Raw genomic sequence first — 72,089 nt, forward strand, 5'->3', positions numbered from 1 at the left:
TCCGAATCATGTCATTGCTGGCTATGGAGGCCTCACTGAGCCATCGGATTTCAACAAAAATATCTTCATTTGTGGACCCCACAGGACAGGACCCCACATGTTGATCATGAGGGCCCACTTCTGTGATTATACATCAATGCAAGCGAAGGAAACAAAACCATCAAACTCAGAAAAGATTTTTGAGGTTTTGAGGTTTTTCCAGTAAAAATACTTTCTTAAAACATGATCAACTCAAGAAAACAAAAATTGTACAGCCATTACTTCAGTCTTCAGTGTCACATGATCCCTCAGAAATCAATGTTGAAAAGTTGTGCTGCTTAATATTTTAGTGTAAAGCATGATAATTTTTCTCTCGATTCTAGTTCAAAAGAACAGCATTTATTCAAAATACAAAACTTTTGTATATTAATACATTTAAGATAGATGTATATGAACTATATGAAAACTATCAGGTTGATTTTACTTGTTTTAATCAACAAGACTAAACAAGACTAAAATACTGATTAAGAAAGTGATTTTTGCTGTATATTTGCCTGGAAACTACATTTATTATCAGGGTGGCCATTTATTAAACAGCAAGTGAACCTTGTCACCTCAAAAAGCCCTTTTGATAAACGGAAAACAAGCATGAAAACTATTTAAATAGTGCAATGACACAAATGTGTGTCAGTGTCAGTGCTGTTGAAAGAGCGCTTGTTCTCCACTCAGCACAATGCCACCATTGACCCTTTTCTCCTGGTCAGAAGTCAGAGGGCAGTAAACATCCAAACAACTTCTCCTAGTTAAAAATCACAGTGCTTTGTAATGTGCGTTGTGCACTATGTCTCTATGGAGCTCTTGTTGGTCCTGGTGTTTCCTCTCCTTCGCCCTAGCTGTCAACACAAGGCAAACCTCATCAGCTCCAGATTTCTCTGGTAAGTGTTTTTCTCTGATTTTGCGGCTGTGAGAGGAAATTCAGCATGCTGTCTTGAAGCATATGTCCAAAAGGAAAGAGAACATTCCGTATTTTGTCTTTTACACAGTCCTTGTCAACAATCTGTAGAGCATCAGCTTAAGAGAGACGGGTGTTAAGGTCACAGAACGGTCCCATCCTCTTCCATTGTTTGAGCACAATCCATATAAGAAGGCAAGGCAGTTATCTACATTAACCCATTGTGAACCAAAGACAAACATTTTGTGTAGAAGCTAGGTTGAAGAAGTTAATATATTATACTGTTGGCAATATACACTAGAAAATACACTAGAATCCACAAATACATGGCCAACAGCAGTGTTTATATGTCATAGTTCTGTAAAAAGTCATGCGTTTCATATTTTGATTACTACAGGCATTTACGTGACACATATTGGCTTCTTGATTTGTTTCTGTATCTCCCCCCAACAAAACATAATGGCTTCAAGCGTGATAACAAGCCAAGAATAGCTCATTGTGTTTATTTGTGAGTGTGTCTGTGCCTGGCACTGCAAAACAGAGGGCTCTACAGATGCAGAATGGTCTAAGCCAAGAGAGACAGAGAGAGGTACAGGCTAGACAATACCCTTGATCCAGTTCCTTCTCATTGAATACTCATGGACATGGTCCAATGAAGGAACGTAGCACATGTTAAAAACATACCTGAGCCGTGTGGAAAAGTGGAGGATAAGAAAGAGAAAAATGCATCTAGAGAGGGAAATGTTCTGCAGTGTCGCTCATTCATGTTCTCCACATGACAAGATTTACATCTCAAATCTGCAGTACAGTGGAGTCATTTCCATGTGTCATTTCTTCTGACATTGCAGTCCTTGACCTATGCCTCTCTCCTTCAATGCAATTTTCTGATAAAGTTAGTTATTTGAAAGATAAAAAAAATTCTTAAGACAATGTTTAAAGGAAACTATGTGCAGTAAATCAATAGCAGCTTAAAGGGTTAGTTCACTCAAACATGAAAATAATGTCATTTATTACTCACCCTAATGCCGTTCCACACCCATAAGACCTTCATTTTCGGAACACAAATTAAGATATTTTTGTTGAAATCCGAGGGCTCCGTGAGGCCTGCATAGCCAGCAATGACATTTCCTCTCTCAAGATCCATTAATGTACTAAAAATCAGTTCATGTGAGTACAGTGGTTCAATATTAATATTATAAAGCGACGAGAATATTTTTGGTGCGCCAAAAAAACAAAATAACGACTTATATAGTGATGGACGATTTCAAAACACTGCTTCAGGAAGCTTCGGAGCGTTACAAATCAGCGTGTCGAATCACGATTCGGATCGTGTGTCAAACCGCCAAACTGCTGAAGTCACGTGACTTTGGCGCTCCGAACCGCTGATTCGACATGCTGATTCATAACGCTCCGAAGCTTCGTGAAGCAGTGTTTTGAAATCGGCCATCACTATATAAGTCGTTATTTTGTTTTTTTGGTGCACCAAAAATATTCTCGTCGCTTTATAATATTAATATTAAACCACTGTACTCACATGAACTGATTTAAATGTGTTTTTAAGTACATTAATGGATCTTGAGAGAAGAAATGTCATTGCTGGCTATGCAGGCCTCATGGAGCCATCGGATTTCAACAAAAATATCTTAATTTGCCTTCCGAAGATGAACGAAGGTCTTACGGGTGTGGAACGGTAATAAATGACAGAATTTTCATTTTTGGGTGAACTAACCCTTTAACTTGAACTTAAAAAACAAATTGACTTAACTATTAATAAAGTTGATTTATGATTGTCTAGATCTTTTTTAGAATCACCAAAAGAGTTTTATTTTTATTTTATACCAAACATGTTCTTAAAACACTGAAATCTATTAATAATACAAAGATATTTAGCCTATCAATAAATTACTTTATTTTATTCAAAATCCAAATCATTAAAATGTATTATTCATAAACTTTTATCAATAACAGCATAGGCCCACCCAAGGGCAAAATTATTAACATTTTTATTATTTTATTTTATTGTATTTTCCTGGGTTTCAGATCTCTGTTATTGTATTACTGTATTTGTAAGATAAAACAGCACTTTTGGTAGAAACCTGAGAAGCGCTTTCTACATCATTATGTCAACCACACCTTGCAATTGCAAGATTAGATAAGTGAGGGAGTTGGTTTGTCCATTGTCATATCGCTGGATTTACACTACAATAGGCTTGTAGAATAAGTTGTGGTCTACAATGGTATTGTGTAGTGGGTTTTCTAAATACATTTACAATGCCTTGTTTGTATACTGAGCAGTGCCTTTACTTGGCAGCGGTGATGCTCTACTGATGGTTTTAGCCCACTTTAAAAGCTGTCATATTGTATATCAGTCTATTTTTCCCCATTAGATTACCTCCACAGGATCCTGAAGAACCACACAGCCCATGCCTGTGATGGAGAGACATTGTCCATCAGATGCCCTTCTAGAACATCCGTGTCTGTCCTCTCAGCATTTTATGGACGCCGTATCCCGAGTCCATATCTATGCCCACACACAAACCCAAACATAACAGAGGAAAACACAGACTGTATATCAACCACAGCCATTCAGGTATCATTAATGAGCTCATTCTTTAATTCTAGAGACAAAAATCTCCATTATGAAACACATAAATGATTAATGAATTTCAGTCAGAATGTGTTTTCATGGTCAGAAAGTGATGTCTGAGTGCCAGGATCGACAGGAGTGTCAGATTTCTGTGGTGAGTCCTGTGTTTGGTCAAGATCCCTGCCCTGAAACCAGCAAATACATCATTGTCTCTTACAAATGCAAGCCTGGTGAGACACCTACTGTATATTGTGCTTCACTTTAGCGATATTGTAACCGAGCAGCACATAAGTAAGTTTTTCTTCTCCACAGAGCATCACCGCTCGAAAACGGTATGTGAGAATGAGCGGCTGAAGCTGGCCTGTAAGAATGACACGGTTCTGGCCATTTATTCAGCCACGTTTGGCCACCTGGAGCACGACAGTCTTGAGTGCCCTCAAGAGGCTAAAACAAAAACTGACATAGGTCTGAGAATAAAATAACACACTTCTCCCATCTAGTGGGAAGGTTTTGCTACAACAGCAGAGGCAATAAAATATGTGTTCAAATTCATTTGATGGGATTATGCTAAAAAGTCTGTTTCCTGTTAGAGTGCTTGTCTCCATCAGCCTTGAGGAGAGTGTCGAGGAAGTGTCATGGCAGGACGAACTGCTCTGTGCTAGCTGATGCTCAGGGGTTTGGAGACCCCTGTTTCCCTGGTACCAGAAAGCACTTGCGAGTTTCCTTCACCTGCGGTGAGTTTCAACAGGTTTAAAAACTACGATCATCTTATTCATTACTGTTGAAGCAGTCATAAAATGACTTATTTTGTTGTTGTGCATTTAGTACCACGGTATCTACTGGAAGATGTTGGACGTGGAAACACAGATCCTTTCTTGCTTTCTGACTATACGCATGGTAAGAAAAAGGAGTTTATGGTGTAAATTATCTTAATTGCTAAGCTAAATTTCATTTTAATAAGCCGGCTTGTATTAAAAAGATGATTTTAACATAATAACTGCGACTCATTTGCATGTGTAAGTATTGCATTTGAAAATGTGACAGGAAAGATACAATTGTGGTTAAAACCTGGTACCTGCTGGCAGAATCTGCAAAATGTTAATAATTTTTACAAAATAAGAGTGATCATAAAAATTGCAAAGGTTTTTTTTTTTTTTTTTAAATTATGATTTATTCTTAATACTGTGTGTCATTACCTGGATGATCCATGACTGTATTTTTGTTTTGTGACGGCTGTTCATGAGTCCCTTTTTCATCCTTTCTAGTGACTGTAGATCCATCTTTTCGATGACTCATAAATAACTATTGCAAAAGGAGAAAACTGAAAACACTAATGCCAAAGAAGGAAACAAGATGCAAAACAATAGTGGGTATAACATCCAAATTTATCATCTAATGTTATGCATGTTTTTAATGTAAACTTCTCCCTTTAAATACTCTATTTAAATAATCTCCCTACAAATACTCAGTACAAGAATAATTTATGCAAGTTTATATTATTAATTTGAATGAATTAAAAGAGCAGTTTCATGTCTATCCTTGTATTGTTCGACTGGTATGTGATTTGTGATTTAGCAAGTATGTGATATAGCAAGTAATTAATAAGTAATGCAATACTTTTCAGAAAGAGTAATTGGTACAGTAATCTAATTACACTGTTAAAGATGTAATTAGTAGCTAGTAATTAATTACTTTTTTATAGTAACTTACCCAACACTGAAATTCAGCTATTATCTTGTCTTATGGGCTATATCTAAACATCTGTTATGTGAAAGAGCATATTCAGGGCAAAATCAATTTTATTACCCTTATTTTGTTAAAATTATTAACATTTTGCAGATTTTTTCAAGGTGTATGTCAAATTTTGACCACAACTGTACATGACTCAGCCATATAATATAACTGCCAGTCATTGGTTGTTGACGGTCCTGCTGACTGCAGGATCCAATCCCCTCTTTCCCCCTTCACAGGAGGGTGGTACACTGGCCCTGGTGTGTCCAGACCACAAAACATTTTCACCAACTCTCTGGAAATCTTTTCCCAGATCCAGGGTATGTTAGATGTGTGGCCTGATCCTAGAATGTTCAAATGGTTTGATGCCATTTTTACTTACTATTATTCACTTTTCTTTTTTGTGTTTTTTTAAATTCATTTTTTAAATGCAAACATAAATGTTGTTTTATACATACTATACAGTACATGTAACAGTAACATGAATATAATACAAAAAAAAAAAAAAAAAAAAACTAAATCGATGCAAAAACAAGTCATCTTTCTCTGTGGTTTTGCTAACATCAGCAGTCAGCAATGGCCTTCTCATTTACTAAGTGTGGTAGTATTTTACTAATTAATTTAATCTCTTCTCTTTATGGTTGAACGTATTGTTTATTAAATTTTTAATATTTTCTTCATCTTGGCCTCTTTTCCATTTCCCCAAGGTCTTCCGGAGACGGTGGCTTTATGCTTTGTCTCTGGTATATGTGCTGGTCTGTTCTTCTTGCTCTGTTTGTTCGGTCTCAAATCCACCCTGATTAGAGACCTGAAAGACTTGGCATCTGAGCTAGGAGATGAGCTAAAATCCTCCCACAGGTCACAGGGAGGACTAATAGATGATTTTGATGATGATGAGGCCTCCTTGCGTTCTTCTTTTCGCCACCTCATGCGCCCTTATCGCACACCAGACACGATCAACCAAGAGATGATAATGACAGTGGTGATGGAGGAGAGAAGGGATGAGGACAAACCTGAGATGCCCAATGGAGACATTTGGCCCCACATTAACTCCAGCCCTTATGCCATGCACAAAATCAAAACCTCCTCTGCCTGATCTCGATGTTCTCTGCATATCTGATTGTTGACTGTTTTTTTTAATAAAACAAACACTAATTATACTATTTAACATGAATGATATACAAGATTAGATTGTCTGTAAATGTGTAACAAGAATGACAGCCTTGGCATCCTTATCAAGCTCACCTGCTTGTGTTTTATGAATAGACTGTATTTATGTATTCATTTTCATATTTATGTATAATTCAAACTGTGGTTTATTAAATGAGTGGGAATGGAAGTCAGTCATCTGATTTCTTTGGATGTTGTGCACATTAAAAATAAAACATATTAGCGTACTTATAAAACACAGCCAACCGGGGGATTTGGTTTGAATTGATGTTATCTAAAACCTGGTTGTGTTGAAATAATACACTTGCAACACATTGTTTATCCTTCTAAAGAAAACATTATGCAACCGAAAGGATAGGCATCAGCCCTATATCCGTTTGACAGGCTATTTGAGATTTACGGTTAATGAAGCAACAGCCCTCCGATTAAAATGACGTAGGCTCTGCAATGACAAATATTTATACAATGCAGTGAACTATACTGTATTTACAGTGAATATGCGAAAATTTTGCGTATCTTTGACGTCCTTGAGCAGCGCATAACACACCCAGTGGTGTTGCTGCGTCCTGGAGAGCGCGGCGATGATGACCTCGAAACTCATTCATGACCGGTGATGTCTTACTACATATTTTGATCATCACTTGAGATGTTATTGGTTTATTAACGCGATAATCAACCGTAACCGTAACCACACTCTGTTTTAGCCCGAATTGTATACACGCGTAACGTTATTCGATTGGTGTTGTTTTCTCCGGAGCTTGTGCCGGAGTTCAATGACTCCTCACCGGCTCACAAGCTGAATCGCACTCTTATTTCTCGTCTACGTCTCTTCATTTTGAAGGAGCGAGTGAACATTGATTTAACAGTGTTTGTGTAAACCCGTTTTTACAAGGTAAATTCTTCCCCTAGCGAGCGGTCTGTGTCGCGATTACCCCGGAAGGCCAGCGCTGCACGAGCGGTGAGGGGTGGAGCCTGACATGAGAAAACACTCGCGCTGAGTTTAGCCTGTTAGCTAGCCGCTTGACGGCTTTAATACAACACACTTAACTACATTCACGATGGAGCGTTCATTCGGGATTCCAGATAGCCAATGTTTGGCCGTATCCTTTATTTGGGAGCTCAGTTGTTCATTCTCACTTTGTTAAGAGCAATAGTAGTCTCTTTAGAAGTAATTTAGCCATGTATTGTTAGCCTAGCTTTAATGGTAAAAATAACATTTATTTTCGTTTAGTCAGTGTAATAAAGAGGCTTAACAGAATACAAATGCAAAGTCAATTTTGTTGCTTTTTTTTCTCTCTGCTGTCAGACAGAAGTGTCTCGTAGTAAGCGTGTTGTTTATCCAAACATACTGTGTCGCTGCTCTTACATTCTTTTGAATAACTTGAACAGCATTCTGTGAATGTCATGTCATTTGATATGATGTCTGTAAGGTATGACATGTCGCAGCCAAAGGCTATAAAGAGATTTTTACGCGTTTTGAAGTATGTTCGGGATTTCCCCTATTGTTTTATTACTTAATTAATGAAGTTGTATAAAGTCCAACAAGTTCTTTGATTTTGTGAGGGAGGGAGAGAGAGCCATGAGGCGTCACGCTTTTCCACCCTTTTTCTCTGCCTCTTGCTATTCAATTGAACCCTTGACAGTGATTTTTTTCAGACTGTTAGAGGACACGAGCTCAGAAGCGGACAGAAAGAACCAAGACTCCTGTCCCTGTTAGAGTGTTCTGGACAGTTCAAGTGAGTAGACTTAGACCTCAGTTTTCCATTCCACTTTATTAAAAGGGCTTTGCTGTTATACTAAACTTGGCTTTTATGTGTAAAACTGGATTAGTTGCAAAAGAAAACGTTAAAGCCTCAGAAAGTTGAACAGCTGTTCAATCTCTGTTGGACTGAACTGCTTGTTCTGTCAGGTGGTTCATTGCTGCTGCCAGTCTGTGTTATTACTGATGATTGTGTGGTCGTTTTTAGCCTTTTTGACATTAGCAACCAAACCCACCAACGCAGGAAGTCTAATTGTTAGTTATCTATCAGCATCTCTATCTTGAGAATGCAGCTGGCTGTTAACAGGCTGTTATTTGTTTTTTAACAAGACATGGCAAAATTCATGATTATGGACCATTTTTACTTGCCGTGACGAAGCATTCCCACAGTTATTATGTTATGTAAGTTTTTTTGTTTTCATTTTCAAAAAAATGTAATGTAATGCACTATATTTTGTGATATTACCTTGGCATTAAATAACAAAAATAAATAAAAAAAACAGAAAAGTGAAAATGATCCATTATATTTGGACTGCGGGTTACTATAGATGTGAGAAGATTCTGTGAAAGATTGTTCAGTCAGATGGTGTTTAGTCAATGTGGCTTTCGTTGTGTGTGTTAGAGCAGCGGTGGTGGATGCCAACATGCTGCCCATTATGCTGCATTCCACCTCGGTGTCCTAGAGCCTAATAAGCCTCACATGAGCACACAGACTGCATTAAAAGTGTACACACTCAGCTTTACTCAAAACTCCGGAACTGACTGGGTAAAAAAGGTCACAAATGCTATTTGTTGAATCCCTTTGTAATGAAAAGAATCTCCTTACAATAACATGCAACACTATTGATAGTTTGATAGATAATTGATAGATAATTTTGGCTTTTATTCACATATAAACATTGATCAACGCACATGCATAGAGCACATCAAATATGGTCAATGGCAGCTCAATCGTACTTTTGTAACACGCAAGAACATTCCTCATTGGTTCTCGCTTGTCAAGCAAGCACATTTGAGCTCCCATTTACCATATTTAATGAGCTCTATGTCTGTGCATTGATCAATGTTTATGTGAATAAATCTATTAATCTTAGAAAGTGATTGTGTCTCTTCAGAAGAATTAAATGCTCTATTAATATGGCTTTATTTTACGATCTCTATATGAACATTTTGAAGAGTTTTGGTGGAATGGACTTTCAGTGGAGGGACCGAAATCAAAAATATCTTAATTTATGTTTTAAAGATGAAATCTTACAGTTTTAGAATGCCAAGATCGTGAGTAGATGATGACAGATACAGTACCCTCCACAAATATTGGCACCCTTAGTAAATATGAGCAAAGGTGGCTGTGAAAATAAATCTGCATTGTTTATCCTTTTGATCTTTCGATAAAAAAAATTCACAAAATTCTAACCTTTCATTAAAGTAAAACAATTGAAAATGGGGGGAAAAGCACGTTGGCCACAGTTATTGGCACCCAATTGTTGCAACGTCCTTTTCCCAAGATAACAGCTCTGAGTCTTCTTCTATAATGCCTGATGAGTTTGGAGAACACCTGACAAGATATAAGAGACCATTCCTCTCCAGGTCCTTCAGAATTAACTTCTTATTTATTGCCCTGATGGTGGAAATGGTGATTTTTTTTTTTTTTTTTTTTTTTAAATGTTAGTTTTTGTCTTATAGCCATTTTCTATTTTGTGAAGCTCAGCAATCTTTTGCTGCACATCAGAGCTATATTCTTTGGTTTTTCTCATTGTGATGAACGATTAAAGGAATTTGGCCTTTGTGTTTGTTTACACATTTGTACTTCTGTGGAACAGGAAGTCATGGCTGGACAATCCTGCTCCTAGTCACCCTGGCGTGCTAAAAAATGTAAATATGAATGAGAATATACTTCAGAGATATTTTACTGATAAGAATTTCTAGGGGTGCCAATAATTGTGGCCAACATGTATTGGAGAAAAACATTTATTTCATAATGTGAGTTTCCCCCACTTTCAAATGTTTTACTTCGATGAAAGATTAGAATTTTGTGAATTTTGAAATGAAAGATCAAAAGGATAAACAATACAGATTTATTTTCACTGCCGCCTTTGCTCATATTTACTAAGGGTGCCAATATTTGTGGAGGGCACTGTATAACAAGCTAATAAAAGTATATTGTTTCAAAAGTATGTGTTTCATTTAGCCTGATTGGATTTTTGAGCTACGTTGTCAATTGATGTGTCAACGAGTGCCATGGTTTAACCTCAGAAAGGAAGGAGATATTTTTGGCATGAGCAGAGTATAACCATCATCACTACATTGGGCTATTATTTGTATTGATTGAATGTGGGATTGCTTAGTAAGTCTAGGCCAAATTTCCCTTGTTCATGAGTGCTGTGTTTCCTGGCAACAGCATCCATTACAGCAATTATCGTCTTCTGAGACTGAGAGAGAGGGGGCTCACTGGCAGCACAGAGGGGTTCTAGTCTTGCCTCCATGTGTTTGCATGGCACACTCAGGCAGGGAAATCTGAAGGTTTTTCCAATAATCCACTGTAATTGAATTTCCCATGGAGTGAAATGGGAGGTAAGACCATGTTGAGAGGAACCTGATGCCCTGGAGTTGGCACTGTTATTGTCAGAGAGTGAAATATGGTCTGCAATTAGCCCTCCAATATGCATTTAGCCTGCTGCATTTCTGTAAGCTTCCCTCCACCCTCTGTATTCTGAAGCTATATTTTTGATGAGATTATGGTGGACCATTGTTGGAAATGAGTTTAAAAGTTTGGGGTCAGTACGATTTTTTTCATGTTTCTCTCTGTTGTTCACCAAGGCTGCATTTGTTTGAGCACAAAACAGCAATATTGTGTAATATTATTATAATTTATAATAACTGTTTATATATACTGAATAACTGTTTTCTATTGTTGTATATTTTGAAATGTAATTCCTGTAATGGCAAAGCTGAATTTTCAGCACCATTACTCCAGTCTTTAGTGTCACATGATCCTTCAGAAATCATTCTAATATGCTGATTTGCTGCTCAAGAAACATTTCATTTCTTTATTATTATCAATGTTGACAACATTGTCAGTGTTCATGTTCTTGTGGAAGCTGTAATAGTTTATTTCAGAAGTTCACAGAAACAGCATTTATTTGAAGTGGAAATCTTTTGTAACATTATAAATGTTTTTACTGTCACTTTTGATCAGTTTAATGCATCCTTTAAAAAAAAATATTTCTTTAAAAAAAGAAATCTTACTGACCACAAACATTTGAACAGTAGTATATCATTCTCAGTGTGCTGTATGCTAAACGTATAAGTGTTAATCGGTTATCTTTTTGGTTAATCTCTACAGAATTTCTGTTTAAAGTAAAAACCTAAAACTTCTAGAGAAGGCTTATATTATGTGAGTCGTTCTGAGCTTGTTTTCTCTGCATGTAATATGTCTATGTTATTTTGTTGTTTTGATTGGTGTTTTTATTTATTTTTTTTATTTTTTATTTTTTTGTTAAATTGTACAGCACAATGGTCAGCGACTGCTGTTCTATTGTGTTATATAAATAAACTATGCAAGTAAGTGAACAGAAATGGTGTTATAACCCTGTTTTTGAGTTTGTTTCTTTCAAAAACGAAATATATGAACCGACTACAATGTTAAATATCCTGGAACAATAAGTGGAATTCCTAAAGGAAATCTTATGAGATGTGTTATGTGCTCTTGTATGACTTTTCATGAATGAGTCTCTTGTTGTTAGGTTGGATATTTTGGCAAACCCTGAAGCAATTGTGTTAAGCCCAGTGCCCCAGCTGTCCATCCCCATCAATAACCATTTTCAGATAGTTCGAGGTAAGTTTGTAATGACTATTTATAGTTTACAGAAGGGCTTTGTAACAGTGTAAATACATTTGCTCTCTTCTCACTAAATTTTTTTTTTTCTCCCTGTGCAAACTCACCTTTGGTCTCTGTCAGTGAGGCTTAGAAAATTAGCACTGTGTTTGCATAATAAAATCTCTCTCCCATGATCAAATATTTGAAAAACATTTGTCACCATAGACAGCAGGCTATGTTTTATATTTCCTGGTACAGTCCCCTGAAAACCTGTAAGATGTGCTGTACCTCTCTCTGATTTTCTTTAATTTTTCCTTTTAGAGGCTGAAGAAGCACTTCTCATTGACCTCTCGATTAACAGTAAGTTTTTTGTTTTTTTTTAATTAAGTTTATGTAGTGTGTTGGAATGATTACATCAGCATAGGATACAATTTTAGTGCATAATTTTTCAAATAATTGTTATATAATTTTTGGTTGAATCATATCTATCTAGCCATAAGCAGCTTATTGTAGCAACATTCAGGATAAGCAGCTTATTGCTACTTTTATCCATTTAATTTTCTTTTTATAAATTGTATGAAATTGCAGTAGATTACATGCACTGTTTTTTTTATACAATTTGTATACTCAGGGAGGTTTCTTAATGCATACTGCCTTAATTAATACATAAATAATGATTCATTTAAGAAAAATGTTTTTGATAAAGAATAAAATGTATAGCTGTGATGTTTGGATGTGAGAATGTGACACTGTTCCTCAACAGCGACGATACGGATTCTTCTTCGAGGCGAGCGAATGCCAGAGCTTCTGCTGGAGCTGCAGGATGACGTACACACTCAGGCTTTCTTACAGCATGTGACGAAGGCCCAACAGCAAGGTGATATACCTCATTTCCCCTGCACAGAATGCATCCAAGCCACATCAAACATCAAGCCACATATCTTATTTATTAACTACTCTAATCATTTATTTACCAGGGTAACCAACACCCAGTTTTATAGGTTTGTCAGTAATGAATGCTTCCTGGAAGAATTTGACCTCAGTGTCAGGCAGAAAGTTTAACAGATTTAATTCTTTGGTGTTGGTTTATTTTAGTTTGCATTGTTACAGCCACAATCGTGTCAAACGTTAGACCACCTGCTGCATGATTTCTGTAATTTGTTGGAACCTTTTTCAGCTTGTATCAAACTACCACTACTAAAGATGTTTTGAAAGCCATTCTCAATTTTATTTAAAGCCCTAATTCATAAATACATGAAACATCACTGTTAAATGGTCTACCTTTAGCTGAGAAGAGGAGTTCACTGCCCAGGAAGATGGAGCCTGTTGTACCTATTCCAGTCAAAGACTGCATTCCTGTTCCACCTCAAAGAGGAACCTCCAAATCCACCTCAAACAACATCAAGAACAGTACTTTAGCAAAGCCCTCAAATACAGGTATGGAATAAAAATGCCAGAACGTAATGATTTCCACATTGGGTTACATGGCCAGATACACCAAAGCCCATGAACGTTCTGTCACTTAAAATCCTTCTGCTTTGTTCCTCTCTGTGTTTATAGACCCCGTCTTCTCATTTGAAACAGATTTTGGTTTTGAAACAAATTTTAACCATTGTATGAAAGTGGAAGAGAAGAAGAACCAACAAAACCGTATAGTTGCACAACGAGAGCCGCCTCCTCCACCAGTGCCCCCTCTTCCCCCTCGGAAAGGCACGTACACGCCATCGACTAACCACCCGGCAGGACTGGCTGCTAAAGAAAGGCCACCATCCGCACTGAACGCCACACCTGTCAGAAATGAGTGAGTGCTACTGGTTTTAAATGCAGAAACCTGTACATTTTCAGTTTTGTTGAAGACAGTGTTGTTTTTTCATGGCAGATTTCAGTCTGTAGACCGCTCTGTTTCCTGGTCTGACAGCCCGTCAAAGTACACCATGAGACAGGCCATGATGAGCACCCACTCGGGGTCAAGGGAAGGCCTGCTTAAGTATCGCCTCAGCAAGAAAGAGAAAGAATATGTGGACATTAAGAACTTCCGGTGAGTGTCACATGCCTGGAAACGTAATGTAAGTGATTTTGTTTTGGCTAATTCCAAGTGTTTGAATGAGTCACTGTATTTTACAGGTTCTTCATAGGCACTTGGAATGTGAACGGTCAGTCCCCTGACAGCAGTCTTGAACCCTGGCTGTGCAGTGACCCAGACCCTCCAGATGTCTACGCACTAGGGTGAGTGGCTGAACAAGAGCCCCTCGCTCTAAAATAATGAATCTGAAACATTGTTAGATCAAGAAATGCAAGTGTAGCATGCAAATGGGGAAATGTTTGGGAAACCTGTTTGAAAACAGCCATTATATTTGCAGTTTTGTGACTAACATTAATATATTTCACCCTTAGTAGATCATTGTACATTATACATTGTCCAATAATAGGTTTGATTGATTAAGATCATAGTGCTTTGTCTAATTTATTAAGTTATTTGTCAGATTTCAGGAGCTGGACCTGAGCACAGAGGCATTTCTCTATATGGACTCCTCTAAAGAACAGTTATGGGTTAATGCAGTAGAGAGAAGCCTCCACCATAAAGCCAAATACATATGTGTGAGTGAACGACAGCTGATTTTTGCTATTCAACATTTAAAATGCAAAGAACAGTCTTTTCATTTCTGTGGCACCCTGAAAGTAGCATTTGTGCAGCTCGCTTTCATTTTGTGTGGACTTTTCGTGAAGCTGTGTATGGTGTCTGTCTTCAGGTCCGTATCATTCGCCTAGTGGGAATGATGTTGGTGGTGTTTGTCAACAAGGTGCACATAGATCACATTAGAGAGGTGGCTTCTGAGTCTGTGGGAACTGGTCTCATGAATAAAATGGTATGTTTGCATTTGTTGCAGTAGGAAGTGGTTTGTCAAAACAGGAAGTCATTTTAGCCTATCTTTTGGCATAAAATGGATAACTTTTGTTGTATTTGTATTAGATATGGTGTAATCTTAGAGTGATATTATACACATGACAGAAATAACCACAAATATCAAATTGAATATTTTCCTTTTATCAGTAAATCAGTGTTGGTAAACTGATAAGATTAACCCTACTTTTATTCCTCCATTACTATAGGGGAATAAAGGAGGAGTGGCTGTGCGTTTTGTGTTTCACAATACCAGCTTCTGCTTCGTAAACTCTCATTTGGCGGCTCATGTGGAAGACTTTGAGCGGCGGAACCAGGACTACAAAGACATCTGTGCCCGCATGAGTTTCCACCTGATGGAATACCCCCCTCTCAGTATAGTCAAACATGAGTGAGTGTCACTGACGTCCAGTCATCCAGTGTGGCCATTTTTTTTAAACTGATATTCCATGATTAGATAACTATATTTTTAAGCTAATATTGTACCTATATTTAAATGCTTATGATTTCTCCTCTAAGTGTGGTGATTTGGCTTGGAGATCTTAACTACAGACTATGTCTGAATGATACCGGGGAGGTAAAAAAACTTATTGCTGGGAATGAATTACGGAAGCTTCAGGAGTATGATCAGGTGAGACCTGGGGATGATGCCTCCTTTTTATAATATTTAATCTTTTATTTATATATATATATATATATACTCACCAGCCACTTTATTAGGTACACTCATTCAACTGCTTGTTAACTTAAATATCTAATCAGCCAATCACATGGCAGCAACTCAATGCATTTATGCATGTAGACATAGTCAAGATATTCTGCTGAAGTTCAAACTGAGCATCACAATGGGAAAGAAAGGTGATTTAAATGACTTTGAATGTGGCATGGTTGTTGGTGCCAGACAGGCTAGTCAAAATATTTCAGAAACTGCTGATCTACTGGGATTGTCATGCACAACCATCTCGAGGGTTTACAGAGAATGGCCCGAAAAAGAGAGAATATCCAGCTAACTGCAGTTCTGTGTGCAAAAATGCCTTATTGATGCCAGAGAAGAATGGCCAGGCTGATTTGATCTGATAGAAAGGCAACAGTAGCTCAAATAACAACTCGTTACAACCAAGGTATGCAGAGGTTTTTCTTGGCACACTTTGGGCCCCTTAGTACCATTTGAGTATCTTTTAAACACCACAGCCTACCTGAGTATTGTTGCTGACCATGTCCCTTTATGACCACAGTGTACCATCTTCTGATGGATACTTCAAGCAGGATAACATGCCATGTCACAAAGTTCAGAACTGGTATCTTGAACATGAAAGCTGACAAATCTGCAGCAACTGCATGATGCTATTATGTTAATATAGACCAAAATTTCTGAGGAATGCACCTTGTTAAATCAATGCCCCGAAGAATTAAGGCAGTTCTGAAGGAAAAAGATCCAACCCAGTACTAGCAAGGTGTACCTAATGAAGTGGCAGACAATGATAAATAATATTATTAGCATAACAATTTGAGTGGAAAGTTCTGAATAGATAAAGCATTTTATATATGTAATTTATATACATATTTAAATGATAAATATGTAATGTTTATATGCATATAAATTACATGTATAAAATTCTGAAATTCAGGTTCATTTTTAAATCCAGAACTTTTCAATCACATTATGTTATTTATATTATTTAATATGTTTAATTAAAATACACAAAAGTATTTTCATTGGTGTTCTCTTTTACTTATGCACCCCACTGTATTTTTACCCCAGCTGGTTTTATGTTATTCTTTGTTGCTTCCTCTTTTCTTTTTCCTGTGTGTATATGGCAGTTCTTTAAGTGCTAGCCAAATATAGACTTCCATTTTTGCTCTGAAAGCACACTTAATTGCATCTTCTGTTTCACATTGCCAGCTGAACATTCAGAGAAACACTAAACGTGCCTTCACTGATTTCATGGAAGGAGAGATTAATTTCATCCCAACTTACAAATATGATGCTAAATCAGATCGATGGGACTCAAGGTAAAGTTTTTGGGCATTAGGACCTCTTCCTTTATACATGATCACTTGAAGATTACTCAAAAATGAAGTTGACACATCATGATTTGGTTTTGTCCTCTGGGGTGCGTTAATAGTGGGAAGTGTCGAGTCCCTGCCTGGTGCGACCGTATCCTCTGGAGGGGGAGCAACGTAAAGCAACTTCACTACCGCAGTCACATGGAGCTAAAGACCAGTGACCACAAACCCGTCAGCTCTCTCTTCAGTATAGGGGTGAGGTTAACTCCTTTCATCATGCTCCAATAAAGGAGTTGAGAACATCACATTGATTTTATGTGTGTGCTGCAGGTGAAGATGGTGATTGAGCAGCGCTACAAGAAGGTGTTTGAAGAGATTGTGCGGGACATGGACAGGATGGAAAATGACTTTTTGCCCTCTTTGTCCCTAACCCGTCGGGAGGTGAGTAATGACAGACAGGTCAGTGTATCCTCTGACAAACTCACTCTGCATCGATCCTCTCGCCTGCCTCCGTTCTTTCTGAGATCCCACAGTATATCAGTGGAGTGTCGATAATGTTTGGACAATCTTAGCACTTCTCTGGACTGTCAGTGGATTATGGGCTAATCACATGTGCCATAATTGCTTTTAGACTGAATGTAATGGGGCAGTGTCTTTTAAAATAGAAAAGACTATAAAAATAAACTGATCAGCATCACCTGGAGCATCAGTCCAAACTGAGGGTAGTTAAATACCCATACCATGCAAAAGTTGGGGTCTAAATATTATAAATTTTTTGAAAGGATGCATTTTGATGCATGCAAATTGATCAAAAGTGACTGTAAAAACATTTGTGTTTACAGCCTCATGCACTACCATTCAAACACATTTTCATGTTATTCCTGTTCTTTATTCCATAGTTCACCTTTGATAATGTGAAGTTCCGTCAGCTGCAGCGTGAGAGTTTTCTTATCACTAATGATGGACAGGTTGCTTGCACCTTTGCCTTCATCCCCAAACTCAATGACTCTCAATACTGTAAAACCTGGCTACGTGCTGAGCCCAACGAAGGCGTACTAGACCCTAGTGAGTATCTCATAATGGCATTTTAGCCCTGTATTTTTGTCATTAAAAAGAATTACACATTTTTTAATGTTTGATAGTGTTTTGCTTTACTTCCTGATTAGCAAGATATAATTAGACTCTATAGTTGGGCAGTATGTAATTTCATGACAGGTTTTTTTTTTTTTTTTTTTGAAAATATAACCCATTTTGATGATAAATATAGCTAATTTGTATCCACATTGTTCATTCCAAAAGACCACAGAATTTTACTGGGCCAAAATAGTTTTGGAGGGAAGAAATTACACTTCTCCAATAACACGCTTCGACTGTGTCAGTGTATTTTAAAACTTTAATTTTGGTTTTGGACAAAAAATAAATTCAGTGCATCACTAATTTAAACAATTTGAATTGATAATTTTGCCAAATGATGAAAATATAAGAGAAGAAATGAAAGGCCATTTTCTATGAAGAAGGTAAAATGTTATGTCAACTGCTCATATCAGGTTGAGAAGACACAAATAGGTGTCATCTGAATTTGTCGATTTATGTGCAGACTGTGCCTATCTTCCAGACTGTCTCAAATATTTGTCTTTTGTTTTTTTTAAACAGATGAGACAATGGAGATCTTCCTGGAGGTGTATGTCAGTAAAGATTCGGTAACACTGCTAAACTCTGGTGAGGATAAAATCGAGGACATCCTGGTGCTTCATCTGGACCGGGGGAAAGACTACTTCATCACTGTCTCTGGAAACTATCTGCCCAGCTGTTTTGGCACATCTCTGGAGACTCTGTGCCGTATGAAGAAGCCCATCCGTGAGATCCCCGTCACCAAACTCATCGATCTGGTGAGGCACAGGCCACAGCTACAATTGGTTAGATGGATTATTATCACAGGATACACGGCTAAGTAAAGATAAACAAAAGTCGTCTTTCCACATTCTTGGCAGTGGAAGGTAATAACAGACTGTGGCAAGTCATTTTTCCCCCAGATTTTACGTAAGGGAATACTTTCAGGTTTGACACGATTCTGCGTTGAGGCTACAATGAGGAAGTCATGTACAAAGAGAATGTTTTGATAAGATACAGCTTGTTCAGTAACACTCGGTCATCATGCAAACTGTCTATGTTGTTCATCACTGTTCCATTCTCCACTTTATTCTTAAAATATAATTAGTTTTTAATTTAGAGAGTAGTCAATCATATTTAGTAATTTTCTGTTTCCATCTCTCTGTTGTTCACCGATCCCCATTGGAAAGTGAAAGCTGCTTATTTGTAATGTTGCAATACCGTCTCTTGTCTTCTCACTGATTACGCAATGTTTCTCTATTGTCTCATCTCTCCTCCCTCTTTTACTCCTTTCTGCTCTGACTACTCCTTTCCGACCAATCATTCTGGGTCTGCATGATTCTCAGGGAGAGGATAGCTGCATGGAAAAGGTAAAGTCCCTCTTCATGCACAGAAAAAGACTGCAAATCATGCAATAGGACAGCTGCTATTATCGGGCCTACATGTATGATTGAGGATGACTTTGTCCTGTTTTTAAATGTTTGTCCTAGTGTTTCAGTTTCTGAAAGTGCTTGCCTGTTCACCCAGGTCAGCTTGCTGCAGTCACTCTGCTGGTTCAGGCTAATGAAAACCACTGAGGCTTGAATCTCTCAGCTTGTATCCTGCCCCTCCCATCCTTTCCCCACCCAGCTCACTGTGATATTAGATTAGTAGAGAGAGGAAGCAGCTCACAGCATGGTGAAACCAGCCTCACAAATCAGTGTTTGTAATTTGGAGTCAACTGTTCTTCAGAGTTGTTTTTGACTCTGATTTTGCCTCTGTGGCTCAGCATGAGTTGCATTCCTACTAATTGCATGAGTCCCCCTTATATTGTTTAACGGTCTTGGGGTTGTCACTGTTCTCCATGTAACATGTTTCTGTGTGTGTATGAGAGAGAGGAATGTTATTTGTGGCCCTTTTTCAAAGATCATGTGGCTGAATTTATGCCTGTTATACAGTATTCTTTAAAGTGCCCCTATAATGATTTTAAAGGTTACAAATTTTGTTTTGGAAGCCTCATACAATAGGTTTACATGCATCCAAGCACAAAAAAGCACTAATTTTCTCATAATATACATTGCAGCATCACCTGTTTTCTCAGCGTCTGAAACGGTTTGATAAATGATTTGGGCTCTCTAAACCTATCCTTTCCGAGACCCTACTGTGCTCTGATTGGTCAGATGGCCCAGTCTTTTGTGATTGGTCTACCACTTCCAGCACATGTTAGAAACTAAATGCTCATTAATATATCTGAATTTCCGCTCCAGAGGCTTCCTCAGCGCTTGATAAACAGTGATGCAAACAGTAACGATGGCTTTGGTTTTAGGCCCTGTTCCACCCCTAAGCCAGGGGTGCCCAGTCCTGTTCCTGAAGATCTATCTTCCTGCAAAGTTCAGCTCCAACCCTGCTCAAACATAACTGAAGCAGCTCATTAAGATTTTCAGAAGCACTTGATAATTACAGACAGGTATGTTAGGATCTGAACTCTGCTGGTAGGTACATCTCCAGGAACAGGATTGGCCACCCCTGCCACCCTTTGTTATCTTCCTCCAAATCCACACTTTCGTGACATAATGCCACATTGACTGTCGAGTAGAAGCTGCAGAGCTCACAGTCTTGCGGGCTCAGCAAAAGTTTGCATCGAGGGTGCATTTTGTCCACAAAGGGGGAGCTAGCGAGCACTCTTCTGAAACCTAAAATGACAAAGGGACCAAAAAATGAGATGCAGGGGAATGGAACCATGTTTTTTAAAAGTTGAACTTTTTTTAACATTACATGGCTTTCTAAACGTGCGAGATGCGAGTTCAACAGTCAAAGGTATCTGTCTGTTGAAAACAATAGAAAAGCATGCATTCTGTATGAAATTTTTGGTTATGGTTTTGACATAACCAAGATCTTCTCCACATTAAGTTTCTCTATTTCTGCAATGTTTTGAATGAGCGATTTTAATGCACACTTTTTGCAGTGAAATGTAGATTTTTTTTTTTTTTTTTTTTTTTCATTTGATGAATATTCTAAATTTTAATTTAACAGCCCTAGCAGCCAATGAAGACCATAGGCTGGCATTATGCTAATTCAGGAAGTAAGACTGGAATTACTGACTACTTGTTTCAGGCAGTTCAGAATCGGTTCTTTCTTTTGGGAAACAATAACTCCACTTCCACGTGCTTTGATCTTTGAAACTTTGCAGACTTTTTACATTCACAAACAGCTATATTATGCATTTCATGAAATTATAGTGTCTTAAAATTTGTTAGTTTTATTACAAATGATGTTACTACTTTGCTGTGAGAATTTTAAGAAATGTTTTTGTTGTAGTTCTTTTGATGAAAAATCATAATATATCATTTAAATATATAATTATAACTGTTTATACAGATGAGAAAGTCAAGACCTTTTCGGCAGACCAAAGTCATCATTTTAGGGGCATACAGATCTTTGTGTTTAAAACTGCTTTTCATGCTGTGTTAATTGTTAGATAAATGTTTATCAGAAATATATAATAGTTTACAACACACAAAAAAAAAAAAAAGCATAGGATCTATTGCATTAAAAAATGTAATGGGACACCAAAGTGTACTTTTTGTAAAGTGCTACAAGATATTTTATGGCTCTCAAATTTAATACCGGATTAAATATAGCTTTTAAGACAATTCTCAATTTTATCAGGAGAAATCCCGGATGTATTCCTTGTTGGACAGTTCTGGAACAGAGGATAAACCTCTGAAGATTCCCAAAGAGGTCTGGTTGCTTGTTAATCACCTCTACACCAAGGCCTGCCAGCAGGTAAACAAAATAAAACATGAATGTACCAATGATTGACCATAACATCTCAAATTACTAATTAAATTATTTTCTTTTTCTTTATTACAGGAGGACCTTTTCCAGACCCCTGGCCTGCAAGACGAGCTACAAAGTATTATTGACTGCTTGGACACCAGCATTCCTGAATCCATCCGTATCCTTTCCCACCAAAATTAGAAATATGTTTATATATAGAAAGGGCAAGAGATTTTCCCAGCAGATAGATTACTGTCTGATAGTCTGGACTAGGGGTTTTCAAAGTGTGGGGCATGCCTCCCCAATAGTTAATCTTTTTCTGTATAGTTTATCTGTATGTTAACATATCAGTGCAGGACTACTTAAACACGATATAACAGCAACGAAACATGGATGAATGAGAAGAAAGAGCAGGACTTGCTTGATGATGAGTTATTAAAAGCGCAATACAGTTCATTGTTTGTTCATGTTAGTTCACAGTGCATTAACTAATTTTAACAAATACAACTTTTGATTTTAATAATGTATGAGTAAAGGTTGAAATTAACTAAAATTAATAAATGCTATAGAAATAGCAGTTAACTAAAGTAGTTAACTAATGTTAACTAATGAAACCTTATTGTAAAGTGTTAGCAAAAAAATGGGGATGTCATCATGTATGTTGTGTTAGAAGGGAGGCCTACTGTCTTTGACTTTGAAAATCCCTGGTCTGGACAAACCTCTCAGAGTTCCTTAGCATAGAAATGCTAATGCCTGTCACTTCAGTGAATGTGACCGAGTGGCTCCCTTTAAAAATGCTCTGACTGGCTGGGCTCTCCCACACAATTCTTCCCTATGCTACTGAGTGACTGAGAATGTTCCCTCTGTCCTACTGTAATGGTGTGAGACATCCCTAGAGACGCCATGTTCTTTTTTCTTTTCTTTTTTTCTCCCTGTCTTTTACTTTTTCTCACTGCCGTATTTTCTCTTCCTTTGGCTAAAATGTGCATTCTCACTGTTCACTATGGTTCTCCTTGACTGCTGGTTAGCTGGCTGTAATCACTCAGTTGCTGAAGCACTATTGATCTTCTTGGAGGCTCTTCCTGAACCTGTGCTGTGTTATGAACTCTATCAGCGCTGTCTTGATTGTTCTCATGACAGCCGCCTCTGCAAACAGGTACATATTATATTGGTCGTGTCATGACAGTGTATTTTATATGCTGTTTGTAGTAGGGCTTGGTATCTATACATATTCTTGATTCAGTTCGTATTCACAAGAGTTCGATCTGATTCTGTGTTCAATGTGATTTGATTCCAATTCATTTGGGTATATTTCAGTTACAGTGTCCATTTTACTTATATGAAAGGATTTGTCTCTCAGCTATTGCTGTAAATTAGACAGAACCTTATAACTTAGTACATACAAAAACATTATTTCTAAAAATTAACAACAGGGTCTAAACTGTGCAGTTCAATTGCATTTATTTATAATAATCAACAAAAGATGCGAAAATCAAAAAGTAAACTTTAAATTGAGTATGTTATTATATAAAACTGTTAATATAATAATGATGTGAATTTATTATAATGTTATAAACTCATGAGGATATAAATTCCCATGAAAAAAAACTCTGAATGGGTCTATATATACACTACCATTCACAAGTTTGGAGTCAGTAAAAAAAATTACATTTTAAAATATATATTAAAATAGAAAACAGTTATTTTAGATTTGTAATAATATTTTACAGTGTGGTTTTTACTGTATTTTTTCAATCAAATAAATGCAGGCTTATTGAGCAACAGAGACTTTTTTTTTTTTTTTTTTTTTTCAAAAACATTAAAAACACTTTTAAACAGTAGTGTAAGGCAGTGTGTATATACATGTAGTAACCATCTAACCTTATTTATACATAATACACATGATCTTGCTCTTATGAAAAGCATCCAAAATATAGTGGATTCCTAAAGTCTGAGACCACATTGAAAAATTTAATATTCAAAATATATTTTAAACCTAGAAATAAACAAAGTTTAAGAATTAATTGTTTGTTTTCCTCTAAAAAAACAGCTAATATCTCAGCTCCCACGAGCCCATCGCAATGTGTTCCGCTACCTGATGGCCTTCTTGAGGGAATTACTCAAACACTCTATTGACAACAACCTGAATGCCAATCTCCTAGGTGAGTCTGACTTACGGTCCTTTCACACGGGAATGTGATGCAATGGGAGACATACAGAAAGTGGCAAAATGCTTTCAAAATGCCTCTTCCACAAGCATGGCTCTTTGTGTTTTAACTTTTTGTGAGCAGCAGCAGCAGCAGCAGTGTCAACCAATTATTGAACAAATTTATTAACAACTAATCATAGAACATTTCACTGAGCTCATATTGGAATATTGAAAACATGATGGAGAAGATCGTTTTAAAGGATTAGTTCACTTTCAAATAAAATTTTCCTGATAATTTACTCACCCCCATGTCATCCAAGATGTCCATGTCCTTCTTTCGTCAGTCGAAAAGAAATTAAGGTTTTTGATGAAAACATTCCAGGATTATTCTCCTTATAGCAGACTTCAATGGCCTCCAAACGGTGGAAGGTCAAAATTACAGTTTCAGTGCAGCTTCAAACAGCTTTAAACGATACCAGACGAGGAATAAGGGTCTTATCTAGCGAAACATCGTAAATGTAAATGTATATGCTTTATATAAACAAATGATCGCCTTCCAAGTGGTTCCGCCAAAACCGCACTTTTGTATTCTTCAAAAAGCTTACGCTGTATGTCCTACGCCTTCCCTATTCAGCTTACGGAATGAACCATTTTTTCCGTAAGTAGAATAGGGAAGGCGTAGGACATACAGCGCAAGCTTTTTGAAGAATACGAAAGTGCGTCTGGTATCGTTTAAAGGCCTTTGAAGCTGCACTGAAACTGTAATTTTGACCTTCAACCGTTAGGAGGCCATTGAAGTCCACTATAAGGAGAATAATCCTGGAATGTTTTCATCAAAAACCTTAATTTCTTTTCGACTGAAGAAAGAAGGACATGGACATCTTGGATGACATGGGGGTGAGTAAATTACCAGGAAAATTTTATTTGAAAGTGAACTAATCCTTTAAATGTAGTGGAATTCCCAGAGTTTTAAGACCAATCAAAAAATCTCATACAGAGATATAAATTTAAAAACAAAAAAAATTGAGAGCGTGAGTACACAAGTTGGTTTGCCAGGTAAAAAGCTAACTGTGTCAGACATGAAAACTATGCTAGTTCCCATGAAATAATAAATAAAGGAATAACACACACACAACATTTCCAATATGTTTTATTTGTGATTTTTAGAAAATGCAAATGTTACCTTGTCGATTGTAAATATAGCAACGTTCGCCCTGAGACTGCGTCGTGAGCACCGCCACTGCTCAAAACGCTTTCACTATGAAAGCGACAGCCATGTGGCAATTCCACAATTTGCCATGTCCCGTGTGAAACAGCCTTTCTATTGGCAGCAAATTGCAAACATTCAGGTTGAATCTTTCTTGTACCTCTTGTCTAGCTACTCTCTTCGCAAGCCTCCTCATTCGACCGCCTCCAAACCTTGCTGGCAAACAGACGCTACATGATCGTCAGAAAGCCAATGACTTCATAATGGGGTTCCTGATGGGAGGCGATGAAGACTGAGGAAGAGGACTGCAGAATGAGGTGTCAAGCCAAAAAGACACTTGAGGTGTGTTTGTGGCTGGTCTTCTGGGAGATATATGGGCCACCATACACTAAAATGGCTAACTGCCTCCGTGATGAAAGTTTGGCACTGTTGGATAGTTCTGTTTTGCACAGACATTGCCCATTGGTTACGTTACGCTACGCTGTTCTTCTGTTCCTGCTTCAGAGGAATAGGTGTCAGTTTATATCTGCTCCCTGGCTCTGGGAGTATTAATAACTACACTTTAACCCTTACAAACCTCATCTTTTTGACTGTAGCATCCATAATCCTATGTGTAACCCCACTTTCTCTTATTTTGACCTGTGGATCAGAGTGCTGTAATGCCAAATTCGATATTCCCAACCATATTTGCCTGAATGTGAGTGAAAGTGACTCGTGAGCACTCATAAGAATGACTTTGTTACACTAAAAGAAAGCCATGTGATGGAGATTGCATTGACTGCTGCTGCCAGTTTAAACGCTCCCTCGGAGCCCAGAGCACATTTTTCCCTCCTGTCTCACGCTTCCTTTTCTCCTTCGAAAATGACCTTCACAAAGAAGTGTTCCTACAAGGTGGCTTAGACAATCGACTACCTTTCAGAGCGGAGGAGAAGTCTGGACTATGATCTTTACTCACCGTTCTATCTGAATCATGATGAATCAGCTGACATTGTCCGTTGTGGTGTGCACATGTTATTTATGTTTTCCAGTCTCAGCTTTGGGCATTTGGATGTCCTCCACAAATGAATCTGTTATGCTTTAGAAACACAGACTCCTCCTCAGTCTGTTGTGATTGCACGCTCACACCCATAATCCTTATTCATCTTCAGTAATGGCAATGAGCGTCGGATGTGATATCTATATTTGATCTGGACTCTGGGGCTGATACTTTTATTCTTTCAAGGTCTTATTCTTTTACAGATCTGCTCTGGATGCTGTTGTTCTACAGAGACATTAACATTTTAACTGATGTGCTCACTGGGTCTTTTATTGTTCTGTCATGTCCTGTAATGAAAATTCAAACGTGGTCTTTCTATTTATATGTATGCTGTGTGTTATACTAACCCAGACTGGGATAACTTTGTGTACGTTTACAGTCTTTGTGTCCTTGTTACATTTACACTTTATATTTCCATGTAGTGACAAACTGGCATATGTTTGTCTCTCTTGAACTCGTAGTACATATTGGGATTCTGATGAACGTATTTGTGAGTGCCGGCTGAAATTCTGCTGGATTTTAATCCTTTTGCGCCAGTCAGTCTGGTTTTGTTGAACAGTATGTGAAGAGGAAGTCTCTTCTGTTATATCAGCATTAATCATCACACCAATGCTAAAATATTATTGTAACACAAACCACCAAAGCTGCTTCTCCATGTAATGTGTGTGACATTTTGCCCCTGTGCATTAGTAATATTTCCTCAGAATCTCAAAGGAAATGTTTTTTGTGAGTCTTGCAACTCGGAAAAAGAGTTGTAATCAGTTTCTGACCAACTCTGTGTCCTGCCTTCCTTTGCTTTTAGACATAAATGTGCAAAAATAGTTTCTTTAGGGGCACAACAGCTTGTCACTGGTATAGTGCCTTTAAAGGGGCAAATTTGTATCTTATCTACCCCTAAAAGGTGCATATTAGTACCTTAGAATAGTAATATGTGTCTTTAAGGTACTGCTGTGAACCTTTTAGGGGTAAATAAGGTACAAAAATGTCCTTTTGGCGCTGCCCCAGTAACAAGCTGGTACAATTTTTGCACTTTCTGAGTGTTGAAAACTCTAAGTAGTGATGTTCTGTGAATGATATTGGCTGTGGCTCAGTGTCCTCCAATGATCCACTCTCAAATCTCAGTCTAAATCACTTCACGTCCTCTGTCATGTTTAAAATCTCCTGTCTGTGTCTGAGCTTTCGGTTGATTTTTTTCTCATTTCTGCTTTGGAAAGGGAGCTCGGCTGAAATCACTTGTTTTTCAATGCCAATAGATGATGTTTTTGGGAGGACCTCATTGCAGGAGACTGAATCAGAGGAACAGGAATTCAGATGGCCATTATACAGATTTCTGGTGTTCTGTGATCACCACCCCATCTGTTTACTGTTTATTGTTGTGTCCTGTCTTTCTTTCCATTCGGTTTTTGTAATGATCCTGGTACTTTGCAGCTGGGTACTTGCACATACTTAGTTTTATTTGTGGGGATGGGCCGGGACATCTAATTTATTCAATAAAATAAAGACATTATGAACGTATTATTGGGATTTTTGGCTTTTTCTTATAGCAGTGCTTGCTACTGTCTTTTACTTATCACTGTTGTTTAAATAATACTAGTGCAAGCTCTTCAGACCTGAACTGTCATTGTCCCATCTGCACTTGTGTAACTGCTTTCTGAAGGAGTGGCCTCCTATCGTGTTGCAGTGGCTGAATTGTGTCTGTTCCATGTGAAAGGTTTATCTTCTGACACTGTTCCTTTAGTTAGTCTACTTTGTGTTCAGTGAGAGATCCCACAGGTGTGTGTGACATTCTCAGCCCCGACGTCTATATAGACCCCCCGGCTTGTGCGGCTGTCATCATCTTTTGCTTTCCTGCTGCTGTCATGGCCCTGCTGAGAGTGTCATCGTACCGTAAGCTGTTTGAGGAGGAGCAGTGGAGCCAGGCTGCAGGACGATGTGGAGTCCAGGCTCGCTCTGCTGCCAGGTCAGTGCTTTTAGATCTGAAAGCCTTACACATATTTCTAGTGCATTTTAAATGAATGTATAGTAATCAGCATAGAGTTGCTGTTTTGGCATTTCAGAGCATTTCTCCATATAAACTCATAGTTAAGATTTATTGACCATGTTTATTGGCTAAACATCTACAAAATCAAGACTATTGGCAGAGTTTAATTTTCACTTTGCTTTGTTTCATAAATAATGAATTTATGAATCACACCTCATATATGAAGTAGTTGTTATTATTGTATGCAAAATATTTGGGTCAATAAGTCTATGCTCACCAAACAATAAAAAAAGTAATATTGTAAAATATTATTACCATTTATAAGCTGGTTTCTATTTTAATATATTTTTAAATGTAATTTATTCTTGTGATGGCAAAGCTGAATTTTACGCAGTCATTACTCCAGTCTTCAGTGTCACATGATCCTTCAGAAATCATTCTAATATGCTGATTTTGTGCTCTAGAAACATTTCTTATTATTATGTTGAAAGCAGTTGTGCTGCTTAATATTTTTGAAACCGTGATACAATTTTTTTTTCAGGGTTCTTGAATGAATAGCAAGTTATAAAATAACAGCATTTATTTGAAATGTACATTTTTTTTATTTTTTATTTTGTCTCACTTTTTACCAATTTAATGCAAACTTTTTGAATAAAAGCATTAATTTAAAAAAAAAAAAACACTTACTGACCCCTAACTTTTGAACTGTAGTGTGTGTATATTACACAAATATACTGTATATTTCTTGGTTTCTCAAAATACTTAAAAACACTGAAAAGTTTTCAAATGCTTTCTGTTTACTTGTTTGAATATAATATTTACTTGTTTAACCCATATATGGTCACACTTGGAGTTCTGTGTGAATGATCTGAATCATTTAAACAATGACTTCACTCTTTATTCTTTGAATTATAAATACACATGCATAAATGTGTTATTAGTTAAGCTCTTTCATGCATTTCCTCTTTTCCTTTAATATTGTTTGCTTATGTTTTGCTTAGAAAATAAACATTCCATTGCAGACATTGGAAAGCTTTCAGTTTGTTTGACAGGGGTAGAGTTTCAGTGAGTGAATGTCCCGAGCTGGATTTCGCTGCAGCTCGTGCCTTAAACAAAGAGGGTGTGGCTCGATTTGTCCATGAGCGCTCTGTCATCGCTGCCCTCAATGATCGCCTGGCCGGCCTCATCGACGTGGTGAGACATGAAAATGTTTACACTCATACACACCCAAGGTTCTGTTGGGTAACAACCAGCTGTGCTCATGCTGAATCTAATGGTCTCCCTGTGTGTGGCCCAATTATCATATTTCCATGATGTTTAATGGGGTCAGTCGTTTGCCTGAGGGTGTGAAGAAAATCATATTAAGGCCATGAAGATGCTGTCACAGTGTCCTCTATTACTGCATACTGCGTAGTTTAATATGATACAACATTTTGAGCATAAGCCATTACTCATATATATTACATGTCCTCTACTCTCGTACCTTAACTTATGTGTGGCTGTGGTAGGTTCGGTGTCTAGAAGAGGAGAATGAATCTCTGGAGGCTGAAATCATTGAGCTGGAAGAAAGGCTAGAGTCAGAGCAGATCACCACAACCACCGTCTGCATCAGCGGCCCTGCCGACTACAGCCTGGAGGCTGTGATAGAGAGGCTACGGAAAGAAAAGGTACCACTCAGTATCTCTGGCCTGAGTGGTGATGGATATTTATGCTTTACTTGATAATATTAAATTGATTTGAGGTGTGTGTGTGTGTGTGTGTGTGTGTGTGTGTGTGTGTGTGTGTGTGTTTACTCCTCAAATATCAGTTTCTTTAACACATCATCTATTCTGTTGATTCTTTCATTGCTGCTTACTGGGTGTTTCCCTCAGGAGGAGATTTTATGCAACACGGAGGAGCTGAAGGGTGAGCTGCGGCGTATGCAGATGAAATATGATCAGGTGGTTGAGCACAAGACTCTCATCCAGCAAGAGCGAGAAGATGTTTCTTTGGTAATGAAAAAAAATGCCATGAAAACTGCAGATGTTATTTGTTATCTGGTATCAGGATATTTGGGCACTTCAGCCACATTTAAAGATAGATTTTATAAAAAAAAATATTTTTTTTTTTACATTAATAAGTTTGATAAACAGAACATATCCAATCCAGTGTTATTTTACTATTATTTATATACTATTAAAGAATATTTATATACTATTAAAAATGTTTTGAATTAGCTTTTATTTTTTTTTATTTTCAGTTTTAATTTTGTAGGTTTTAGCAATTTTAATGAGCTTTTACATTTATATTTAGCTTTAATTATTACAATTTTTTTTTATTTTAGTTTTAGTAATTTTATTACTTCAACTTGAGCATATTTATTTCAGTTAGTTAGCAATATTTCTGATTTTCATTGATTTTCAAAAAATTTTTTTTTTAATTTTAGCTTTATTTCAATTGCTGAAAATGGTTTTTAAGTCTTAGTTAACAATAAACAACAACAAACACTGATCCAGTCAAAATACACAAATATATTTGGCTTAGATAAGAAAAGTTTATCCTTTGTTTTATGATAGGACAGTTTCTCAAGTTTAAAATAAATGTCACATGCCTTGTTTGATACTTTAACAATTTTTTTTTTCTCAAAACAACAGTATAGAAATTTACACTCGTGGGGCTCAAACAGAAACTGAATCACCAATGATAGACTTTAACTTTCCCCACCACTAGATGGCAGTGTTAGCCTGTGTTGCGGGTGGGGTGGGGTGTTCTGACTCCAGTGGAGGTGTGTGAAAGTCCCTGGAGTGGCACAGCACAGCTGCTGCTCCCAGATCCGCTCTGGAGAGTCCTGATTACAGGCCCCACTGACTCCCGGCCAGCGGCCACTCTGAAACCCGAGCCGCTTTCTGTAGAAACCACTTCGTCACCCCACAGATGTCAGAGCACATCTCCAGTAAAAGAGCAGATGTGGGAAAGCTTTCACCGTGCCTAATAATTCACTCATTCAGCCTCTCATATCTCCTAGATGCAACAGAGCAGGGCTTAGCGCTCAGGCTGGGCTGCGATGAGATGAGAAAGGAAGGCTGGAGAGAAAGAATAAAACAGGAAGAGAACCAAAGGGGTAGTTATGATGCAGCCGCAAGTATAATCTAGATGCAGTTGTATAAATAATATATTTAGAGACATAAGCATGATGTTCTATATGGAGTTTTGTATTTTCACTAGTTTGATTTCACTAAATAGTTTTATTATGATAGGACAGGAAGCAAATTTGGGAGAGAGACAGGGGGACGGGATTCGGGAAAGGTCCGCAAGCCAGGACTCAAACTCTGGTTGCCCGAAGTGCAGTGGCGCTATATGTTAGTGTGCTGCCCACGAGGCTATCGGCACAGACCACTGAATTGGTTTTAAATGGCATTTTAAAAAAGAAATAACAGTGGTTAAATGAAAAAAATGCCATGAGAAAGTATTACTTTTAAGCACCAGCATTGCATCTGGCTGCAATATGTCCACCATAGTGAAGTTCAGCCCTTCGGTGGTGTGGAATAGAGTAAGCAAATCGGCATTAAAATGCTGTCTAGACTCTCTCCAGTACTGGGCTTGTGTTCACACTGAGATAACGGGAACAGCAGCCACTGTGCCAATTCAGGGCTCCGGGGAAGCGTGTGTGTGTGCTGTGCGCTTCCTCTGCCGCCCAGACCCATCGTCACACTGCAGCATTCACATGCAAATGCTTTCGTTCTGAGTAATTGAATTCATCGCCAATTAATCAGGCACTTAAGATACCCAGATGAGCCGAATAAAATGGGGGGACGTTGGACTACGTATGTGGATCTCGTCTCCCCTGCATTGCAGTCTTTGCCTGGGCACAACCTGGTGGCACTGAGGATGCTCGTGATAGAAGATGTAGAGGGTAAGTGCTTTGTGTTTGAACTGACCTTTATTTCCGCTTCCCCACTCAGGAGGTGGATGTAATTACCACTGACTGCCTAGCCCTTCGAGAGCAAGTGGCCATCTATGAGGAGCAGCTTGCTGCCATGGAGAGGCAGCATGAAATGGTAAGGCCATGCAGAATGTGGCGTGTTACTTCTTATTTGAAATGGGAAAATTTTCACCTTAGACCTCTGAATTTTGGCATGGTCTTGTGGGGGTTTTGCTATTTAAGGTGTCTCCTCTGATCATAAGGGGAACAAGTTTAGGGGAATGGAGACTGACAGGAAACACGGTCTCTCAAATCACCAAAATGAAGGAATGTAGTATATGGGAAGTCTGTGGGTACGCAATGGCTGAAAACAGAGAAATATCCGTTGACCTCCCTCTGGGACGTGCGGTGTAACTCAAAGTACAGGCGTATGAAATGAAAACAGAAGTACTTCTTGTTTTATTAACTGCTATTATTATCTTGATACATCTGCCGCTCTCTCATTATTCATGTTGACGAGAACAAGCTGAGACTTGGACTCAATCTCCTTTTCATGAACACTTCATTGAGGCCAGATAATGAACAGCTGCCATATCTCGCACAGGCAGATATTGTTACCTGAGGAGAAGCCAAAATTCATGATGATGTGTTTGTTCACAGCGGCTGGAGAAGCTGTGTGAACCCAGGCCTCTGGATGAAGGTTCTCCAACTGTAACTGTGCAGTTCTCCACCTTTGATATCACTCCAGCCATCATGGACATCAAGCAGTACTACAGCGAGCTGGCTGAGAGCCTCAAGGTGAATTACACACCAGTATATACTCCAGTGTTCTCTACAGGCTAAATTGACAGCTTTTGTGGCATTTACACTAAAAAAAATGTTTTAAGAAATTAATTCTTTTAAAAGTGACAGTAACGACATGTACAATAACTGCTGTTCTTTTGAACTTTCTATTCATCAAAGAATCCTGAAAAAATAGTATCAGGTTTCCACTAAAATGCGAGGCAGAACAATTGTTTTCATCATCGATAATAATCAGAAATGTTTCTTGAGCAGCAAATCAGCCTCTTAGAATGATTTCTGATGGATCATGTGACACTGAAGGCTGCATGGAGTAATTATACTTTGCTCCACAGGAATAAATTGCATTTCAAAATATATTAAAGGAGGGGTCTAATGCTATTTCATGCATTCTGACTTATTTACACTGTTAAAGGGTTGGATTCTCATGCTAAACATGGCCAAAGTTTTAAAAAACGTGTTGAACGTATGAAGGAGTATTTCTGTGCCAAAAATACTCTTCAGATTTCTCACAGATTTCAGACAGTTTCTTTTTTTTTTTTTTTTTTTTTGAGCATGGCCCTTTATTATGTAATAATGGGCGGAATTCCTTGTAAGGGCACTTCTCCCGGAAGAGCACTTCGCACTTCGTTCGGCTTTACAGAAGTCGTCAGCAGCCCTGCACAGGACTTGCTTGAGAAAGATTTGTCACTTTGTTTTTAGACTACGAAATCAACAATGTCACCAAAGAAGTGTGTTTTTTGTTGTGAGGGAAAGATAACCTTGCTTCCCAAAGAACCCAGCATTAAGTGGAACTGAGAGATTTGTGCTCACGCATTACATTGATGCGCTCTCAATATTTGTCATTAAAATAACCATAGAAACCGCCTTAAATTTAACTATCAAAACAAGGATAAAGTCGTGTCTGATAGTTGTAATCAGTTAAAATGAATGGAGAATATCTCATCTTTTCCGTGGCTGCTCGAGCCCTCAGGATCGGCGCTAATGGTTTTATAAACAAGGCCCAGTTCGATGCTGGATTTACAGATAGTTTGAAACTGAAACATGGAGTGGTCACAGCGATAGTGATCCCGGTCATGAGTCGGAACCGCAGGTGGTAAGTAAAACTGCATTAAATGTCTGTTTTGTTGGCAATAGGCGCCTAAGTGCATATAATGTAAACAACATGAACCTAGTGAATTCATAAATTCATTATTTATCATTCACTATACGCTATATTCATTATAGTGATTCAAAAGTTATCCAGGGATAATGCGATGGTGTATTGTGTGTGTTTGAATACATGTGTTTATCTGACCATCGATAGCTTGCAGAGGATCGCTACACAAAAGCTGCGCATGTTCGTCACTCTTTAGCTTCGCCCACGGCACGCCTCCAGGAGCTCGGCTGTTTTCGGAAAGACTCGGTACAGCGTATCTTTCTTTTATAAATCTGATCAAACTAAAGACTTTTAGGAGATATGAAGGATGCTATACTACTCTACAGGTACTCAAGATTAACATGAGATTGGCAGAAACTGTGTGTTATGTACCCTTTAAATTAGAAAACAGTTAAATTGTTATAATTGTTAAGAGAAAGGCAGTTACAATAAAAGTAAACAAAACCAGTGTTTAATGTTTTAAAGGCTTGAATGTGAAATGTGATGTTTAACAAAAGTGTTTTATTTGAGTTGTAAAGTGGTCTAAAATTTGCATTTTTGCAGTGGGACTATTATTTTATGTCAGTTATTTTTAAAATTATTTTCTGCTATAATAAACATTGTGCCAAATGCTGTCAATTGACATTACCCCACACATTCCCAGAAAAATGATTATTCTGTGGGACAGAAAGGATGATTAAATGTAGTTCATGCTGCTCTTTTCCATATTATGAATGTGAATGGGGATGGAAACTATCCAGCACTGAGAAGGACAACCAAAAAAGTACCCCATAAATGAGGACAGAATTGTCTTTTTGGGTGAACTAACCTCTTAACACAACAGTGTGACTGGTATGCATGTTTTTTCCTTCCTCTTTCACACTTTACTTCAGGAGGCAGTTTTGTGGGACAGAGAGCTCTGTCCACATCTAGCACAGAGTACTATTGTCCCCTCTGTGTCGTTTGAGGAGTGAGGGCTCTCTAAAGGTCATCCTACAGCACCAGTGCCCTCTGACCCTGTTTGCCCCAGGAGTGGCTGCTTTTGACTGGGGTCGTAGTGGTAATCAGAGCTCTGGAGCCCTTCCCAGGCTCCTATGCAGAATGGGTCTGGAGAGGAGAAGAGAGCACTTCTACACCAAGGACACTGGAGAGCCTCTATAGGCTCAACAGTCTTCTAGTGTGTGTTTGTGTGTGGGTGTAAGATAAGCAGGCCAAGAACAACTCCTGCTAGTGTACTAGCAGACGTACATACACAAAAACTAGTTCGCACACACACAAACACATCCTTTACCACCATTCGCTGTTTTCATTTGGTCTGCTTTTCTATTCATTGCTCTCTCAGGTGGTCTCAGAGCCAAAAACTGTCTGGTGCTTTGTTTCATTAGTGCCGCACAAGGTCCAATTGTCTCCCTCACAATTGATATTGATTGGGATTTGGGGGGAACAGTAATTGGATGCTGATTTTTGACTGGTTGCACCTGCTCACCTGATGGGCCTTCATTTGCTCTTCTTTCTTCTGGGAATAATCAGTGATTCATCTTCACTGCCTGCTCTCTATAGAATTCTGCTTGATGGGTGGTAACTCTTCTTTAGAGATGCAAGAAACCTGAATCTGTAAACCTTTCCTGCATTTTAGTTTGAGCCCAGAGCCTCAAGCGCTGCCACCATTGATGCCGCAGGAAAGGAGAAGGAGGAGCAGCTGGCTAAGTTGACTGGAGGGAAAGTGAAGGACATCTCCAAAGAGACTGATGTGAATGTCCTCAAGAACCTGGTGAGTGAGTTTACTCTCATCGACACACTTGAGCTCTGACCCATCAAAAGGCACTCCAGACTGCCACTAAAATAGTTGCAAATGAGACATAAAACAAAACCTTCTCAACAATCATTTAAAATTTAGTCATCATTGATGGCAGTTTATTAAACATATCCGGTTTAGTCAGATATTGTCTCATTAAAGGGTTAGTTCACCCAAAAATTTAATTTCTGTCATTAATTACTCACGTTCATGACCTTCCAAATCCGTAAGACCTTCGTTCATCTTCGGAACACAAATTAAGATATTTTTGATGAAATCCGAGAGGTTTTTTTCCCCCATTATTTTTTTTGTTTGTTTTTGCGCACGAAAAGTATTCTCGTCACTTCATAACATTAAGGTTGAACCACTGTAGTCACACTGACTATTTTAACAATGTTTTTACTACTTCTCTGGACCTTGAATGTGGTAATTACATTGCTTTCTATGGGGGATTAAAAAACCTTGGATTTCATCAAAAATATCTTAATTTGTGTTACAAAAATGAACAAAGGTTTTACAGGGTGAGTAATTAATGACAGAAATTTTATATTTGGGTGAACTAACCTTTTAAAGTGCAAACCACTGTTTCCTGTAATAACAAACACTATATAATTTACAAAGAAATGATTCTTATGAATCAGTATGAAATGTCTCGAACTCTCTCGTGAGGTAGTAGTTCAAATCAGATCCACTCAGTGAATCGATCAGATAAGTTACTGAGTTCACAAAAGTCTCCCTCACTGAACTGCTAGTAATTTTTCAGTGATGATTGATTCTAAACGAACTGGGAACTTTTAAAAATGATAATTTAAAAATTTTCAAGTATCATTGGTGTTTCACAACGCCATGTCCTCAGTCAGACTGACAGCTGAGGAAAAAAGTAAGAGAACTCCTGCTGCCCAGAGTGTTTATTCTAAGAGATAGGACCAGGAGGATGTGAGGAGTGTATCGTCTATAACAGTGTTTATCTCTCTCGCTGTCTTCCATTATGAACAATACATTTCACAGTCTGCCAACGCACTCTCTCCCCCAATCATAAACTTCATAAACTTCACACATTCCTGCAGTGCCTCGGGAGACAGCAAATCGTACTGAGCCGTAGTAATAAAATCTCACCTGTCAGCCTCCCTCACCGGCAGGAAGAGAAACTTTAGGTTAAAAAAAAAAAAGGTAGGGAAGAAAAAGTGACGGATGCATTAGCGTAAAGGGAAATCGTTCAGGATTTATGTTTGAAATGATTAGGAGCCACTTGCTGACTTAGTTTACATTCTAAAGAGCAAGAAAATCATTGGTCAGCCACAACTCACACCTTTACATTTGAGAAAATAAACAGGGTGGTTTGGTTCTAATTATTGTGGTTGTGGTCGTAGCCCCTCTCTTAAAATAAACTGACCATCTCCAACCACACTGCTCGCTTTCATAACACAGGATCCTGTTCGCTGATCAGTGATGGACAGTCTGCTCTGCTTCATCTTACTTCCTCCCTTCATACTACATTCTCTTTATTTTTCTCTCCTTATTTCTCCCCTATCAGTTGTGTTTCCTACAGTAGCTTGTGTCAGAAAGTATTGCAGGTAGGATAAGTAGTAGAAAGGCATCAATGCACATTTGAATCAGTTTTTATGTAATGTAATTTCTACAAAAATTCCTTCAAACGGTCAGTTTTTTTAAAGCAGCATAAATGTCTCCTTCAGTCTGTGATATCCAATTCGTTGTGAGCAGTTCAGTGGTTGGTGGAAAAAATGGCATCTGAAGAAGTAGTTGATTCCATTTCTAGTTGGAAATATGCATTGTTGTCAAGAAATATTTAGTATTTATGAAGCTTATTTGTTTTAGATGACATTTTGTTGACTATTTGAAGGGTCACTGACAAAAATTGTCTAGTAAAGAAAAGGAAAAATCTTTTGAAATACTAATTTAAAACATGTTCTAATTTCTTAGAAAAGTACTCTATTTCAAGTTAGTTTCATGTGGCTTGAAATTCTTTTTATGCTTTTTTAAAGAAAAGGGTCAAATTCTTACATTTTATCTTACATTTATTACATTTTATTTTACAAATCTTACATTTTAGAGACTTATTGACCTTGACACACATTTTTAATGAGGCTTTTCTATAGGGCTGTAAAATCGATTAATTGCAATTAATCGCATATAACATAAATTTTGTGTTTACATAATATGTGTGTGTGTGTATATATATTATTATTATATTACCCCCTTATTATTATATTACCCCCTTTGAAAAGTAACATTTTAAACAATATCTCAATGAACACAAAAACAATTTCCAAAATGTTGACAAGACTAAGTTTCATATAACATCTGTTTAACTTGTAACATGAAAGTAAGGTTAATAATATAACTTAGATTACACATTTTTCAGTTTTACTCAAATTAGGGTGATGCAAAAATGAGTACACCCCACAACAAAAACATCTAGTACTTTGTATGGCCTCCATGATTTTTAATGACAGCACCAAGTCTTCTAGGCATGGAATGAACAAGTTGGCGACATTTTGCAACATCTATCTTTTTCCATTCCTTAAGAATGACCTCTTTTAAAGACTGGATGCTGGATGGAGAGTGATGCTCAACTTGTCTCTTCAGAATTCCCCATAGGTGTTCGACTGGGTTCAGATCAGATGCCAATGAATCACTTTCACCCTGTTCTTCTTCAGAAATGTGTTTAGGATCATTGTCATGTTGGAAAAGTGCACAACGACCAAGGGCACGGAGTGATGGTAGCATCTTCTCTTTGAGTATAGAGCAGTACATCTGTGAATTCATGATGCCATCAATGAAATGCAGCTCCCCGACACCAGCAGCACTCATGCAGCCCCACATAAGGACACTGCCACCACCATGTTTCACTGCAGGCACCATGCATTTTTCTTTGTATTCCTCACCTTTGCGACGCCATACCGTTTTGAAGCCATCAGTTCCAAAAACATTTATCTTGGTCTCATCACTCCAGAGTATAGAGTCCCAGTAGTCTTCATCTTTGTCAGCATGGGCCCTGGCAAACTCTAGGTGGGCTTTTTTGTGCCTGGGCTTTAGGAGAGACTTCTTTCGTGGACGGCACCCATGCATGCCATTCCTCTGCAGTGTACGCCGTATTGTGTCACGGGAAATAGTCACCCCAGTTTGGCTTTCTACTTCTTTAGATAAATGCAGTGATGGTTACAGTTCCATCTTTTTTAAAATTTTTGTACCACTTCTTGTAGCCTTCACCTTTCTGGTGTAAAGAAATTATTTTCTTTCTCAGGTCTTTTGACATTTCTCTTTCATGTGGTGCCATTGCTGACAGTATGAAATGGGAAGGGGTTTAACACCCTTTTATAGTCAACTGTCTGCTGGACACCTGTGTAATGAATAATTAGACTCACCTGTGGTTGAATTCTTGTTAAATTAGACATTTGTAGTCTAAAATTTAGCTTTGCTCCAGAGACTTTCAGTGGGGTGTACTCATTTTTGCATCACCCTAATTTGAGTAAAACTGAAAATTTTGTTCTCTAAGTTATATTATTAACCTTACGTTCATGTTATAAGTTAAACAGATGTTATATAAAACTTAGTCTTGTCAACATTTTGGAAATTTGATTTTGTGATATTGTTTAAAATGTTACTTTTCAAAGGGGGTGTACTTATTTACGCTGAGCTTGGTGTGTGTGTGTGTGTGTGTATATGTGTGTGTGTGTGTGTGTGTATATGTATGTATGTGTATATGTATGTATGTATGTATGTATATATATATATATATATGTATGTATGTATGTATGTATGTATATATATATATATATATATATATATATATATATATATATATATATATATATATATATATATATATATATATATAAAAAAAAATACACACACACATATACATAGACATATATTATGTAAACACAGACTTTTATGTTAGATGCGATTAATCACAATTAATTGATTTTACAGCCCTACTTTTCTATATGACATCAGGACATTTTTGATTTTATGCCCTCAAAAATTATCAAAATTAATTTTAATTTAAAACTTAAAACATACTCATCATAGAAGAGCTGCACTGAAGGCATTGTATATACAAATCACATGTATTTTTTTACTAAAACAATACATCCAGACCAAAAAAAAAAGGTGTGTCACTGACCCTGAAATCAGTTTCCTTCAAATTAATAATAATAATAATACATTTTATTTATAAAATGTATTATTAATTAATTAAATTCTGTCTGTGATGTTATTGACTGACTGGACAGTGGGGCAGCTGTCTTAGGTTTCGGACACAGCCCTAATATACCCGTCGCCCTATCTTTCCTGCCATTAAGAAAGGATACTAGTGATCTGGTTGCTCTCTGAGACAGTTTGGCTAAACAAACTGTTGGTGGTGAAATTAGGTCTTGTTTAGCTGTATATTACGGCAGAGACACGGCTTGTTTTCTCTTGGGCGGGTGGGGGGGCAACCAACCAGACCGCCTTACTCTCAATTGAGACCCAAAGCAGAGTAACAACCATTTTCATCAGTTGACGTATCATCAGCTTGTTAATAACAGAGCTCGGAGCCTCCCAGGATCTACCTGAAAGAGAAACAGAGCGTGCAATCTCCATCCATCTCTGACAGCTGACTGTTTAACTTACCTGATTACAGTAATTACTCACAGCAGGGCAGCTCGTGCACAGAGGTGTGGCTGACAGTTCTCTGCGTTGTGTTTGTTGATAGGTGAACATGCAACGTGAAATGTCAACTGTTTTCAGATATGCTCTCACAATAGCTAAATTAAGACCAAAATAAGCATTAATTACAACATGTTTTGTTAAGCTCAGCTCTGTGTTGTCGTACATTGTGTATCCGCATCTGCTTATGTTTATGCAAAGTGCAAGTCTTTGAACATTTTTTTTTTTTTTTAATTGAATTATTTACTGTTTTCCACATTATAGTCATCAAAACTATGAAATTACAAATTGAAATTATGGAAATTGCATACTGACGATAAAATGGTAAACAAATCAAAACTCTCTTATATTTTAGTTTCTTCAAATTAGCCGTACTTTATCTAAATTACAGCTCTGGGCAATTAGACCAACTTCACATGGTGCCACCTAAGGTGCTTTTTAAACAGTACTGAAGGAAGTGCTGGATGCTTTTCCTCTTTGGTGCAACATCTTTTTTTTTTTTTTTTTTTTTTTTTTTTTAATAAACTAAAAATACATCCATTAATACATCGTTTTAAGCATTTAGATTAAAATGCTATTAAAGATCAGAAATACATATTCAGTCAGTTTTGCCCAAACCTTTGACTGATGCTGTATATGTCTAATTGTAGATTGCAGAGCTGCAGAAAGAGGTGGCAGAGCTGGAGAAGCGTGGAGACGAGTTGGAGGCTGAAATAGAAGCTAAGAAAGCCAAATACCTGGAGGATATAGAGGAGCTGGAGGTACAAGCACTCACTGTTCATATTTTTCTACAGCAGCTCTCAGTATCTCACCACTGTGTTGTCTCTGTCCAGAATTACATTTGTCAGCTGGAGGAGGAAGAGGCTGATCTTCAGTTCCAGATGAAGGATCAAAGTGGAGACTATGAAGAACTGCTGAATCAGAAGATGAATCTAGAAATAGAGATTGCGGCTTATAGGTACTACATGTTATCATCACTATCACTACTGCTCATTCATTGACATGATACACTACCGTTGAAAGAATTGGGGTTTGTAAGATTTTGTATGTTTTAAAAAAAGAAAAGTTTCGTGCTCACCAAGGCTGCATTTATTTGATCAAAAATGCTAATATTGTGAAATATTATTACAATTTAAAATAACTTTATCTATTTGAATTCATTTTAAAATGTAATTTATTCCAGTGATGGCAAAGCTGAATTTTCAGCATCATTGCTCCAGTCTTCAGTGTCACATGATCCTTCAGAAATCATTCTAACATGCTGATTATCAAAGCTGAAAATAATTGTTCTGCTTAATATTTTTGTGAAAACAGATACATTTTTCAGGATTCTAGTTACATTTTTTTTTTAAATTTATGTGAAATGGAAACTTTTGTAACATTACAAAAGTCTTTACAGTCACTTTTGAAAAATATTAATTTATTTAAAAAAAAATATCTTACCCCAAACTTTGGAATGGTAGTGTAAATCATGCAGCTTGTTGCAGAGAGTTGTGCTGTTACTTTTCTGAGTGATCAGACTTTAGATTCTACCCTGGTGGATGATAAAATGGACAAACCAGAGTATCATAGATATTTGAGGGTGGGCTCTTTTTTTATGTGAATCAGTAAACAATCAGTGAACTACTCATACTAAAAACTGTCACAATGCTAGGGTTGATAGACAGGGTTTTGCTATGCAGTTTAAGACAGTAAAATGAAAGACAAAAAATGAATGTAGAAATAAAATAAAAATAAATCATACATAATAAAATATAAAAAATAAAATAAAACCTATTATGCCACTTTTCACAAGATGCAATATAAGTCTGTGGTGTCCCCAGAATGTGTCTGAAGTTTCAGCTCAAAATACCCCACAGATCATTTGTTATAGCTGGTCAAATTTGCCCCTAATTGGGTGTGAGCAAAAACACACCGTTTTTGTGTGTGTCCTTTTAAATGCAAATGAGCTGCTGCTCCCAGCCCCCTTTCCAGAAGAGGAGCTTTAACAGCTCGCGCTTTGGTTGCTCAACAACAACAAAGCTGGAGAATCTCACGCAGCCAAAATGAGGATTGTCAGTAACGGTGTTCAGACATTGTTCAAACCGGAGTTGGACACTGATGGAGAGACTCAGGAAGAAGTTACAACTTTTAGAATGCAACTGGACGTTTCTGAATGGTTAGTGGATAAATTTATGTAGTTGCTGTGGATTTGATTCAACTCATCGACTAGCATGTGACGTCATGTTAATCTTTTGTGCAAATCCAGCGTTGAATTGACCCTCGTTTGTGAAGCAGTCCGGCGTAAAATGACGGCATGGCAACAACACTCTACTACAACAACTCCTCCTCTTCTCTAAAGCAGCCCAACATGGACACACCCCCTTTATTGAGTGTTCCTGGGAGCAGGGTTTATGTAAATTTTGGGGTTTGTTATGTCACTAACCCGGGAAGAAGCTTGTTGTAGTCCCTACCAGCCGTTTGTTGTAGTCCTTAAAAAATTATTTCTGTAAAAGAAAATATCTCTCTTTGCATTGAACTTTGAGTGTAGTAACTTAGCAGATGTTGTTTATGCTCAAAACAGCAAAATTACACACTAACTAAAGTTTAAAAAATTGAAATCATAATCAAGGACCCCTTTAAATGCTTTTTTACAGATAATAAAGGATATATGTTGAATTATGTCATTGCACTGCAGGGTAAATGACTGTGACACAATGAACGATGAAGACATACCTAAGAATAGTGCCCTCATTCCTAAGGCCAAGATGGGTCACAGGAAACACATCCCCTTACAGTTGCAGAAAGCATGAAGTAATTTCCTGCTTCCCTAAACACGTGTCTTTTCATGGCATCACCGGATTGGGAATACTCCCTGTCTCCTCTGATGTATTCGGCATGATGACGCATGCACAACATAACCTCAATCTCTTGAAATGCCCCTAAAATAGAGGTTCCTGTCCCTAGAGGTTCAGGAAGCGACCAACTTACAAACAAAGGCTCATTAAAATAGACAGGGAGAGCTGGTTTTGTCTTAGTCGACAGGCCATGCAGCTGATGTCATACCTCTGTGCCTTCTGGACCTGCATGTACATAGCAATCAGATATACTAATTTTCCTCAATATGCTGGATTCATATTACTGCCGCTTTCTCTTCCTTGATGAATAAGAGATGAAGGCTTGGCTATTGGTATGTTCTTGCAGACTTTAGAGAGCTGTCTGCTCAACAAACCCCTAATGACGCCATCCTGCCATCTCCATTGCCATTTGGCTTGTGAAAAATCCCAAATGCAGTTTTTGCCAGATGTCGGTTGTTGATGAGCATCTCTGATGCCACATTCAGCATCATTACCAGTTTAAAACAGTACAGACTGCACACCATTCATCCTAGCATCTGTGTCGGCCTCTCGACAGACATTTCACCATGATATACAGTTGCTTAAGATTATCCCAAGATCAGGGATACATCGAACCCTGTGACACTAGCTATGTTTCCTGGTGTTTAGGAATGCAATCGTGTGAGACGCTTATGGGAGGGGAATTAAACCGAATCATTTTGATGACAAACTTTAGATTTTTAGAATTCAAACCAACATTTGAGATGCTGTGCAATGCGATTGGTCCACTGGTTAGGCCAGTTATCCAATCATATCCTCTGTTGAGGCAAAAACAGATTTTTATTCACTTTTTTCATGTGAGGGATTTATTCTGTAAATGTGTTTCCATCATAGTTTATGTACATGTTTTCTTATTGGATAAAAAATATATCTGCCTCATAACATTTTATACACGTTTTTAGAATTTATGTGAATCTTGGCATTTCCATCCAGCATTTTTTATGCGATATCCCAAAATGTGCATAAATATAGGCGGATGGAAACATAGCTGCTGAGATTCGGGTTGGTTAGCAGTGAAATAGTTACCCTAATTTTCACTAATGCAGATGAAAGAGGGAAGCTCAATCTAAGGTTTGGGTCAAATAAAGGCAGATTGATTTGATGTTTTTTTTTTTTTCTCTCTCCTTTTCCTGCTTCAGGGGTTTGGTTGAAGAAGAGGTGGAGAGACTGAGCTGCCTGTAAGATGCGAGAAGAGGTGATGCTGTTCTCTGGACTGAAGCAAACACAAAGAAACACTAAAACCATATAAAGTTCAACCCTTAACAATGAGTCTCACAAATCAAGAAAGTAAAGAAAACAGCTGTCAGACACACTTAACCTTCTGAGCAGATGTAAACCTTCACTGACAGATGAACTTCAAGGAGTTTGTGCAAGCTCATTGATAACGGGTCAGTGGCAGGTAACCTGTGGTCTTCAAGAAACACTGGATCTGTGCAGCAGTGGGAGTGTTGGGATTTTCAGCACAGGAATCTTGTGCTTGCAGTTACATAGTCCATCACTGATAAACATACATACACTATACTGTTAAAAAGTTTGAGGTCAGTAAGGTTTATTTTTAAAAAATAAATGAATACTTTTATTCAGCAAGGATGCATTAAATTGATCAAAAGTGACAGTAAGAGGATTCTTTCAAAAACATTAAAAAAAAAATCTCAAACTTTTGAATGGTAGTGTACATGTTTCATTCACACTTTAGAGTTTTATCACTCTGCAGATAGAGCCTGATGATACTCACTTTACCTTTAACCTTTACTGTTCTGTCCAAAAGCTGTTTTAGATATGGCAATAAGTACATTTACATAAAAAGTTTGATTTCAGTCTGACTACAGAAATAATTTGTCTTTTTAAAATGTTTGTCTCGCTGAAATCTCACTAGTCTGGTTTTGTTATTCGGACTAAGAGATCTAAATAATGTGATTGTTCTTGACTTCATCCAGCATATGCATTAAAAATGTATTACTTCAAATATGTAATTATGCATTATGTTGTGTACTTTGACAGATAGATGAAGGTTGTAGCTTGACTACACAACTTTTGATTGGATAAAAAACACACATTGACAGACAAGGTAACTAAATTTCCCAAATAACTCTAGTGCTCCACATTTTCATTGACTTGTTGGACTTTTTGCTTATCCCTTATCATCTGCAGCTAGTTTTTAATTGAACATACAGTACTGACTCTCTTCTGTGCAACAACTTACAGCGTTTAAATAAATCTTTGCCTTTAAAATCCTTTGGTCTTTTTTTTTCTTCTTCTGAACTCTAAGTTGAGTACATTTCACTTCTGTGGGAGCGTTTTCTGCTGACATGGACTTGAAAGAGACCGCAATCGTCCTTCTGTCAGTCAAGTGCCGTATCGTTTCACCACCTTTGAAGTCTTGGAGTGGAGTGCTGTGGAGTTTTACCCAGCAAGCCCTTCAATCTTCATACTGACCCTCGCTCGTAAGCGCCCTGTGCTATTAACCCTATCAGAGGCTTGTTATCTGTGCATTTAAGATGAAAAATGCAGCTAATAATGGATTAGATAAGATTATCCAGGACCCGTGAATTCCTGTTGATTTGAAGCCCATCCGTAAGGGCTGCGGTGCGGCTGAACTGACCTGTGCAGCCAAGCTGACTCCTTTAATTCTGTGGATATGAAACATGGGCAGCAGGAGAGGAAGTCACTCTGTCTTTGGGGCCCTTATTTTCACTGCTGAGGTACTTAGTCATTCTTGTTGCCCAAGGGCACCAGATCACCCTGAACCTCCCCCTCTTTAAATACACTCACCCACCCCAAAGCCTTCTGGGTGCTTCTGATGAAGTATTGGACCCTGGGCCTGGTCTGCTGGCTTCATTTGCTTCTGGCCTTTCCTGAGGATTGACAATGGAAAAGGGGAGGGGAGGATCTGACATCAGCAGGAGGGGAGCAAAAGGTTATTCAGGGAAATTTGGCTGGGCATTTTTGTTTTCGATGCACATTGTTTTGCATCTTTTTCCAGCTTGTTTGTGTCTCTAATGTGATGAATATTGTGTTCTCATTACTCGCTAATTTGTTTACCTCGTGCTGATGTTCCTCAAATTAAATTTGGTCAATGAAGCTTTTTTTTAAACACAGGCAATGCCTTTTTAAATAAATTTGCACTACATTATGCTAATTTCGTAGGGATGGTGTGTGCGTCATTCACAATTTCAATTTTCCCAATTTGAAAAACCACAACTTATCCAGGCTGAAAACAACTGATTAAAACAGAAACAACTGCTCTTTAAAACATTAACTGAGTTATTTTGATGATAATGGCAGGGTTGGACATGATGTATTAGTATGGGAGTTCTTACCCCTCCCAGTGGACCCTTATGGGAGGTTTGAGGGGCTATTAACCTCTTGTAGACCAGCAGTGACATTGAGAGGTCAGAGGCCGGTCTTCCTTTTAGCTTTCAGACCTTGACAACTTGGCAGTAGAGGTCAGTCATCAAAGCTGAGGTTTGGGTCAGCGGTCAGTGACACCCCTGGCCTTTTAATCCTGATGCCCTTGATGAGAAGTGAAAATGGAGACTTCGAGGGAGAGACTTCTATGAATAACAAAGATTAAAAACCAGCTCCTAATCTTCACTAATACTAATGCTTATGAAAGTTTTCACACCTGAGTCTGGTTGCTACCCAGAAGGCCAACCTGTGTGTAAGAATGAATACACGGATGTTATTAATAAGGTTTAAACTGAGAATGGGGGCTTTCGCACCGAATAGTTCTAGGAACTTCGCACTGGGAATAGAAACTATGAAGCAGCCGACAGCGGCGTCTTTAAGCGCGGAATTTACAAACACTAAAAACCGGTGAATGGAGGATACCGAGATTGGAGCTGTGTTTGTTGTGTGTCGTGGGTTTCGTGATAACAGAGATGGAATGTAAACGTATAATTTACGTGACTGAAAGAGCAAAAAGTGGGGCTAAGAGACGAAATCATCGAGGTGGAGAAAAAAAATACAATCCTGCAGACAGCAGGTAAATGCCGTTATCGCTTTTTTCCATGTTTGTGAAGTAAATATGTTTACACATGCTTTTTAAAAATGCCTGGTGCTGTTTGACCAATCAACATACGTTCACATCACTGTAGTTTCCCTAAAAGGAGTTCCTAGAACTAAAATCATTCCTAGTTCCTGCGGTGCGAACACGGCAAAATCCGGGTACTTCAGCCAATAGTTCTAGGAACTATGAAAAGGTTCCTCTGGTGCGAAAGGCCCTAATAAGATGGTGAATCGCAACCAGGTCAAATAATTAAAAATTTATTTATTTTAAAAAAAAAGAAAAAAAAGAGAAATTATATTTTGCATAGTCAAAACAAAGCCTTTTAGGGCCATGAAGATTAATTAATTTCACTGACACATTACTTGAATGATGATTAAGCACATTTTCTTCCCAAATTATCATTACCTTGCTTAGTGCATCCATAGTTTTAATGTTTTTTTTTTTGTTTTGTTTTTTTGTATAATTAAGAGATATGAGAAATAAGACCTGAATATGTTTAGATTTACCCAGAGAGTCAAATAATGTAATTTGCTGAAAAAGCAGTTTTTCACATATTACAGGGGGATTTCACATGTATGAAAAATGGCATCCAACCTAGTCATTGGCAATACCTCATGATATTTGAGCCAAACAGAACATGCTGTTTCAGTCATGAAAAATTGGATTAGGAATTTAAGGTAATGTTCACTAAAGAACAGCTCGTGATTCAGTTCAGCGTTCACCTCTTGATAGACACACTTGGCTGTTTTATCCCAACCTGACTGACTGAACAAATAATCAAAGTCCCTTTGAAAGAGAAAACTCATTTTTAAGGTTCACGTATGCAGTGTCTGGAAACGAGACCAAGCATGTTATTACAGCAAATAAACAAAGACAGGGAGGGGGGAGAGTAAAGAAAGAAAATAATGACTGTGAAAATATACAAAAGTGAGAGTCAATTGAGAAAGTCTTTCCCTAATAAAAACCGAACAAATAATAAATTACAGAGGTTGCTCTTAGCTACAGGGAATCGGCAAGATGTTGCCAGCCGAAGAAAGAAGGCGTCACTCTTTCACCTTCTCTGCTAGGATCATGGAGCTGCATACATACTAACAGTGAGAACACCAAACACCATCACTCTAACTCAAGGTTGTCTTTATTTTTTTATGTTCATTCTCATGCTGGTAAGTGAAAAATCTTTTTGGTCTTTTTAAATTTACATTTGATAAAGAATCTCATCACCTTGGTAGGACGGTCTATTTTCTGTATATCTTTGTGACAAATTCAATTGGGATGTTGAAGATTGAGTTTGCAATTAGTGATTCTGTTCAGGTGTTTCTTTCGTGTGGCTAATGGATCAACATAGCAGGATGGATTTTAGAGCCTGACTTTGACAGGTTCTCAAGAGTAAATTTCCTCGTCACAACCATTTAAACAACTTTTTGTCAGTAAAGGCCCGTTCACACCAAGAATAATAGCATTATTAGCATCCATACCAACAGCGGATTTTACCCCCCAGAACGCGAAATGCGATTGGGCTAGTTTTGAGTAACAGTTGGGCGGGTTTTGTGAATACCTGGCAACCCTGTTCCTCAGCGTTATTATCGTTGTGGTGTGGATTTCCTTATTAATTAGAACGATTATTAAAACTTTAGTTAATATCCTCAAGGCTTGCGATTATGAATATTGCAACAGAAAATTTAGATTTTCTTTTAGAAAATCATAGATTTTGCAACGGGTTTAAAGGGTTAGTTCACCCAAAAATGAAAATTCTGTCATTTATTACTCACGCTCATGCCGTTCCAGACCCGTGAGACATTCGTTAATCTTCGGAACGCAAATTGAGATATTTTTGTTGAAATCCGATGGCTCCGTGAGGCCTACATAGGAAGCAATGATATTTCCTCTCTCAAAATCCATTAATGTACTAAAAACATATTTAAATCAGTTCATGTGAGTACAGTGGTTCAATATTAATATTATAAAGCAACGAGAATATTTTTGGTGCGCCAAAAAACAAAACAAAAAAAAACGAATTATTTAGTGATGGCCGATTTCAAAACACTGCTTCAGGAAGCTTCGGAGCGTTATGAATCAGCGTGTCGAATCCGCAGTTCGGAGCGCCAAAGTCACGTGATATCAGCAGTTTGGCGGTTTGACACGCGATCCGAATCATGATTCGACACGCTGCTTCATAACGCTCCGAAGCTTCCTGAAGCAGTGTTTTGAAATCGGCCATCACTAAATAAGTCGTTATTTTGTTTTTGTTTTTGGCGCACCAAAAATATTCTCATCGCTTTATAATATTAATATTGAACCACTGTACTCACATAACCTGATTTAAATATGTTTTTAGTACATTAACGGATCTTGACAGGAAATGCCATTGCTGGCTATGCAGGCCTCACTGAGCCATCGGATTTGAACAAAAATATCTTAATTTGTGTTCTGAAGATCAACGAAGGTCTTACGGGTGTAAAACGGCATGAGGGTGAGTAATTAATGACAGAATTTTCATTTTTGGGTGAACTAACCCTTTAAGTTGGAACAGAAAGCTGCTTGGTTTTGAAAGTGACTTTTATGTGATCTGTGCTTCATACATTGCTAAACTATTGACAATGACCTTTTTTGCCGCTTTCGCTAATGTGACTGCACCTTTATGCATCATAGACTATAGGTGTTTCCAGACATGTTTACCCATAATGCTTTGCTTTGTGTTATGCTTGAATATTTAGTTGTCCTTTTAACCCCAAAATATGCATTTCTAGGCTAGTCCCATCAATCCCATGTCCTATAATGAATATAAATACATCTACAGTGTACATAAAACATTATCATTCTGTGCTATGTAAAAATAAACTCTTTCTTGTAGCATCTGCTTGTAACATCACAACAATTATAAGTATTTATATGTAGTGAAAAGCAGGATATGAATTGTACAAATCCCTGAAAATGCGTTAGCATGCTTCTTACTTCATCCTTCGAAGCCATTTCCTCTCTTTGGTCTCGCTGAGTTTGATACAGCATTAGCCTGAAGGTATGACTGCTGCTGGATCTTAAACAGACTCTGAAATGATTTTCCACTAGTTACTCATTCATCTTATTCCATATACTGGTCTGGTTCCTCTCAGAGCTGACAAGTCAAGCAGGTAACCAGGAGGTTGTACTGGCTATAGTGTTAGTATTCAGTTTGGCAGCTGAAGCTGGCATGAGTTGGCACCCCTCTACTTTTTTAGTAAATAATGTTATCTGACACATCTTGTATACAAAAGAGATTATGGCAGGCTCTATATCCCCTATTACCAGAGTAATGCTGCAGGATAATGTTCCTAAGGAACTTAAACAACATATGGAGATTACAGTGATTACCAACAGATGAAAAGATACTTACACTCAACCCCTGAGGTTTTTGCAATTACCATATGGTTTGTAAATATTCGACAAAGAGTTTAATGAGGTCAAAGTCATCTGTAACCATTATGTTTTGGTGAAAACTGTGGTCACTGATGTTTAGTGGTAACTTGCTGTGAAGTGTTGTCAACTGGCAATATCCAAACTCCATTTGGAGACAAAACAATCTCACCTCGCCTTCGAACAACATCTGCTGCCCATTTGGGAGCCATTCCTGCAGTCGGTGCTGTTTAATATTCACAAAGTCTCTGGAATCCGGCTGGTGCGGAAAACAGGAGAACAACCTGGAGGAACACCCAGATGCTTGGAGAAACGAGAGGGTTAAACAGGAATTTTTGAACTCTGGTAATTTGGACGGATGGTAACTGCAATGGCGCTCGGCCCTCTTGGGGGGCCCAGAGGCAAGGCCAGACCTGAGGGTTAGCCACACAGGAAGTTTACACAGCAGCACGCCAAATCAAAATCTATTTAATCATCAAACCGAGCGAATAGGAGCTGTCCGCCAGACACAGCTCAGCAGCTGCCTCAGATAAAGACAAATGTGCTGCGGAGCTGCTGGAGCAAAAGGCAAATGCGCTCCATGAAACGGCGTAGGTGCGCATTTCACCGAGCAATTCGCTAAGCCTTTTGGTGGCACGTTAATACAATTGAAGAGCTTTTGAATGCGTTTAATTGTTTGCATGTGCGCATTTGAAAAGAGATATTATTTTGCCATTGTTAAAATCATGGAGTTGATTCACAGCATGCTTTATGGGAATTACTTGCATATGGAATTGTGACATAAACAATGTTAATTGCCGTTTTTAAACTGCACAAACACTTCCCATATGTTTTACTGTAAGCCAAAGACATTGACCTTGTTAAACGCACTTGAGTAGTATAGTTTGACTTGAATATGAGAAAATTTAATGATTGATGGCCACAATGATGCAAGTTGAATTCCAAGCAATAGAAGCTCATTGTTTCATTTCCACATAGGATGAATATAATTTGTTTACGCATATGGATGTCTCTCAGGAGCGCTTGTTTTCTTTGCATGCTGTGTTTGGTTTTCTCATGAATCTGATATCCAAGTTTAAGAATGCATGTCTCTCAAGAGGCAAATAAAGAAAGGTAACCTAAATAATGCAACCAATCTGATATGTATAGACTTCAAGACATTTCATATGCATGAGAACATCATCTCTTTGTCAACAGCTCCAGTAGTAATCATCAGGATGGTATTAGGCTTCTGGGTGGTATTGAAGCTGAAAAAAATCCCTCTTTGGTCCTCAGCCAACGATCATTGGTTATCCTGCAGAGAAGAGAGAAGCGCTTGTGTATGTTTGAGTCTGATGCTATAATGGTTGTCTAAACCTGAGGGTGGTGAAGATCATTAAACACCTCCTCAGTCTCTCTCTAAAGGACATCTCTCGTCATGGCAACTACATAAACATCACACACTTTCTCCCAGGGTAAATGTAGAAAGAACATGCAAGGGGGCTTCTTCTGAAGTCCACTAGGGACTTGGACTCTTTATAGAGTGCACAGAGAAATATGGAGTTATGCAGAGTCAGGCTCTAGGACATTATACGTGATATTTCCTAGTTAGAAAAGAAAACAGGCTCCACTGATTGTTAATAACTTTAAAAAGCAGGGTTAGTTTGCCTAAAAATGAAATTTCTATCAATTACTCACCCTCATGTCGTTCCACACCCGTACGACCTTCGTTCATCTTTGGAACACAAATTACGATATTTTGATAAAACTCGATGGCTCAGTGAGGCCTCCATTGACAGCAAGATAATTAATACTTTCAGAAAGGTACTAAAGATATATTTAAAACAGTTCATATGACTACAGTGGTTCAACCTTAATGTTATGAAGTTACGAGAATACTTTTTGTGCGTCAGAAAAACAAAATAACGACTTTATTCAACAATATCTAGTGATGGGCAATTTCAAAACACTGCTTCATGAAGCTTTACAAATCTTTTGTTTCGAATCAGTGGTTCGGAGCGTGTATCAAACTGCCAAAGTCACGTGAACTTTGCCCTGTCTCAAATGGCACCCTAAACACTTGCGGTCTTCCTACGAGTCCGCACTTTCATGGCGTAATGCCGCTTTGACTGTCGGGAAGATATCTGCTGCGGAGCTCGCACTAGTGCGGGCTCGAAAAAAGTGCGCATTGAGGGCGCATATCAACCGCAAAGGGGGCGCTCACGAGCACTGTTCTGAAACCTAAAATTGACAATTGGGACACCCTACGGTCTCGTGGACTTAACGGACATATGCACGTGGCAGCCATCGTAAGTCCACAACCGAAAGTGCTATGAAGTGTGCTATTTGGGACCGGGCCATTGAAATGTCAAAACATTTCAAAACACTTATGACATATTACTGAAGTCATGTGACTTTGGCAGTTTGATACATGTTCCGAACCACTGATTTGAAACAAAAGATTTGTAAAGTTTCGAAGCTTCACGAAGCAGTGTTTTGAAATCGCCCATCACTAGATATTGTCGAATAAAGTCGTTATTTTATTTTTTTGGCGCACAAAAAGCATTCTTGTCGCTTCATAACATTAAGGTTGAACCACTGTAGTCACATGAACTGTTTTAAATATAACTTCAGTTCCTTTCTGGGCATTTGAAAGTGTTAATTATCTTGTTGGCAATGCAGGCCTCACTGAGCCATCGGATTTTATCAAAAATATCGTAATTTGTGATCCAAAAGATGAACGAAGGTCTTATGGGTGTGGAACGACATGAGGGTGAGTAATTAATGACAGAATTTTCATTTTTTGATGAACTAAACCTTTAAGTTTCTGGGAGAGCATGTAAAGAGTATTTAGGCTCAGTTGTTCATCTTTGAGAACTAATGTGCATTTGGGGCCACTGAAACTGCTCTCAAAACGGAAGATTGTGGAAGCGATCTTGAAAGCTACAAGCTAATCATAATTTAACATAACAGAAAGCTACTGTTTTGAGGAGCTACTCTACTACACTACAAGTTACAAACTTTTTTTTTTTTTGCATTTGCATGAACCGACTTTATTGATTTTTAGAGGACAATGTGGTTTTTATAATTAAAACGTATATAGGCCCAACTGTCTAATAATTTACAATTAACATCTGTATTTTTGCTTTGAATGGGTTAACAGTCTCAGGGTGACCGTATCAAAATTGAACAGGTAAATTTATACTAAAAACAACAAAAAAACATCTAATTTGCATCACAGGGTCGACCACATCGTGAATCATTTTTGTAAATCCGTTCATTCCAATAGAGGGTATGCATAGACGTTTCCCGCCGGAACGCGCTCCCTCAGCTGGACTGAGTGGCAAAAGAACCTGCTGCATGACTGGATTTAATAGGGGATGGATGGATACTGACATGCAGCCAGGAATCGTGTTTCCTGTATATATGCCTGATTTCGACGCCGGAAATACATAAAACAAATCTGCCTGTGAACGCTTTATATAACTACAGTAGGTCTAATTCCGAGTGATCACTTATATCAATGTTATAGTATATTTCGTAATATCGTCCAGCCCTAAAACTTGTATAGTTTTTGTCAGTGTTTATTTAGAAACACCCAATTATGCAGAATATAAGATGATAAATATTTAATTGATGAGTTGTCAACACAATATATAACAATACAATATATAGGGTATGATTTTACCCCAAAATCCAACATTTTGACACAAAATGATAACTGCAAAATGTCTCTTTGCCTGGAGTCCAGCTGTTTCTGTGAATTGCAGCAACCTATTTGATTCTTTTTTCTGTAGCTTTCAGCAGTCTATGCCTCAGATTTTATGTCAAAGCTGTTTATACAGTCAGTCACAAAGCTCTTTCCCGTTTTAGATGTGAATACCAATGCTGCCACTCAGTCTTTTGCCACTCAGTGGGCGTAACCGCAGTCATAATGGTCGACGATGACGTCACGTGCATACCCTTTATAATCGTTTGACCCAGAGCCATTGACCCACCCTATAGCATGAGCCGAATCACTAGAATGAATCGCATTTTCCAACTCTAAATGAGAGAAGAGAGCACCGACCGTTTAGATTAGAATGATTGCCCTGAATGAATCTGACTTTCCAACTCTACAGTAATTATTTGAGATGACAGGGTGAACAGATTCACTAGAATGAATCAAACTTTCCCAGGAATCGGGTAGGAACGTTCAGGATGAACTGATTCAATGATTCACTTTGTGTTGCACGTTCTGTATGAGAGAGGGAGATAACGCGTTTATTTCGACAGATATGTTGCGTTTAATCGCGCAACTTGTTAGATAAAGTAGTTTGTTACTGGAAAAAACTACAATGTTATGAAAATAACCGAGCTACCGAAACTGCAGGTAAGTTGAATTAATTAATTAATTAAATTATGGTCAACAAGACCTATCTTGCTTCTCGAGTTTTATTCTCACTGCTGCTTACAAGGCCTACTAAATCTGTTGTTGTTTGTGTCTTTACTATTCCAGAGTTTGTACAATGTGTCGTAGTCATTTAGTGTTCGTTTAGCAGATTGTTGCCCACTTGTACAAGTTTAGAATCGATTTTATCGCTGTTGGCAGTTGCACTCGAGGTACGGTTCATCATGTTGACTAGAAGAAATGGACTGTGTCAAATGGGGGGCATTTAATGTTGAAAATCTCCAGCCAGGCAAAGCTGTAAATTATTTTGCAGCAGATGTTGTCTGGCTACTTAAGATTGACTTGTTTGTTTGTCAAAGTCTTCACTGTCTGAGTCGCTCTGTTGGTTCATGTTCGGGGCTACGGCCAGTAGCCAGGGGAGCTGGGGTCACTGCATCACTCCGCCAAACTGTAGTCATGGCAACAACCACAGTGGTAATCACGGCAGATCATGCTCATATAAACTCCTCTGCCTACTGGTGATGAATCAAATGGCAGCTGTTTGTATTCAGAGCAAAATAAGTAATCATTGCAACGCTCAAACATGTGGCAGTGGTTTGAAGATTCACTTGCTTTCTGTGGATCCTGGCTGAGATTAGAACACAAGCATCACATTAAACTGTTTACAGAGAGCTAACTTTTTTGTTGTTTACTTATACCTTAGCCAAGACTCTTATCCAGGCAAATAAATCTGGATTCTAATTATATGCCTCAAAGTAGCTTTAATAACGAAAATCGCCACTATTTTCAGGGAAAGAGAGATTCTGCACTACTGTTCAAAGTTTAGGGTCAAAAGTGACAGCAAAGACATAATGTTACAAAAGATTTATTTTTGAAATAATTATTTTGAACTTTCGAATAAATAAAAGGAAAAAAAAAATGCATCACGGTTTCTAAAATATATGAAGCAGCACAACTTTTTTCAGCAATGATATTAATAAATGTCTCTTGAGCAGAAAATCAGCATATTAGAATGATTTCTGAAGGATCATGTGACACTGAAGACTGGAGTAATGATGCTGAAAATTCAGCTTTGCCATCACAGGAATACATTTAATATTAAAATATATTAAAATAGAAAACAGTTATTTTAAATTGTAATGGTTGACAATATTAATGATTTTACTGTATTTTTGATCAAATAAGTGCAGCCTTGGTGAGCAGAAGAGACTTCTTTCAAAAACATTACAAAATCTTATTTTCCCAAAACTTATGATCGGTAGTGTAGGAAGGATAAATATTTTTTTTCTGACTGCCGTTACAGTCTAAAGACATTTGCTGCATCCGAAATTGAATACTTCCCTACAATATAGTATGCAAAAAACATGCAGTACCCCAAATGAGTAGTATGTCCGAATACATAACTATTGAAAGTAGGCAAAAAGTCCCCGGATGACGTACTACTTCCGCTGAGATTATGAAGTGTGCATTTGATGGACACTTTACAATCCCATGTGGCCATACTACCCATATTCATACTATAACATACATTCTTTACAGTTGTGAAGTAAATTCAAAATCACATGTAGTACCTTCTCAGACAGTTCGCGATTTTGGGCGCAGCAATAATCTGTTTTTACATTCTTTAACATGACTGTAAAGATTATATATACTTTATTAAAGGGATAGTTCACACAAAAATGAAAATTATCCAATGATTTACTCACCCCCAAGCCATCCTAGTTGTATATATGTCTTCTTTCATACGAACACAATCAGAGTTATATTAAAAAATATCCCGGCTCTTCCAAGCTTTATATTGGTAGTGAATGGCGCTCACGATTTTGAAGGATGTAGAAGTAGGTGAGAATAGACGCCTCTCTTGGTTCAAACAAATAGGGCTGTGCAACAAACTCAAGCTCCTCTACTCTTATATTAAAATCCTCTGACATTTCTATTTAAAAATTCTTGTTTTAGACTTCTAATTCGTGACTGGTGTTTTGTTTTGCTCCTCTGCACTTCCATGTTCGTCAATGCGTCATATGTCAGGTCAGGGGTTATGCTTCCGCCGTAAGTCGACTTGCATGAGGATGTTTGCCGGAGGCTGGTTATTATAGTTATAAACTTGTAAATATGGATATTTTTCTTAGAAAAACAAATCGCTTTATTTCAGAAGGCCTTTATTAACCCCCTGAAGCTGTGTGAATTACTTTTATCATGGACGGTTGCACTTTTTTGAGTTCCATTCACTACCTTGGAAGAGCCAGGATATTTTTTAATGTAACTCCAATTGTGTTTGACTGAAAGAAGATAGTCATATACACCTAGGATGCCTTGAGGGTGAGTAAATCATGGGATAATTTTCATTTTTGGGTGAACTATCCCTTTAAGGTTATACACCCTGGGTGTAACTTTCAATTATCATAAACAATGGTTTTATTTTTTATTATGTTCGGAATTCATTTAATTTTTTATTTTATAAAATAGTTTGTTGTCCCTTGTCAGTGCAAAATCTTCACAAAAGGATAGGAAATGAAAGAATTTTTGCTGACATTGTTTTCAAATGTTCTTTTTAAAGGCATATTTAGTTATTTATCGTAAATATGGATTTATTGCCTTAAGGCAGCAGTAGTGACCTGTAGCGGTCAAATTAGTTTGTAATATATTTTTTTAATATCTGAAATGGTACCAAAAAAAATTTGAAAATTGAAATAATTCCATAATTTTTTTTTTTCAGATTGAAAATGTAGTTAAGTGAAAATATTGCCCTAATAGTAAAGTTTTAACATTGTGCATTCCCACTTGACTTGACCTTAGGAAATCAGGGCGTCCTCTAGTACATTTCAGTACAACCATTATTATATTTCTCCGTGCTCCCTTCCTGTTTCATGTCTTGTTGTGGTGCTGTCTTTTGCATGCTGTAATCCACACAGCAGGCTCTACAGACCAGGACGAACGGTGGAGGTCCTCAGCACCACTCTCTTCTTTATACTTCCCTTGTCTCTGTTTACAGGCTGTCTCGAACAGACCTAGACCCTGCCTGCCATCACAACACACTCCAAAAGAGCAGAAAGGAAGGTCTTCGGGTTCATGTTTAATAAACAATCCAGTGGAAAATAATTAGCTGATAAGGCGCATGCTTTGATTCAGCGTGGAGGTGAAGTTTTACATATCTTCTCTAAGCTCAGCTGCATTTTTAATATATATGCTGAATATTTAATACATTTACAACCTAAAGGAATCGTGATGAAATGCAGATTTATTCCTCGGGGGGAGAGTTGAGGGAAGGACAGTGCACGTGGATTTGCATATCTGTCAGCATCACTGCACATCTTGGCTTCCTCACGCTATTCTGTGTACGCATGGCACGATACAGGTCTCTGTAATCAACCAGACAACAGGTTTGCTCCAGATGTGCTGAGATTTAGTCTGTGGTGGGGCTGTTTCTCTATGTGGTATAGACTGTGCCAAGAAAGCCTGGCTGGTTGTTGAGAGGGGCATAGTGCTGTGCTAAAAGATAAGAAAAAGAGAACAGAAAGCTTGCTCTCTCTTTTTCTATCCTTTCTCTCTCTCTAAAACCCTGAGGAGCTGACCTGCATTAAGACATCAGGAAGAGTTGGGCAGTTAATAGGATGGATACAGGCAAACATCCTCAGAAGCTTGTTAAATTAGAGGAGCGTTGGCAGCGATTTAGAAAATCAGCTATTACCGTTTAATGGGGTTCATCAAATCCGCGTTTGCAAATTATAGCAGTCTGGCCCCCTCCCAAAAACCATCTCTTTTGCTCCGTGACATCTCCATCTCAGTATACTAATGCGTTTATAAGCTGTGTAGTATTCACAAAGGCAGTCAGTGTGAGCCTTATCACATGAATGAAGCGTCCCCGGCCAAGATTTTCCAGCCATTACATCAGAACCTCCTCCAGCTCTGAGAGGTAAAGGATCATATAGCCAGTGCTGTTTGTGCTTTAATGTGCCTCTCCTCCAAAATCTGGTCTGTTTCTCATTGAGCTCAGTTTATTGTAATGTTTCATGTACGACGTATGTAATGTGCTACAGCAAAGATTGTTTCTGCATTCCTTGAACTTGCAACATTCCCTTATGCTTCTGTTGTTTTTTATGTTTGACATAGGGCTATCTGACATCGATTTTCACAGCCAGTGTAATTTTATGATAACCCCTGCACTTATTGCCATATACAGTATACAGAGTACGGTGAAATTCCTACTTGGTTGTGTAAAAATGTAATATCATGTAGTTAGTGTCAGACAACATGTTGTCTCCAAAATTAATAATAATAATGGGCTTTTATATTGTCGCTGCACTAAAGTCAAAGCAAATTATTAAACTATTATCTTCAAAATATTTACTATTAGAAAAATGTTGTGTACTGATGTATTAAAATCTTCTTCTTTTTTTTAATTGGACTGACCAAAATGTGAACGAGTGATTTCAGTATTTTAGACAAATAACACAATGATTGTGCAACATAATTTTCGAAGATACACATTTTACCACAAGTTATATTCAAAATCCATTTGGCTAAAATATCTTTGAATGGACATGATTCTTCTGAGAACATAGTTGCAGTATATGCTTTAAAATAACAAGGATTTTGATCATTGATCAGCTGGGAAAAAAATGCTCTGTCTGAAAGTGATTCCCTAGTTGCTGTTCTTCTGTCTCGTTGTTATCATTATAGTTGTGGTATGGACTATGCGATTCAATTAGAGTTAGGAGGAATTGTTTGTTAAAAATGTATAACATATTTCACTGCATGGCAGCATCACAAAAAATAGCTTCTTACCCTGTGATACTCCAAATGCAGATGAAATCTTTGATCATATCATCTATATTCAGCTTTTCAACTTCAGTGTTTCCATGTACATAGTGTCAGATGACCATTTTTTACTTAGTAAGGTTTTTTATCCCCCATAGAAAGCAATGAAATTACCACATTCAAGGTCCAGAAAAGTAGTAAAAACATCGTTAAAATAGTCAACATGACTACAGTGGTTCAATATTCTCTACAGTATTCGCATCACTTCATAACATTAAGGTTGAACCACTGTAGTCACGTTGACTATTTTAACGATGTTTTTACTACTTTTCTGGACCTTGAATGTAGTAATTTCATTGCTTTCTATGGAGGATAAAAAAAACCTCTCAAATTTAATCAAAAATATCTTAATTTGTGTTCCGAAGAGGTCTTACGGGTTTGGAACGAAGTGAGGGTGAGTAATTAATGACAGAAATTACATTTTTGGGTGAACTAACTCTTTAATCAAACACTGATTAATGAAGCTCTAAAGGAAGAGTATCATAGCACCACTTTATGCATTTGGCTTTTTTGTTGAGTTGATTGTAATATTATGGGCTCAAATAAGAGATCATTTCAAATGGTCATTTAAAAAGTTGGTTCCAGGATTGATTCAAGTTCACCATTTAAGTGCTTTACTCAAGGGCACAAGGCAGTCACAATTGTGCCTTTTAGTAAGGTACTTGACCCCAGGTTGCTCCCGGGGATTATCTCTGTTGTGAGTATATGGTCTCGTTCTATGGTTACATTATATGAAAGTTGTGGAAACAGAATCCATCTGCCTGTTAGTTTTTCTTTTTTAACATGAAAATACTCCTTGTGTAGACAATATATAATCTTGGCAAAAAGGAAAAAATGTAAGTAAGAGAAGAGTTCACTGTATTGTCAAGTTCCTACAACTCAATCTTCCTAACTTTAGTTAAGCTTAGTTCTGAATATGGTAAACTTCACTAGGTTCTGACAAAACGGCCTTTATTCTTTTCTGTGAGCAGTAGGAAGCTTAATTTCTCACTTGAAAGATTAGTTGAATGCCTTGAGGGTAGCGACTCGTGTTGCTGTTGCCATTAACGTCTGCCTGTTGGCAAACCACAGCCCTCCCGCAGGGCCTGACATTCCCTTCAAGATGTGGCGTCCCCCTATAGATAATTGCTCTCCTTAGCAGATAATAATTTCACACTTGTTCTGAGATAAGCTGGAAAGTGCGTCTCTACGCTTTTTGGAGGAGCCACACTGTGGTGCCCCTCAATGAAGTTCATCAATAGTCTTTCCTGGGTCAGGATGTTTTATTGTTGGGTATCTGACAATCTCTCTGGTGCACAGCACTGATAACCTTCTCTCTGGGGTGGCTCCCTCCTAATCTGTTTCCTTTGGGCCCTCGTGAGACTTATGCCTGGGTGTAAAATCACATTGAGGGCTAGTTAACATTTAGGAGAGCTCAAGCATATGCCGAAGTTTAAAATGTTGCCATAATGAATTTATGTGCAGGCCAAGGCAACTGTAAATAGTTCAATAAAAGTTTCTGAAGCACAAGCCCTTGCTCCATTTTACAATGTCACAGGATCCCCATGGGGTGAGTCTTGTTTACTGCTTGAAATGCAATCATAAAGACAGAGATAGAGCTTCCAATCTTCCCCACTCCCAAAACAATCTCAAACCTCCCTCTGAACTAAAACTAGAGACCACTGGAGATCTGTGAAAGGTTGGTCTGCAAGTTGATTGGTGAGTTGATAGAATACACCAAAAGCATAAACATTGAATTAATCGATTAAGTCAATGAATTAATTGATTTGATTAACATGCTTCTAATATTGCAATGTAATGTTGAAAACACATGTGCTGCCTAAAATTTTTTTGAAAATTGTGATTTTTTTTTTTTTTTTTTAAGATTCTTTGATTAAAGAGTTAGTGAATGAATGAAAATTCTGTCATTTATTACTCACCCTCATGTCATTCCAAACCCATAAGACTTAAGTTCATCTTCGGAACACAAATTAAGATATTTTTGATGAAATCTGAGAGCTTTCTGTCCCTCCATAGACAGCTACGCAACTACCACTTTGATGCTACGAAAAGTTCATAAAGAAACCGTAAAAATAATCCATATGAATTGAGTGATTTAGTCCAATTTTCCTGAAGAGACTCTGTCATTTTATATGATGGACGGATTTAATTTAGGCTTCTATTCACATATAAACATTGATCAGCGAACATAAACAAAAGCTCAACCAAAACCTGCTTGACGTGCAAAAAACAAACCTCTTGTGGAAGATCAAACATGCTGCGTAACACACGAGAATGAACCTCATTGGTTCTCGCACACGTCAAGCAAACAAGCTTGAACTTCCATTTACCACAACTGATGTGTGAGTTGATGAATGTTTATATGTGAATTAAAGCCTAAATTCAAAATGTTCATTATATAAAGTGATTAAGACCGCTTAATTCATATGGATTAGTTTTACAATCTCTTTATGAACTTTTTGAAGCGTCAAAGTGGTAGTCACGTAGCTGGAGGGACAGAAAGCGCTCAATTTCATCAAAAAGATCTTCATTTGTGTTCCAGAGATGAACGAAAGTCTTACAGGTTTGGAACGGCATGAGGGTGAGTAATTAATGACAGAATTTTCATTTTTGGGTGAATTAACCATTCAATAGAAAGTTCAAAGGAACAGCATTTAATTTAATTTGAAATAGAAGTCTTTTGTAACAATGTAAATCTCTTTACTGTAATTTTTAATCAATTTAATGTATGCTTGCTGGAAAAAATATTAATTATTTAGGTTTAGATGCTGTCAAAACGTCTATATTGTGCTTTTCAGCATATATCCAAAAGTACAAAAACTTAACACACTAGTACCTACGAATACTAATGTGATCAAACTGAAGCCGCTTCCTGTGCTTTTAATTCTGGAAGATAGTTTTTGGATCAGTGGTGAGGCAAATAAGTCCAGGATGTGTTCCACCCCTCTTCTCTCCCTCTCACCTTCTCCTTTACTGGTCCATCAGAGTAGGTCACAAGAGCAAAACACAAGAATTCAGCACCCTGATTACAACAGTAACTGAAAGTCAAGCCTCAGACTACCTTCTCAAAATGACACAGACGCTCCTACACCACTCCCTGGTGGCTCCTTCACCCACAACCTTCAGCATTTGTGCTGCTTTTGTTGTTTTTGTCCACGTCAATGATCCATCCCCTTCGCAGGATGGCCACTGTTAACACAGCTGAGGTGCATTAGGCCTGTGTTGTTCTTGCTCCTTACCTGGCTCCAGGCTCTGTTTGCAGTCCCCTGTGTTTTCCTTCCACTTCAGTACAGCCGCAGACCCTGCGCAGGAGTCCAAGTGGCAGCTCTTGGAGGCTGTAATGCGTTTAATTGCCCGTGATGTTGTTCTTTCTGCAGTTTTGACGTTTGGAATGGCAGTGATTTGACAACGTGCTGTCAGATCCACTATGTATCAGCGTGGCTGATTAATTAGAAGTGACTGAGTTGGAAACTAGAAAACACTCACCGATATTACGGCTGGTGGTACTTTCAGACAGCTGACAGTAATAATAAGGCTTTTATGGTGTGGCAGAAGAGACTGGAGGCTTGTTGCCAGGGCCACTCCAGATGTTACTGCTGTGTCTTGGCTGGAATTTAAAGTTGTAACATCTTAGCTTTTATTTTTCCATTATCTCAACTGTTATATAGATCATTTAGAACACCCCGTGATAACAAATAAGCGTCTAACAGACTTTACATCTTCATGGGTCCAGGGTTGTCAACTCAATCCATAAGTTAGCTTTAATGAGAATCTGTGACACCTTTTATTGCAGTGAGAGTGAGCAGACTCCTTGCTGGTCCCTGAGCAGTCTGGGATACATAACTGCCTCCTGGAGTCACCTCCCCAGATCTGCACTGTAACTCTAGAGCTTCATTGTCACGCTTCATATCACCTCACTGACCCCCGGCCCAATTATACAGCTGACCCGGGTTTGATGACATAACCTCTCCGGATCGGGGTGCGATCACCTCGTGGGGTACCCTACTGCCTGTCAGGCCATGTCAGCTCGCCATGCTAAGCAGACACTTCCCAGAGCTGCTCCCAATGGACGGAGCAGCAATGAGGGGCTGCAGACCGACCATTTTTTTTCTGGTTGATTTCTCTTTTTTTCTGTTTCTCTCCCTAAGTTTCAGTTTTCAATCATAACATAAGAACAAATTCTTTGGTAAATCATATGAGATAAAAAGTTTAAAATGTTGATATACTAAGTCTTGGGATAAAAATGCATAATAATGAACTAATATCATAATTATGTCATAATTTTAGTAAGTCATTAGTATCTCAAAAATTTAACTTTTGTGTCCTAATTACTATTGACACTTTAATGTAATAATTTCATTTTTCCAAACCATATTTAAAGGGTTAGTTCACTCAAAAATGAAAATTCTGTCATTTATTACTCACCCTCATGTCGTTCCACACCCGTAAGACCTTCGTTAATCTTCGGAACGCAAATTGAGATATTTTTGTTGAAATCCGATGGCTCCGTGAGGCCTACATAGGGAGCAATGACATTTCCTCTCTCAAGATCCATAAAGGTACTAAAAACATATTTAAATCAGTTCATGTGAGTACAGTGGTTCAATATTAATATTATAAAGCGACAAGAATATTTTTGGTGCGCCAAAAAAAACTAAATAACGGCTTATATAGTGATGGCCGATTTCAAAACACTGCTTCAGGAAGCTTCGGAGCATAATGAATCAGCGTGTCGAATCAGCGTTTTGGAGCGCCAAAGTTACGTGATTTCAGCAGTTTGGCGGTTTGACACGTGATCCGAATCATGATTTGATACGCTGATTCATTATGCTCCGAATCTTCCTGAAGCAGTGTTTTGAAATCGGCCATCACTAAATAAGTCGTTATTTTGTTTGTTTTTTGGCGCACCAAAAATATTCTCGTCGCTTTATAATATTAATATTGAACCACTGTACTCACATGAACTGATTTAAATATGTTTTTAGTACTTTTATGGATATTGAGAGAGGAACTGTCATTGCTTCCTATGTAGGCCTCACGGAGCCATCGGATTTCAACAAAAATACCTCAATTTGTGTTCCGAAGATGAACAAAGGTCTTACGGGTGTGGAACGGCATGAGGGTGAGTAATAAATTACATTATTTTCATTTTTGGGTGAACTAACCCTTTAAGTTTCTGTTGTTCTTTTTATTGAAAAATGTTTTAGTCCATACAATGAAAGTCAGTGGGGCCCAAAACTACAATAGACCCCACACTGTAAAAAAAATTGCTGTAAAATTACAGCCAATTTCCAACAGTAAAATACTGTTATTTCAGTTAACAGTTAAGTCATGTAAATTTACAGCTAATGGTCATTAAATTAAGCACTTGCAGTAAATTTACAGCATTTAACAGTAAACCTAAAAAAATGGTCTCGTGCTGTAAAAAGCAGCACATAGGGGCGGGGCATCTTCAACACGAGCCCTCTTCGTCTCCAGAGTGAAGAAAGTAAGCAGTCAACGGAATCTCTTCAAAACTCTTACCGTCTGTGTCTGCTAAAGAAGAAAACTGTTCAAGGTAAGTTTATTTCTTTGTTGTTATTTTACTATGTTGCACTCAACTTGTAAAATCACCTTTTTTGTGAGATATTTTTGACTGTAGGCTACTACTTGGCGCAAATCACGTGTTGCGGCCAGACAGACCTCAACCGGGGCTGAGGTTTCAGTAGTCACATTTCACTAGTCAGTGTTCTCCAAACTCCGATTATAACGCTAGGTTTGAGAATAATTGACGCTGAATTATTTGAAAAATAATGCACATCCGAGGTTGTAATGCAGCCACGACTCCAAGCGCAATTCAACGGCCCGTCGTCAGTTATTCCTCCTCGGTCACCACACCTCAAGACATTGTTCAGATGTTGTCTTGCAAGACATTTGTCAGGTTTTTCGTCCTTAAAACGATCTTGTGTGTAATTAATTCTTACACATCTGATACCAAGCCTCTATTGCTAATTCAAAACATAATTTTAGAGCTAGTAATGGAGAAATGCTTCAAGAACAAACACATTACTACATCGCAACTGAGAAATGACACAAAGGTTTTTAATTGCGAAACTATTTTATTGATAAACTTTCAATGTATGTTCATGTCATAGTGTGTGTCTGCACTGTATGTGTGTCCGTTTGTATGGATAAAGAGCAGGAGAATGAAAGTAGCCTATGCGTTCCATAGATAATAAAACATGAAAAAAGTTTGTCATTTTTATCCTGTTGTTTGCTATATTATTTGCTTGATCAGTTTCTTTGTGGGTGTTGGCTCTTTTGCTGTTGTAGGTTCTAAGGACGTTTGAGATAACTGAAATGGTTTGGCGAAGTGATATGGAACTGTAATGCGGTCAGATCCTCAAGATGCCTGGAGCTACTTGGACCTGTCTGGAACAGTTGTAGTATAAAGAGGTAATATTGCGAAAATATTTGGATTTCTTTTATAGGAACCCTTAAACTGATTTACATGTATTTACACACGGCTAAACTGTTTGGGCATGTCTTGGCCCCTGCTTCCGTTAAGATAATATTTTGTCTTGTTTTCTCTACTGTAACAAACTTACACCCTCATTTATTTACTTTATAAGTTTCTAATTACGTTCATCTACTAAACAGTTAATTTTCTGTTTAATTTAAAAGTGTGTCCAGATTATATATGATGACTATCTTTTGCCATAAGCTACATGTAGTCACTAACATTTTCTTAATGTTTTCCTCTCAGACCTGGGTTGACCATGCAGTTTCATCAGACTTCTTGCTAGAATCTTCCAAAGTTGGTTGGTGTATTGGCCTTTTTTTTTTTTTAAGGTTTAATCACACACTAGTTCCTCTCATTGGACTGTGCAATTTACACTTTTCTCTTTGACATTTTTTTTTCCTCCTAAAACTGTTATCATATTGTTTAAATATAGAGTAGTATAGTTTCAAAAATAAGCATTCTTATTATTCATTTTCATGGTATGCATCTACAGATCTCAAATTTCTTTTTAAAAACATTTGTGTTCTGCTGAAGAAAGGCAGTTGTACACATCTGGGATAGCATCATGGTAAATGAGTAGTGAGAATTTAGTTTTTGAAATTCTTAAAAGTTTTCTTATTTTTGTTGGTTAAAGCAAGTGCTATTTTCTTTTTTCTTAACTTACTGTTTGTGTTTATGCTGAGATTCAGTTTGGGTCAGTTTCAACCAATTTGTCAATGCCCATTCTGCCTGTGTTTTTATAAATAGCAAATGATGTACCATAATCTACTTCTTCTTTATTTATTTACTCTCCATCTAGTTAAAATATAGTTTAACATGTCTGTACACATTATATACTATTATATATTTTATAAAAAGAACAAACTCACACTTGTTTCTTAAAATAAGATTTTTAATATTACTTATTATCATAAAGATATATTTACACACTTTACAGAAATAGAAAATAAAAACACAAAGCTACGCATGAAAGGAAAAAAATAAAATAAGTACTCCAAGAGCTAAAGCTTATCTTTTATAAATTAGAAACCAAAAGTTCAAATATGTACACAGTATTTCAACCATTTCTGATACACTTGTTTAATTCATTTATTTATTCATTTGTTTTTGCCCAGGTCAACATCAAAACAGAGACAGGGACTGTACATTTGGCCAGGTGAGTTTGATGAGCACACACCTCCAACAGGAATAAAGAGGAGGAATAATACCTTGCCATTACGCTGCTTTTCACATGGCCTACTAATACTGTTGAAATGCCAGGCCTGACTACAGATTTTCAGATTTGAAATGGATGGGTGTGCTGAACAAACAGGCCGTGTGTATAGATGCGTTTTGGATAGAGGTTAGAGCTCTTTATGGGTGTGAAGTCTTGTTTGAAGCAACAGAATAATCAGATCATTCTTAGCATCCCAACCAGTTGGTGGACATTTGTGAACTGTTGGGATTGGATTTCAGTTACTCGATCTGGTCGCCACATTTTTCATGCACCGTGACGAGCTAATTGAAAACAATCGGCCAAATGGGTCTTTTCTCTTTCTGTGTGCCCTAATGAATGTCTTGGTAAAACCAATGTAATGAATCACAATGGTAAAGAGGAATTTTGTATTGTATTCGTTGCTTTTATCCTTCCTCTCTAAACGATTACGATGCAAGGGAACTCTTTGGACCTCATTTCACTTTCCACAGCTCTGTTTTCAACATACAAACACCTTCTGGATACATTTCTCCCATGCAAAAGTCTGTACTCAAACAAAAGACCTCTGAATGATCAAGTAGAATGTGCGTACAAGTGCATAGGACTAATGATGAAGCCAAATTGGGCAGAAACACATGATAGAGTAGGAATGAGTTTCTCATGTGAGCTCTTTAAACAAAAACATTTATACAAAATGATTTGTGCTCTGTAAGTATAATGCGTGTGTTTGCCATTTCAGTTTTGAGTCTGGACGTGCTTGTACTCTTGGTGCCGCAAGCTCCATTAATCTGATGTGCTGACGGGGACCGAGTTCGACGGCAGAGGAGGGTGAGAAAGCTTTTTTGTGTCCACGACATATTGTGCAGCAGACTATTTTTCTACACTTTTATACGGCCTTACACACAAAAATAAAATACAGCTTTCCACACTCTATTGAAAAGTAAGCTTTGGACAACCAGCTAGACAAGAATCAGTCAATTTAATTGTCACAAGACACTGGAAAACCATTACATGCCAAAAGACTTGTTTTCAGGATTTAATTTTCCAGCAGCATAATGAAATTGCAAAAAGTGCAGCCTTGCATGTCCGTACAGAGAACTGTTGGAGGAAAGCCAAGTGATTGGTAGGGGTCTCTGCTATAGCAAGCTTTGGATTTTGTCATATTTGTCTTTGGATGTTTGATGAAACAGATAACCATCACCATCGGTGGGAAGTGGGATCGGGTCAGTTGTCGTATGTAGCAGTGACGGGCTAGTTTTTCACTATTCAAGGCTTGAACTGAACTGAAACACTGCTCGATGGCCCTTCCTGGAGGGGCAGCTCAGCTCCGGTGAGGATGGTGAAGATACATTCATGAACAACAGTGTGGATACAGGCATTACTCTGCACCTCTAACAGACTCTTCAGACGGAGTGTACGGCAACTCAGCCACCCAAACTTAGATCTTCTCTGCGTTTTGACCTACTGATCCATGAAGCAGAGCTCTCGGGAGCACTGCCATTCTGAGAAAGCGTTAATGAAATCCACATCTCTGTCTGAGAGGGTATAAAATAATCATGGCGTGACTGGAATTATTAGTATTCACAGTGCCCTAAGATTTGATACATTTTTAATCGAGGTGAGCTCGGCTGGGTGTTTTACCACTGTGGTTTTTAGGCACTCTCTTATGAAGATCTGATTTTGCCGCGAGGCGGTGTTTGCGGGTTAACACGACGGCTCTCTGTTTCCAAATCCACAGACAAACAGTGAACAGGAAATCGAGGAGGGACTCAAATGCTAATTTGCAATAACTTGCTGTGTTGTCTAATTAATGAGTGTAGCTAACAGCCTCTTATCTCTGCCTCATAATTTGTGTCTTACTGAAGGTTATGAAGGTTTGACGATGCCCAAGCCAAGGGTTGCTCCTATTTATAGATTATTACATCATAAATCAGTCGAATGCGAAGGTAGTGTGCTCATTCTATGCCAATTTGACTTGTGAGCTCTATCAGACTTTTTAGTGATTCCAATCTAAAACCGATTAGCAATGGGGTTTAATAACCGTCGTAGCCGTCTGTGCTAAAGAGGCTCAAACTCAAAAGGCAACTGCTCCCACTGGGGAGAGAACAGTAATGGCTTGTAAAAACGTAGTTTGAATATGTAGCTAAAGTGGCAGATACATAAGCATGAAGCTAAATGGTGCGGATACAAATAATGTGTGTCTCTTAAATAAATGCATGTAATATAGACCATACAGGCTTCTGTCACAGCACCCTGAGAAATGAATTGAAATATAACAAAAATAACACCAAAAGAATGAGAACTAAACAAGAAATTATTTCCAGTATGATGTCAAATAAAGGCATAGAGTTCTGTCAGTCAAAGAATCCGGTCAAGGGGACAATCTCAGGCTAAATCATCAGATCTGTATGGAATTTTCTTGTTTCTTTTTGGTCTAATGTCTTCAAACCATGCTACCATTGCCTTTATATTGGATGTTCAAACAAATGGCAAAATGCATACATGTGGTTAGATGTTATGCTTCCCCCAAGATAAGAGGTAACATGTTTACTTTTCTTCTCCTGGCAGCACTGTGGAGTAGATTTGCTATTTGGCACTTCATTAAAAGGAGAGATGGTCCGCCTTATGAAGCAGATCACCCTGGCCAGTTAACAGTCATGTATCTCTGCTGTAAAGCAGCGTGTGTCATGGGGGAGGAGAAGAGGGCTCAGGACAGATGATCTCACGCTCATGGAAGTGGAGTGTGATTCTGATAATGAGACACTGTGGCTTTATCCTTAAGCTTCTGATGCCTGACAACTCTTAGGCTCATTGGTAGGATGAAGTGTAATGGCCATTGGACAGCACAATGAGATGCAATCAAGCTGTTTAACATGGATGTACCAATGAATTATATTCATTCAACATTTTAGAGGTAATTATAACTGAACCAGCACTGAATGCATTTACATGCACAATCTGCATTCTGGAGGTGCATACTTTGTGTGTCAACATTTTGGCGCCAAAACTCGATTTAAACACAGTTTATCTCTTTTAAACATGGTTTCTTTCATCGTCAGGTTTCTAGAATAAGTCCTTTTTGATCATTGTTTTCTGAGTGGTTTGTCATGTAAATGCACTCATTGATGCTATTATTAAGCTAACTGTCCATTTCTTTGTTGCAGGCAGATGATAAAATTGTGCAAAATGTAAAAAATGAATGTTGCTGACCTGGCCATAATGGGCCTTAGCATTTAGTTGTGCCTTATTTTAGTGTCCCTACCACTTTCTTCCCTCATAAACACCATATATAAGCCAAGAGTTGCCAACATGTAGCAATGGGACAAAGCGCTGTGGTCACCTTCACGCTGAAGAGAATGGGACTAACACACCTCGGAGAAGAAACTGACGCTTTTCAAACTATAACTGTTTGGACCAGGCTCCCCACTGCTCACACATCATGCAAAGTGTGGCCATGAAAGGGCTCTAGAAAGCAAATGAGGAAAACCACAGGAGGAGAGAGACAGACAGAGAGAGACAGAATCTGATAGCTCGGGCTCAATACCCCCCACCCCTGTTCCCGGCCCACAATTCTTCGTAGAGCTGAGGGTGAGTGGCTTGTCCTGGTTTTTTGTGGACAGAAGAAGAGTTGCTTGAAGAACCAGCAGGTGCTATGGACATCACTCTTCAGGCTGGGCTAGCAAAGGCCCCTTGTTGCAAGGCCCCCCAAGGCAAAGGAAGAGCATAGAAATCAGAACCAAGGGGGAGGGCACTCTAAGCTGTGCCTGTGGACAAAAGAAAAGAGACGTGAATAAGGTACAATGCAGGGTTTTTCTGTACTTTTACTAATTGGCACAGGTAGTGGGTACCTGACGTAATAGCTGAGAAAAGAACGGTTTAGTCATCAAAGTTTTAAATATCCTAAAGTTTACTCAAAAACATCATCAAACTAGTTCTTTCAGTATGCAGTATGGATCATCAAGAAAGACATGCATACAGGATTGGAATGGCATGAGGGTGAGTAAGTGATGACAGAATTAGTTTTCAGGTGAACTAACTACAAGATACGTTATTTTAGGAACTGTTTATTTTACTCAGTATTTATATGTCCTACAGTATGTATTTTTAAGCTTATTTGAAGGGATAGTCCATCCAAAAATGAAAATTCTGTCATCATTTACTCACCCTCATGTCATTCCAAACCTGTATGCATTTCTTTCTTCTGCTGAACACAAAAGAAGATTATTTTGAATATCTTCTTTTATGTTCCACAAAACAAAGAAAGTCATACAGGTTTGGAATGACAGTAAGGACCATCTCTTTAAGCTATCACGTCTTCAGCTTAACAAAATTCTAATGCCGAAATGAATGGCAGAGTCAAGTCTGTCACTTATGAGGTTCCATGATGATTAGGATTCTGCCTTTTATAAATTGATCTAATTCATGCATCTGGAGTATATCACTAGAATTTTGTTTCTGTTTTTCACTTTGAGCAAGGA

General features: G+C 37.9%; 4 protein-coding genes across 7 annotated transcripts in view; 3 read left to right on the forward strand and 1 right to left on the reverse strand.

The window, feature by feature from the left end:
- Positions 1-684: 684 nt before the first annotated feature.
- Positions 685-6,592, forward strand: si:ch73-335m24.2 (protein eva-1 homolog C). Of its 3 annotated transcripts, XM_051918311.1 has the most exons (8): positions 685-914; positions 3,319-3,521; positions 3,625-3,748; positions 3,831-3,983; positions 4,109-4,252; positions 4,344-4,415; positions 5,489-5,569; positions 5,957-6,592. In XM_051918311.1, the coding sequence occupies exons 1-8, from the start codon at positions 821-823 to the stop codon at positions 6,343-6,345; spliced, it is 1,260 nt and encodes a 419-aa protein (XP_051774271.1). In that variant the 5' UTR covers positions 685-820; the 3' UTR covers positions 6,346-6,592. The 3 variants fall into 3 exon arrangements, with proteins under 3 accessions (XP_051774271.1, XP_051774273.1, XP_051774272.1); XM_051918313.1 differs by lacking the exons at positions 5,489-5,569; positions 5,957-6,592 and adding an exon at positions 4,784-4,890 and having other exon boundaries at positions 689-914; XM_051918312.1 differs by lacking the exon at positions 5,489-5,569 and having other exon boundaries at positions 690-914.
- Positions 6,593-6,884: 292 nt separating this feature from the next.
- ocrl (OCRL inositol polyphosphate-5-phosphatase) lies at positions 6,885-27,680 on the forward strand. 2 transcript variants are annotated; one of them, XM_051918308.1, is made up of 24 exons: positions 6,885-7,519; positions 8,076-8,155; positions 11,922-12,013; positions 12,317-12,355; positions 12,759-12,872; positions 13,283-13,432; positions 13,556-13,796; positions 13,875-14,033; positions 14,120-14,221; positions 14,479-14,593; positions 14,746-14,862; positions 15,107-15,288; positions 15,417-15,528; positions 16,801-16,910; positions 17,024-17,159; positions 17,235-17,345; positions 17,804-17,969; positions 18,558-18,793; positions 19,361-19,384; positions 21,663-21,779; positions 21,867-21,951; positions 22,802-22,929; positions 23,824-23,935; positions 25,301-27,680. In XM_051918308.1, exons 1-24 carry the CDS (start codon positions 7,478-7,480, stop codon positions 25,423-25,425), a joined length of 2,895 nt encoding a protein of 964 aa, XP_051774268.1. In that variant the 5' UTR covers positions 6,885-7,477; the 3' UTR covers positions 25,426-27,680. The 2 variants fall into 2 exon arrangements, with proteins under 2 accessions (XP_051774268.1, XP_051774269.1); XM_051918309.1 differs by lacking the exon at positions 19,361-19,384 and having other exon boundaries at positions 6,886-7,519.
- A 138-nt stretch (positions 27,681-27,818) lies between these two features.
- On the forward strand, positions 27,819-45,563 carry vimr2 (vimentin-related 2). The gene is made up of 10 exons (XM_051918314.1): positions 27,819-28,125; positions 29,199-29,340; positions 29,655-29,813; positions 30,018-30,137; positions 32,088-32,183; positions 32,708-32,845; positions 35,623-35,757; positions 41,103-41,213; positions 41,286-41,410; positions 44,468-45,563. Exons 1-10 carry the CDS (start codon positions 28,025-28,027, stop codon positions 44,508-44,510), a joined length of 1,170 nt encoding a protein of 389 aa, XP_051774274.1. The 5' UTR covers positions 27,819-28,024; the 3' UTR covers positions 44,511-45,563.
- A 21,724-nt stretch (positions 45,564-67,287) lies between these two features.
- apln (apelin) overlaps positions 67,288-72,089 on the reverse strand; it is a 22,957-nt gene continuing 18,155 nt past the window's right edge. Inside the window, exon 3 of the mRNA XM_051860080.1 lies at positions 67,288-71,375. The gene's annotated coding sequence lies outside the window, so the exon portion shown is untranslated. The remainder of the gene's footprint in view (positions 71,376-72,089) is intronic.

Source organism: Ctenopharyngodon idella, chromosome 14 (assembly GCF_019924925.1).
Source record: "Ctenopharyngodon idella isolate HZGC_01 chromosome 14, HZGC01, whole genome shotgun sequence".
Classification (NCBI taxonomy): domain Eukaryota; kingdom Metazoa; phylum Chordata; class Actinopteri; order Cypriniformes; family Xenocyprididae; genus Ctenopharyngodon; species Ctenopharyngodon idella.

Excerpts from the sequence above, each read along its gene's own strand:
- si:ch73-335m24.2 (XM_051918311.1), top strand. The coding sequence starts at position 821 with ATGTCTCTATGGAGCTCTTGTTGGTCCTGGTGTTTCCTCTCCTTCGCC. Across the intron at positions 3,522-3,624 it reads TATCAACCACAGCCATTCAG|AAAGTGATGTCTGAGTGCCA; the intron begins GTATCATTAATG and ends TTTCATGGTCAG. Across the intron at positions 4,416-5,488 it reads GCTTTCTGACTATACGCATG|GAGGGTGGTACACTGGCCCT; the intron begins GTAAGAAAAAGG and ends CCCCCTTCACAG.
- ocrl (XM_051918308.1), top strand. The coding sequence starts at position 7,478 with ATGGAGCGTTCATTCGGGATTCCAGATAGCCAATGTTTGGCC. Across the intron at positions 22,930-23,823 it reads ACAGCCGCCTCTGCAAACAG|CTAATATCTCAGCTCCCACG; the intron begins GTACATATTATA and ends CTAAAAAAACAG. Across the intron at positions 23,936-25,300 it reads CCTGAATGCCAATCTCCTAG|CTACTCTCTTCGCAAGCCTC; the intron begins GTGAGTCTGACT and ends CCTCTTGTCTAG.
- vimr2 (XM_051918314.1), top strand. The coding sequence starts at position 28,025 with ATGGCCCTGCTGAGAGTGTCATCGTACCGTAAGCTGTTTGAGGAGGAG. Across the intron at positions 29,341-29,654 it reads TGGCCGGCCTCATCGACGTG|GTTCGGTGTCTAGAAGAGGA; the intron begins GTGAGACATGAA and ends TGGCTGTGGTAG. Across the intron at positions 32,846-35,622 it reads AGCTGGCTGAGAGCCTCAAG|TTTGAGCCCAGAGCCTCAAG; the intron begins GTGAATTACACA and ends CCTGCATTTTAG.